The 72,089-nt window shown below is 35.7% G+C and overlaps 1 protein-coding gene across 2 annotated transcripts; it reads right to left on the bottom strand.

The window, feature by feature from the left end:
* Nucleotides 1-33,791: 33,791 nt before the first annotated feature.
* LOC107948404 (cyclin-D4-1) lies at nt 33,792-36,610 on the bottom strand. Of its 2 annotated transcripts, none has more exons than XM_016882938.2 (6): nt 35,991-36,610; nt 35,420-35,506; nt 35,195-35,293; nt 34,869-35,070; nt 34,635-34,780; nt 33,792-34,516 (listed from the first exon to the last, which is right to left on the bottom strand). In XM_016882938.2, the coding sequence occupies exons 1-6, from the start codon at nt 36,339-36,341 to the stop codon at nt 34,238-34,240; spliced, it is 1,164 nt and encodes a 387-aa protein (XP_016738427.1). In that variant the 5' UTR covers nt 36,342-36,610; the 3' UTR covers nt 33,792-34,237. The 2 variants fall into 2 exon arrangements, with proteins under 2 accessions (XP_016738427.1, XP_016738428.1); XM_016882939.2 differs by having other exon boundaries at nt 34,635-34,756; nt 35,991-36,606.
* Nucleotides 36,611-72,089: the final 35,479 nt, after the last annotated feature.

The raw sequence follows: 72,089 nt of genomic DNA, 5'->3' as shown, positions 1-72,089 counted from the left end.
GATAATACTAGCCTATTAAATTTAATTTAGAGTTGTTGAAGCTTATAACTTACTAAGTTATGGTAGCTTACTTTGGATGTGTTTTTCTTGTCTCTATTTTATAGATTTTGGTGATCGTTACGCGTTCGGGGATCGTTAGTAAAGTCATCCACACTATCTTCAATATTTTGTTACTTTTAAAAGTTGGTTCGGTAATTATGGCATGTATAAGATAATAACTCTTTTGGAGATGTTTAAATTTCATAAAAGTATATTGGTTAAGTCATGCAAAAATGACTTAATTTACATGTTAAAGTTTGGTTATGTTTTGTTGTGGTTTGAGTTTGCCTTTATTTGTGATGTCTAAATTATGTGTATTTGTTTATAGTAATGATCAATATGAGTTATAATATTAGTTTAGTAGGATTAATTATGGTATGTATATGTTGTGGTAAGTGAGTTGTTTTATATGTTTTTGGTTTATAATAGAAAATTTTACTTATAATTTGATCAATTATGGGTTGGATATTGATATTCGGTGTTAACGGCAAGCATGAAAATGTTTTAAGCTTAAAGATTGGTATTTATATTCGGTTTATTACCTATATGATTTTGGTATGCATATTGAATATATATATGGTTTTATATAGATGTTCAAAATTATTGAAATGGACATGGTTATTTTACTTAAACATTGATGACAAATGATGCACATTTGGTCTTGTTATAATGTTACTTCATGCGCATAAATTTTTTTTGTTAAGTACTTATATATACCTTATTTTGTCGAGTAAATATCAAGCATTGATGGCATTCGGTTTAACCTATTAATTATTTTTAAATTAATTCGTAAAATGGTCAATTGACTTTTTTAATAAGTATAAGCAAATGAGTTGTTAAGTTTATATTTAAATTTGGCTTGGCAGCATATTATTATACAGTTAAATTTTACTATATGAATGTTCAAAGGTTGTTGTGATCGTTAGGTAATACCTCATAACCTCTCTGGCGATGGAATCGGGTTAGGGGGTGTTACATTTAATTGGTATCAGAGCTATGGTTTAGCCGATTCTCAGACTAATGTAGCGTGTTTAAGTCTAGCTATACATGCAATAAATTATATTGCGATAGTGTGATGACTCCTGACACTTGAAATGTGTTTTTCGTATAGTAAATGGATCCTGATCCCGATCGAGCCGTAGCGGATGATGTCGAGAGTGTAGCACCTGCTCCCACGCAAGGGACAACGCTAATTGAATCTCAGCCGAATGCAAGTAACCATGATGATGGGGCTAAACAAGCATTATATAATGTGATGAACGAGTGGTTTACTCAATATATTCAGACAAATCCGGCTATTCAACAACCCCTGAACTCGAATAACCCACCTCCGATGCCTGTGGTATCTCTGACTATTGATCCTGTGAGATTGAATAAGCCCCCTGTTGATAAAATTCAAAAATACGGGTCCCAAGAATTTAGGGCCATAGATGATGACGATGCTGAGAAGGCTAAATTTTGGCTCAAAAACACTATCCGAGTATTTGAAGAACTATCATGTACTTCTGATGAATGTCTAAAATGTGCCATGTCTTTGTTACGTAATTCTGCCTATCATTGGTGGAATACTTTGGTTTCGGTTGTGCCGAAAGAGCGGGTCACCTGGGAATTCTTTCAGGCTGAATTTCGTAAAAAAACATATCAGTCAGAGATTTATAGATCAAAAATGTAAAAAGTTTCTTGAGCTTAAACAGGGTCGCATGACTATTACTGAATACGAACGAAAATTTGTGAGACTCAGTTGATATGCCCGAGAGTGCGTTTCGACTAAAGCTGCTATGTGTAAAAGATTTGAAGAAGGGCTGAATGAAGACATAAAATTGCTTGTTGGCATACTTGAAATCAAAGAGTTCGTAGTACTTGTCAAACAAGCTTGTAAAGCTGAAGAGCTTGGAAAAGAGAAAAGAAAAGCTGAGTTCGAAGCTAGAGATTTCTGTAAGAGATCAACGAGTAAGACTTTTCAGTCGGCATCAAAGAAGTTCTGAGATGATAGCAACCGATCTAAGACTACTGCCGGACTTTCTATACGAGATCGACAACCAGTGAGTTCACAAGCCACTTCGACTGCCAGTGTTGGTAATACTCGACCGAATAAACCCGAGTGTCAGCAATGTGGAAGACAGCATGTGGGTGAATGTTGGGGCAAATACAACTATAGAGTTTGTTATATATGTGGTTCACGAGATCATTTCATTTGGGATTGCCCGGAGCCAGTTGAGAATGATAATGTTCAGAGTGTGAGACCAAGTGGCGCTGTAGCTAGGGGTAGACTACCCAGGAACACGGGAGGTAGGAGTGGTACTCAGAGGGGGGCTTCGGACATAGCAGTTCGATCTGAGAGTCGTGCACCTGCCCGAGCATATGCCATTCGCGCTCGAGAGGAGGCCTCATCCCCTGATGTTATTACCGGTATATTCACTCTCTATAATATTAGTGTAATTGCTTTAATTGATCCCGGTTCAACTCATTCTTATTTGTATGAAACATTAGTTTCTAGTAAAACTTTGCCTGTTGAGTCTACTGAGTTTGTGATTCGGGTATTAAACCTCCTGGGTCGATGTGTGTTAGTTGATAAAGTGTGTAAGAACTGTCCCCTGATGATACGAGATTCATGTTTCCCGGCTGATTTAATGCTATTGCCGTTTGATGAGTTTGATATAATTCTAGGAATGGATTGGTTAATAGTACATGATGCAATAGTGAATTGTAAAAGAAAGACTATTGATTTGTAGTGCCAGAATGATGAGATAATCCGAATTGAGTCTACTGATCTGAATGGTTTACCAGCAGTGATATCTTCTGTATGGGCTTGGAAGTATGTGAGAAAGGGTTGCGAAGCTTACCTTGCCTATGTGCTTGGTAATAAAGTAACTGAAAAGAACATTGAATCTGTACCAGTGGTGTGCAAGTATCTGGATGTGTTCCCTAAAGAATTACCGGGATTGCCGCCTATTCGAGAGGTAGAGTTTGGTATTGAGTTAGTACCGGGGACGACTCCAATTTCGGTTGCTCCGTACCAAATGGCACCTACTAAATTAAAAGAATTGAAAGCCTAGTTACAGGAGCTGACAGATAGAGGTTTTGCACGATCGAGTTTCTCTCCCTGTGGTGCACCAGTTTTATTTGTGAAAAAGAAGGATGGAACTATGAGAATGTGCATTGACTATCGACAACTCAATAAAGTGACCATAAAGAATAAATATCCATTGCCACGCTTTGATGATTTGTTCGATCAATTAAAGGGAGCTTCAGTGTTTTCAAAAATATATTTGAGATCTGGTTACTATCAGTTGCGAGTTAGAGATTCTGATGTGCCTAAGACTGCTTTCCGAACGAGATACAGATATTATGAGTTTTTGGTGATACTGTTCGGACTTACTAACGCACCTGCTATTTTCATGGATTTGATTAACTGGATTTTTAGATAGTACTTAGATCGGTTTGTGGTTGTGTTTATTGATGATATATTGATCTACTCTCGTGATGAAATTGAGCATGCCGAGCACTTGAAATTGGTATTATAGACTTTGCGAGATAAACAGTTGTATGCAAAGTTCAGTAAATGTGAGTTCTGGTTACACAAGGTTAGATTTTTGGGGCATGTGGTTTCGGCATAGGGAATATGGGTTGATCCGAGTAAGATTTCAGCTATACTTGATTGGAAACCCCCGAGAAATGTTTTAGAAGTTTGGAGTTTTCTAGGACTTGTTGGTTACTCAGGCGATTTGTAAAAGGTTTCTCGATGATTGCAACTCCGATGACAAAGCTACTTCAAAAAGATATTAGATTTGAGTGGACAAAAAGGTGTCAGAAAAGCTTCGACCAATTGAAAACTTTGTTGACTGAAGCTCCAGTGCTTGTTCAACCGGAATCGGGTAAAGAGTTCGTTATCTTTAGTGATGCATCCTTGAATGGTTTGGGTTGTGTTCTAATGCAGGAAGGCAAAGTTGTAGCTTATGCCTCAAGACAGTTAAAGCCACACGAAAAGAACTATCCGACACACGATCTCGAATTGGCCGCTATAGTTTTGCTTTGAAGATATGGCGTCATTATTTGTTCGGTGAAATATGTCATGTTTATTCTGATCATAAAAGTCTCAAATATTTGATGACTCAAAAATATTTAAATTTGAGATAGCGACGATGGTTAGAGTTGCTTAAAGATTACGAGCTTGTGATTGATTATCACCCGGGAAAGGCTAATGTGGTTGTTGATGCCCTAAGCCGAAAATTACTATTTGTTCTGCGTGCAATGAATGCAGATATGGCTCTGACTGACATCGGTGCAATTATAGCAGAATTAAAAGCAAGACCGTTATTTGTTCAGCAGATTTGCGAAGCTCAAAAGGTTGATGATAACTTGATAGCGAAAAGGAATCATTGTGATTCGAATGTTGACTCAGAATTTCAGGTTGATGCTGAGGGATGCCTGTGGTTCAGAAATCGAATATGTGTACCAAAGGATCCTGAGTTGATTCAGATGATTTGTAATGAAGCTCATAATAGTAGATTGTCTATTCATCCGGGTAGCACGAAGATGTATAATGATCTGAAAAAGTACTACTGGTGGCACGGTATGAAAAGAGATATTTCAGACTTTGTGTTGAAATGTTTGATATGTCAGCAAGTAAAAGCTGAGCATCAGGTACCATCGGGATTACTTCAGTCGATTATGATACTTGAATGGAAATGGGATCGAGTCTCGATGGATTTCGTATCTGGTTTACCATTAACACCGAGAAAGAAAGATGCAATCTGGGTTATTGTTGATAGATTGACGAAGTTGGCTCACTTTATTTCGGTCCGTACAAATTACTCGCTCGATAAGCTAGCTGAATTATACATTTCTCAGATTGTACGATTACACGGGGTACCTATTTCTATTGTTTCGGATAGAGATCTGAGGTTTACATTGCAGTTTTGGATGAAACTACAAGATGCACTAGGTACTAAATTACAATTTAGCAATGCTTTCCACCCCCAGACGGATGGTCAGTCCGAACGAATCATTCAAATACTCGAGGATATGTTGAAATTGTAACGCCCCGATTTTTGGGCCTGGAAGTATTGGGCCTTGAGTCTGGGTTCGGGTGGAAAATGGCCCGAATAATTTGGATGTTATTATTATTTCGTATGTTAGTTTAGTAATTAAATAAATTACGAAGGGTTTATGATGTGGGAAAAAAAAGCCCAAGAGTAAATTTAATTCGAGGCAATTCCTGAATTTTAATTTTGGGAGAGAGGGTTCTGGTGATATGGGCTTTTAAAGTTGAGGTGGTAAAATAGGACACAAATAAGGCCTTGGTAAAGTGGAAAGGTGGCACCACTAAGTTCCTAAAAAAAAAAGGTGTCTGGGAAGGAATTAAAGGTCCAGGGTTCAAGTTGCACGGTAGGCATATTGTTATTTTTTTTAGGCATGTGCCGGGCATGTGATCACTTAAGTGAATTTCGGCAAGGGCCTTAGGGAGGTTGGACCGATTGTTTTAGTTGATATTAGGGTTAGGTTCTTTTCTTTTTTTCTATCTTGGAGGATTAGGGTTAGCCACCTGAAAGCTTTCAGTGTCATTCATCCTTTTTGAGTTCTCACAAAAGCTGAAAACGTAAATTCCTTCTCTTTGGTGCCGATTTCTTCTTCCTCTGTTTTTCCTCCATTTTCTTTCTTCCTTTTTGCTTTTTCTTCTAGCCGAAACCTTCTGATCACCTTACTCACCTCCTCTGTCGATCCCATCCTCCACAAAACCTCCATAGCCGATTGCCATAAAAGTCGAAATCCAGAAAACTCACTTCTTGTGCCGATTTCTCCAAGCCAAAATCCTTTAGTTATTTTTGTTCTTTTTGATCAACTTTCATCTTCTCTAAACCCTTAGTATCTGTCGGCAACATTACTTCAAAGTTATAGCCTCAAATCGTCATCTTCTTCGTCACTTGAAAAGCCGAAATACCATAGATTTAGGGACTTATAGCCGAAACTTCAGATCTCTTGGATTCGAGTTCTCCTATCATTTAGAGGATTGATCTGCATCAGATCTGCATAGAAATCAAAGAGGAATAAGTGGTAAGTGCTTATCACCTCAAATCTAGTCTTATTTAACAATTTAGAAAAGCCGAAGTCCCTAAAATCTAGGGAGGCTATCAATTTGGGCATAGGGCTTTAAGGGTCTTTAACCGACGATTTCTTTTGGTGATTAGTGTCTTCTAGAGGTTTGATCGAAGGCTTGGATCTTTGGAGCAACTAGACTTGGACCTAGTCATCAATTTTCGGCAAAAAGGTAAGATTCTAAAGGCTTTAGGGGCATGGTTCGAATATGGGTAGGTGAATATTGGGATTGGTTGTTGTGGGTTGCAATCTAAGAATTGTGGTAATCAATTGTAGAACATCGTAAGGGATCTCAGTAGCAGTCATCGCGAAACAGGTGTGTATCGAACACCCTCTCATAGTTCAATTCGGCAAAAGCCGAAATGCCGAAATTCTGGCATTTCGTGGGCTTGTGAGTGTGCGAGTGCTAACAAGACGTTTAGAAATCATTAGATCTGAAATCACAAAGTGGTAAGTTAGCCGTGTGTGAAATTTCGTGCACTTTGGTAATTGGGCCTCGATAAGCTAAAACTGGGCCTAATGGGCTTACGGGCCCATACGAGAAAAAAAGAAGATAATAAAAAATAGGCAATAAGTATGTTTTGTTAGACTATGGAATCGAAACTGCTTAAACCGGTAAACTGGTCATAAAACTTGAATTAAATAGGCTTAAATTGCTAGTGGACATTGTAAGGCCATTAAGGGTTTTAGGGCCTAATGGCTAAAATTGTGAAATTAAGACAAATAAATTATTGCGATGTCGAATGGGCTAGTAAGGACAGTAACATTCGTGAGAACCCTTAAAACTGATAAAATTACTGAAATACCTTTATAGGTGGAAAATTTATAGATTTACCCCTAGGAGTAAAATTACTGATATACCCCTAGTGTTAAGGTTGACCTGAATGCATGTTTGACTGTTACTATTTACTGTATGCCATGTTATTATTATCTGATGCATGGGACTGGGTTATTGATGGAGGAAGTACTGAAAGTGGCTTGACCACATACTGGAGGCTTTGCCTCAACGTACTGGAGGCATATTTTGAGCTCACATCTCATACATTTCAAATAGCTACCTATACCACTCACAACATGGTTATACCTTTCTCGTTTAACTTCAACTCTAACTCTCACCGTTGAACCATTTGGAATGCTTTCAGATATCCATTAAGCCTCAAACATAGGGTATAATGCCGATGCCATGTCCCAGACATGGTCTTACACTGACTATTGAATTCGAGGCCGACGCCATGTCCCAGACACGGTCTTACACTAGCTCTCACATATCCTCGCCAATGCCATGTCCCAGACATGTCTTACACTGGCTTACATCTCGAGTCCGATACATGTCCCAGACATGTCTTACACTGGCTTACATCTCGAGGCCAATGCATGTCCCAGACATGTCTTACACTAGCTCTCGTCTCAATGCCGATGCCATGTCCCAGACATGCCTTACACTAGCGCACAAATAACTCGAATGTCATGGCATGAATTTCTAATTTTTTTCCTAAAGTTCAAACGGGAGTTCTACTATCTCAATATTCATCATATATATTCATTTCCACAAACAAGTAATTTATGCTATATCAATTCAAACACATATAATAACAATGTAGTTGTATTATTTACATACAACTTACCTAGGATTACAAAATGTAGATGACAATTCAGCTTAGTCCATTTGTTTTGCTTTTCCCCGGTCTAGGCCCAGATTTTGTAATTCTTGATTTGCAAGAGATATTAATGGCTGATATTTTGAACTCTCAAAACCCTCTTTTTAATGTTGTAAATCGGAGAAGAAGAAGAAATAAAAAGATGATGCCTTTTTGTTTTATTTTAATATTATTACTAGTCAAAATAGGCCACCAAAACCTCACCTAATTTTGACTTTCTTGTCTCATGGCTGGCCAAGCACTATTCTAGGGTCTATTTGCCCTTTAAAGATCCCCCAATTTTGGTTCTCTAGCTATTTGACACCCTCAGCTATCAAAATTGGACTTTTGCACTTTATGTGATTTAGTCTTTTTTCACAATTGGGGGATAAAGTAGGATGACATCACGACGTGGAGTCCCTTGACGTAGCGATGACGTAATGATCTCTTGACTTAAACCAGTCGTAGTTTTAAGTCAAAGCAATGTTCCTTTTTCTAATCAAACTCTAAAAAATTAAACGGCTTTACAGGCACTTTAGTATTCCAAATTTAGCCTATATAAAGGGTCATTGTATCCAGAATTATAAAGAGATTAGGGAAACATAAATTATTACTTTGGGATTTTATTTAGTTTTCAGTTTTACTTAAGGTCATTGTAATATTCCATGAGCATTCTTCATCAAGATGCCACCTTGACCCAATAAAAAAAGATGATACATGTTGGTTAAGTCTACACTAGTTGAGTCATTAATCGTCCAGTTCAAGAGAAGAGAGGCCCAATTCGACAACCACAATTGGGTAGCCAAGAAACCAATTTTGGGACAATTATTTAAAGGTCCTCACACTTTGAAGAACATTGGATATCGGTACACAAGATTTTCTTGAGAAATCGTCCACCCCTTTCATGATTCAAGCATGATTTCATGCTTGAATCAAGCAATCAAACCACTTTCTCTTCCACATATCATGGCCGACCATAAGAGGGAGAAATCCAATGTATTGTTGCTTCTATTTTTAGTAAACTCTCCCACCTACTTCAAGTATAAATACCAGACCTATCTCACCTTTTCAATCACCCCGTACTCATCCCTTCATCCCTCATTTTCACAACATTCTTCATTCCTTCTCTTGCTCTATTCATCCACCACTCTTATCATTCCATTTTCCCTTAGTTTTTACCCAACAAAAGTCATGAAGAGATCATCTCTTGGCTAGCCACCTTGAGAAGGAGCGGAGAAAAAGTCGTGAAAAGATCATCTCATTAGCAAAGGTGCAATAGGAGGAGCAGAGGAAAACACCTTTAATAAGAGTTCGCAAGACTACCGACTTGAAATAGACTTTATTCTTCCCTTACTTGTTGTTTTAAATCAATTATGTTTGCAATGTGTTTTGTGATCTTGAAATCAACAATGGTAGCTTAAATATGTTTAGCTAGGTTAATTGCATTAATTTAATGAGATTTGTTTGATTCATGTTCAAAGTGTTTGTGCCTCTGTTGATTATGTTTTCAATTAAATTCAAGTATGTATTTCATTTATACGTTATTGGATGCATTAGAATTACCTGAGCGTTTCGAACCAGACGAGGGCTAATGGACGCAATAATTGAAAAGTGAATACTTAATTTAGATCCTAACCCAACTAAATTGAAGGTTCATAATAATTTTAACGAACTCTATTATCTTGTATAGTTTTTAGGTTTATGTGATTAAACTATTTCAAACCTGACCCGTCCTTATTACTTCACATAAATACGAAGAAACCCTTAGTTTAATATGTGACAGCCCTAAATTTGCCCTGGTCGGAAAGTGGTTTCGGGACTGCTAAACCGAGTCACCGAAGTATTTGAGTATAATATTTATTGTCTAAAATATGTGAATATGAGTGTGTGAAAGTTTTAAGCTTCGATTTAGTTAATTGCATGTGAATTTAGTTAATAGGACTTATTTGTGACACTTTTGAAATGTGATAGGTTAATCTATAAGGATCTATTAGTGCATGTAATCAAAAGGGTGGACTTGCATGTCAATTTCCCCACTTTGCTAGTAGCGGCCGGCCATGACAATGAGGATAGACAAAATGTGATGGGTAAAACATATTATAAACATTTTGTGATAACATGTTGTGTTAAGAACAATAAAATATGAGGGGAGTGGGAGGAGAAACCAAAGTTGTTTCATCCTTGCTCCCCCATTTTGCCGTAACTAGAAGAAAAAAAAGAAAGCTTCATCCTTTTTGATTCTTCTTGGTCGAATTGAAGAAAGAAAGAAGAGAAGGTTTCGGTCACTTTAAGCTTAAGGGAGGTTAGTAAGTTGTGTTAGATTTTTTTAAAATTTTAAGCTTGTTTCTAGTTGATTAGCTAATTTCTTACATAACCCATGTCAAAATTTTGAAATCTTGGTGATGGTTTGAGCATTCAGTTTTAGTTATTAAAGGATGAGATTGGGTTATAGCCTTTATGTTTTAGGAAGAATTGTTGAAGAAAAGGGTTTAAGTTAGTCAAATTATAAATTTTAATGCTCATGGGTACAATGGCCAAACATAGATTTGTCTAATGAGTTGAACACATGCCATGTGAGTGATTGAAATGATGAGGTATGAAAATGATTGAGTTTGAGTGCTTAATAAAAAGGATTGGAGGTGAGTATGTGTGAGAATTTGAAAAGGGTAGGTCTTAGCAACTTCATGAAGTGTTCGGCCATGGTGCTAAAATGTTGTATTGTGTTTAAACTTAGAATTTTTGGTTATATGGTTAGTATAGGCATGGATGACCGAATATGAGAGCATGAATAGATGAAGAGTCTTGTAATTATAAAAAAAAGGTTGGTTAATTGATATGTGGTAAATGTTAAGTGTTAGATGAAATGGAAATGATATCATATTGGAATATGCATATTCGGCCACATGAATGAATACATAGATTGATGTTGTACGTTCGGCTATAGGTAAGCATATTGATGGCTTTATCTTGACTTAGATAATCGGCTAAAGGAGAACACTGGCTAATATGTTGAATTTGATTCATGATTTCATATATATATGACTCTAATGCCTAATATATATATGGGCTAAGTACCTTGAATTTCTCTTTGATGTTCGAAATGATTAAATCAATTTATTTGTTAAATTAAGCTCAAGAGCAAAGGGGAACTAAATCCGATAAAGGAAAGGAAAAAGTAATTGAATAGCTGTTGAGGTCGTTCACAACATCCGAGGTAAGTCTTCGAGTAATGAAACTTAGTTTATGATTTGATTAAGTCATGACATATAAGCATAATGAATAAATGGAGATATAATGATTCTACTTGAATGATATTTTAAGGTGATTAGTTTATACCTATGACGGGTAGCCGAATGTGTATAGAGATCATGTTATAAAGCCAATCAAAATCATGTTCCTTGTATGTGGCTATTGAGCCGAAATTGGTAAGGTTTGATAAGTATCTTGTGTTTGAGCTTTAGTAATGAAAATGAAATATGGATGTGTCATGATTTATTGATATATGTGCATGATTATTCGAATGATATCCGGGCTAAGTCCCGAAGGCATTTGTGCTAGTGACTATATCCGGGCTAAGTCTCGAAGGCATTTGTGCTAGTGACTATATCCGGGCTAAGTCCCGAAGGCATTTGTGCTAGTGACTATATCCGGGCTAAGTCCCGAAGGCATTTGTGCTAGTGACTATATCCGGGCTAAGACCCGAAGGCATTTGTGCGAGTTGCTATATCCGGCTAAATCCCGAAGGTACTTGGGTTTGGAAGTGAGCGATCTTGCGGTAATAATTTCAATTAATACGCTCGTAAAATCCGAACGATGAGGTATGTTTCGTATATGCATTGGAATAGTTGATTCCTTTTAAAATAGTATTCGCTCAATCGATTAACAAGCTTCCGGCCTTTAGCCAAGTTGATTCCTTATGTATGAATATAAGGGTTGGAAATGTGAAGTAGGTGTGATTTTGAGAATATGTGTATATGAAATTATTCGTTTAGTCATATGAATGCTATACTTCAGTTGTGCATGATTTCATTACTCAAACTTACTAAGCATTAAATGCTTATTCCGTTTCTTTGATTCTCTGTTTTATAGATTTTGGTTCGTCAGCTATCGGACTCGGGAGTGTCAAGGTCGAAGTCGCCCACACTATCAAAGCCCTTTTGGTACTCTTTTGGTTGAACCTTGATAATGGCATGTATAGGACCGCCCTTTGTTGTTAGTCAAGTACCTTTGGTAATGTGTATATATTCGGATAGCCATGCGAAAATGGCTTAAATATTTTGAGGATAGTATTAAAATCATTTTGTATATATATGGTTATTGAGAGGTGTGGAAATTCTTGGCAATGACTAGCCATTGGAATGGTTAATCACGATCATATTTGGTGCTATGTATGTCAATGGCTAGTTGAATCATGGAAACTATGAAATAGGTGAAATTTACCTTGAAATAGATGCTGACAGCAGTAGTGATGTGAGTTTGAAAATTCACTAAAAATAGTAGGAATGTAATTAAATACTGAATAAATTATGTAATCGAACCTTGATGAGTCTTTTTTCATATGGAAGAAGCGAAACGACCATATGAGCCGTATTTTTTTTGAGATGGTTAAGTTTTCGTGAAACAGGGCCAGAACGGATACTGGATCCCCTGTTCTGACTTTGAAAATTTACCATAACTTAACCAGAAATAATTAGAAGTCATGCTATATATGTACAGATTTCTTTTTGAGCCTAGTTTCATTAGAAACAGACGGCATAAGTATTGAAGCCCTGTACAGGGAGATATCTAAGTCGTAATGCATAAAGGTCAGAGTAGTCGAACCCTGTAACAGGGGAGACTTTAACTAATAAACTGTACAAATTTTCCCGACCAAAAATTCTAGAAAAATAATTGTAGATGGATATATGAGTCTAGTTTTAGGGAAAATTTACGGAATCAGTTTTCGAGTTTTGGAACTCGAGATATGACTTTTAAAGTGACTGTGATGCAGTTAACCAGCTTGGCTGGAAATTTTAAAATGAACTATGTAAATCAATGAAATAAGTCTGTTAACACCTCGTGTTCGACTCCGACAACGGTCTCGGGTACGGGGTGTTACAATTTTGTTGGTATCAGAGCTACGGTTTAGTCGATTCTAGGACTACCGTAATATGTTTGGGTCTAGCTATACATGCCATTATGTGTTTATTGATAGTGTGGTGATTTCTGACAGTTAAAAATGTGTTTACTTATAGTAATGGATCCCGATCCCCACCGAGCGGTAGCTGATGATGTTGAGAGTGTAGCGCCTGCTCCCGCGCAAGGGACAGCACCGGTGGACTCTCAACCTATTGCTAGTAATCAGAATGATGAAGCTAGACAAGCTTTTTATAGCGTAATGAATGACTGGTTCAATCAGTACATTCGAACTAATACGGCTGTTCCACAACCTCCATTCCCGACTAATACAACCCCCGCACCTACAATACCTCCGGTAACTGACCAAATAAGGTCAAATAAGCCCTCGGTTGACAGAATCCGAAAACACGGGGCTACGGAATTTAAAGCTACGGACAGCGATGATGCCGAACAAGCTGAATTTTGGTTGGACAACACTATTCGGGTACTCGATGAACTATCTTGCACACCCGATGAATGCCTAAAGTGTACTATCTTGCACACCCGATGAATGCCTAAAGTGTACTATCTCCTTGCTACGTGATTCTGCCTACTATTGGTGGAATACGTTGATTTCTATTGTGCCTAGAGAGCAAGTAACTTGGGAGTTTTTCCAAACCGAGTTTCGAAAAAAGTATATCAGTCAGAGATTCATTGATCAAAAACAGAAGGAATTTCTTGAACTTAAACAACGTTCCATGTCGGTTACTGATTACGAATGAAAGTTTGTAAGGCTTAGCCAGTACGCGCGAGAATGCATTTCTTCAGAAGCTGTGATGTGTAAACGTTTCGAGGATGGACTGAACGATGATATAAAGCTGTATGTTGGCATTTTAGAAATCCGAGAATTTGTGGTACTTGTCGAACGAGCTTGCAAAGCCGAAGAGCTCAGTAAGGAGAAAAGAAAAGCTGGTATGGGAGCAAAGGAGTTTCGTAAGAGATCTTCGAGAAAGCCCTTTCAACAGTCATCGAAGAAATTTAGAGATGACTTAGGCCGGTCTAGAGACACTTCGGGTTTTTTTAGACGAGATCGCGATCGACCCCCTGTGAGTACACGGGTCATGTCGGTCGCCAGTGTTGGAAATGATTGTCGAGATAGAACAGAGTGCCAGTATTGTGGTAAATGGCATTCAGGAAGTTGTAGATTCCATGACCACTCCTGTTATAAGTGCGGATCAGCTGACCACTTTATCAAGGATTGCCCGAGACTGTCTGAGCAGAATGTAAATCAGAGTGGGAAACCGGGTGCTACTACTGCTCGAGGTAGACCATCTAAGAATGCGGGAAATCCTAGTGGCGGTCAGAGAGGATCTAGAGACGCTACAACCAGATCTGAGGCTCGTGCTCCTGCCAGAGCTTATGCTATACGCGCACGCGAGGATGCTTCTTCGCCTGATGTTATTACCGGTACATTCACTCTCTTTGATACCAATGTGATTGCATTGATTGACCCTGGTTCTACTCATTCTTATATATGTGAGACTTTAGTATCCAGTAAGACTTTACCTGTTGAGTCTACGGAGTTCGTTATTAGAGTGTCGAATCCCTTGGGTCATTGTGTGCTTATTGATAAAGTGTGTAAGAAATGTCCCCTAGTAATCCGAGGTTCCTGTTTTCCGGCCGATTTGATGCTTTTACCGTTTGATGAATTTGATGTTATCCTCGGTATGGATTGGTTAACCGTACATGATGCAATTGTAAATTGCAAAAGAAAAACCATTGATTTGAGGTGTGTAAATAACGAGATAATCCGAGTTGAGTCTACTGACTTGAATGGGTTGCCAGCTGTAATATCATCGATGTTGGCTCAGAAATATGTAAGAAAGGGGTGTGAAGCATACCTTGCGTATGTACTTGATGACAAAGAGTTAGAAAAGAAGCCTGAATCTGTGCCGGTGGTTTGTGAATATCTGGATGTTTTTCCCGAAGAATTACCGGGTTTACCACCTGTTCGGGAGGTAGAGTTTGGTATTGAGCTTATACCTGGGACTACACCGATTTCGATAGCTCCGTATCGTATGGCACCAACGGAATTAAAGGAATTGAAAGCTCAGTTGCAAGAGTTGACGGATAGAGGTTTCGCTCGACCAAGTTTCTCACCTTGGGGTGCACCAGTATTGTTTGTGAAAAAGAAGGACGAAACCATGAGGTTGTGCATCGACTATCGTCAACTGAATAAAGTGACTATAAAGAATAAATATCCGTTACCACGCATTGATGATTTGTTTGATCAACTAAAGGGAGCCTCAGTGTTTTCAAAGATAGATTTGAGATTGGTTGAAATATATATATATAGAAGAAATATCGAATTATGTATGAAGGAATGTGAACGAAATTACAGAATGCAGTGTCCCAGTAAACTTAGTAAAAGACTAATACGCATGATTACATGTTATTTCCTTATGATTCCGAGATCCAGCATTTCTTGCGAAGTCGAAGATACATGTGACACAAATTTAGTCTGAACTAGTAACTTTACATGTATATATAATATTGGCTAGGCTTTCATTGTTTCGATAAAGGTTTAGCCTAGACAAATAACATGGCACCTATATATATAGCTTGAATGAGCCTCTGATGTGAAGTGTACCATGTGTTTTAAGTTCTTTTACAATGTTCATGAGGTAATATAAAGTGTAACAGCCCGATTTTGGGCCTAGTCGAAACAGTGGTTTTAGAACCACTAACCTGAGGTCAGAGAAAGTATTTTTAATATAATTTTATATGTTATAGCATGTTTATATGAGTGCATGAAAATTTTGGTGAAATAATTTTAGCGATTGCATGCTTAATTGCAAAAAAAGGACTAAATCGCATAAAGCGCAAAAGTTTTGTTTTTCTAGAAAATGGAGAGAATCATAATTAGGGGTCTTTAAAGGGTAAATAGACCCATTTCAATAGGGTGGTAGGCCATAGAGACAAGAGGAGTCAAAAAGTCAAAAATTTAGTAGGGTTGGTATTTGATGACATTAGCTAATTGAAAAAAAAAATCAAAAGGGGTCATCTTTCTTCTCCATCTTTTCCACCAAAAATTGAAGTGAAAAAAAAACCCCATGGGAGCTTGAAAATTTTTAGCACAATAAACCCTTACATGTAAGTCATTTTGAAGGTTATTTTTGTTGATTTTTGTACTTTGAGACTTTTATAGCTTAATTTAGCTAATGGAGGGACTATTTTGCAAAATGGTTGAAAGTCTAGGGTTTTTTCCATGAGATTTTTCATGTCTTTTGCTGAATTTTTATGGAAGAAAATGAATCTTAGTTGCAAAACAAACAACTTTTGTGAAGTAGTTTTCATGAAAACCCAATCTAAGGAGCATTTTGCATAAGTTATAAATTATGTGGTAAATGTGTGAAATAATGGGAATTGTGGGCTGCTTCTAGTGTAAAAAGAATTCGGCTAGGCTTGGTTAGTGAGAAAATTCGATAAAAATCGATTTACGAGCCTAAAGGTAAAATAGTAATTTTGTGAAAGTCTAAGGACAAATAGTCATTTTGCTAAAATATGAATTATGAAATGCATTGATTAATACAATGGTTAAATTAGTGAATTTTCATCATTTTAGATCAAGAAATACGAAATTCGGACCTAGACTGGGGAAAGGCCAAGCAAGTAGACTAAATCCAACTAGTCGCCTACTTTTTGTATACCGAGGTAAGTTGTACGTAAGTAAGGTAAATTTATCATTATTATGTGTTGAATGTTTTATTTTGCATAATATGGTTGAATATGATTATGAATAAGGCATGATGAAATTAATGCCGTAAATTCCCTGTTGAACCTAGGAAATGATTGGATATCCATGCCATGACATTTAGGTGATATGTGCGCTAGTGTAAGACCATGTCTGGGACAAGGCATCGGTCACAATATGAGAGCCAGTGTAAGACCATGTTTGGAACATGGCATCGACGATGTTGTGAGAGCCAGTGTAAGACCATGTTTGGGACATGGCATCGACATTGATATGTGTGCTAGTGTAAGACCATGTCTGGGACATCGCATCAGCCACGATATTAGAGCCAGTGTAAGACCATGTTTGGAACATGGCATCGACAATATTATGAGAGCCAGTGTAAGGCCATGTCTGGGACATGGATCGGCATTGATATGTGCACTAGTGTAAGACAATGTCTAGGACATAGCATCGGCCACATTATGAGAGCCAGTATAAGACCATGTCTGGGACATGGCATCGGCATTGATATGTGCGCTAGTGTAAGACCATGTCTGGGACATGGCATTAGCCTCGACATGTGAGCTAGTGTAAGACCATGTTTGGAACATGGCATCAGTAATTCACCCTCTTGTGTAAAGCTTGTCAGATATCCTTTAGTATTCCAAATGGTTTCACGGGTTATTTTAAAAGCTTATGAAAATGATATGGAATGATATAATCATGTTGTGAGTGGTACAATTGCTTATTCGAAACTCATGAGATAAGAGTCTAGTTATGTTGCCTTGATGGTAAGAATGACATGAGTAAGTTCTAACTATGAAAATGATCTTAGGACGATAATGAAATCTTTGGTTTATACTTGAGGTATATATAAGCATGTAGTGATATTTACCTATGTTCACTCAAGAATGTTGTATGGATTTATAATATGCATGGCTGATGTTGTTACTTATTTATATGCAACTTACTAAGCTTTATGCTTACTCCCTCTCCTTTCCATTTTCTTATAGTGCTACCAAGCTAGTAACGGCGATCAAGGGACATCGGAGGCATCGATCACACTATCACATGAAGCTTTGGTATAGCTAGTTTAACATTTTTTGTAACACCCCTTACCTGTATCCGACGCTGGGACAGGGTTCGAGGCGGTACCAGACTTAAACATTCACAAACATGCAAAACCGGGCCACAAAATTTTGTCCAAATGAAAACTTTTCAAATACATGCATATCATCCCTTATACGGGCCTTCGAGACCAAAAACATACATTGAGGTGGTTCGTGACTAAACAGGAACTTTCGATAAATTTTGGACAACTTAACAAATTTTCTTGCTTTGGAGAGTCACACGCCCGTGTGGGTTGAGCCGTGTGTGACCACACGCCCATGTGGCTTGGGACACGTTCGTGTCCTCAGCCAGTGTAACTCTCTGTTTGTAACGTCAGCAAATAATTTGAACCACATAGCTAGGCTGTAACACCCCTATAACCTGTATTCGTCACCGGAGAGGGTTATGAAAAGTTACCAATCCAAAACACTACATTTGTACATTCACATATACATAATTTCATTAGCAATTATATGCATAGTCAAACACAATCAAAGATCGAAATTCAAACTTATACCGACATTCAAAAGTTGCCATATTCGCATGGCTTATATACAACAACATCTCAAAATATCATTCACTTAAGTCTATTCTATACATGTCATTCTAGCTCCAAAACATAGTAGTACCAAAATGATAGATAATGTGACGAGTTGCTGACGATCCCTCCCCGAGCAGGTAACTGAAGTCAACAATCTATAAAACAGCGAAACGTAACAAACGGAGTAAGCTTTCATAAGCTTAGTAAGTTTTAAGCAATGCAAACAAATAAACTCAATTATACATCAATTATTCAATTTCTCAAGAGGCCATTTTCTAAATATATTGTCATTTGGCCGAATATACACAAGCACATAATGCACATTTAGCATTCTTATTTCACTTAATCTGAATTCATATAGCATAAATAAATCAAATACTTTCGCATACTTTCACACCTTGACCGAATGTATCATGATCGTAGATATAGATATAACATTTATTCACATATGTATCACATTATACACTTATGATTCAATTCAAATCATACTCAGATATAAGTACATAATACGTACCTGGCCAACTTAACGTATTGAATGTATTCATTTGTCGTTCTAACACGAGGTATCTTAGTCTTAGACTTTTATCAAATCATCGGCATTCAGCCTGCTAGGTTTTAAACCCGAATTCATTCACCGGCATTTCGCCTGCTAGGCTCGAAGCCCGATATCATTTCACCGGTATTATAGCCTGCTAGGCTCGAAGGCCCGAATAGTATCTCACCGGCATTATAGCCTGCTAGGCTCGAAGGCCCGAATAGTATCTCACTGGCATTATAGTCTGCTAGGCTCAAAGGTCCGAATAGTATCTCACCGGCACTATAGCCTGCTAGGCTCAAAGGCCCGAATAGTACTGTACGATATTCAAATCAACAAGTTTCATATAACACAATCACACCAAATTAGGTACAAGCATCATTCGAATATATCATCCTACATTTTTATTCACTTTTATTTCATTTCATCACTTACATTTATCATTTGATAGATTACACATAATATCTTACTCATATTCATCTAACACTATCATTTGATCATAAAAGCATATCACATTTTACTTCCATTACAATTGTCATTCGGCTATATACATATATGACAAGTAATACTTAATTCTCATAATCTGTCATGTCATTATCGAATATTATTCATATTTAACTACTTAAAACGTACCTCGAATATTTTCGAACAGTCTCGAATCGGCTATTCAACTACTTTCTCTTTTCCCCTGTCCAACCTTGGTTCCCTATGCTCTTGAGCTAATTCAAACAAAATTTAACTTATTAAAGTCCCATCATGCTAGCTTATGGCCGAATATGACAAGAAATTTAACAGGTCATATAGCTACTTTTAGCTCAAATACAAAATGGTCATACGCATTTTTAATCACATTAAGCAATTTAATACAATTAATTTAACATTTCCTCATAAACACCTTTATGACCGAATACATATATCAAATAAGTAACTTGCCTTAACACATAACTCACATAGCCAAAGTACATATAACCCTAATGACCGAATATGTACATTACCAAAATTCCTATGACTTAACCTATAACCTTCATAGCCAAATATTCATTGTATACTTAGTTCACATACACAAACACAAAACTCATATGGCTTATCATATTTTCATATACATATCTTTACCATATAGCTGACTATATATATAGCTCATCAAATAGGTATTTATTTACGTTTCCCTTTTAACACATATTGATCAACTAGTCCATGCATTAGCCTTTGGCACATTCGGTCATTAAAGCAATAACCTAATTAACATTCAAGCATTTTATACCAAAATTTCTCCCAAGGCCGGATTCATTTACAACCTTTAATACTTATACAAAGTTATATTTTAAATAATTTAAACACACACCATTAACTTAGTATCAATTATCTAAGTACTTTAACAATTTTCTTTAACTATGAAACTCATTCGGCAATGATAAGGACAAATTTAACAAGCTTTAAATTCAACTTATAATTGTGCATATCTCATCAAAGCATCCACACCAATTTATTATCCAATCATCCATAGCCGAATACACATATTTCTTTCTTTCATTCTCAACAAAATTTTATCAAGCTTAAATCTCCATTCCATCATTTTAAAACACAAACATTACTCAAATGTTATCTAAATTCACATTCGGCAACTACACATACACACAAGCCGATTTTCCCGATCATCTAAACCACCTATATGAACATTTAACTAGCTCAAACTTCACCTATCTACCATTACTCATAAAAAGAACATGAAACAACAACCATTTCCTTCAATTCAATTCATGACCGAATGCTCACAATGCTTAAATTTTCAAAATTTAAACATGGGTTAACTAAGCAATGCTTTAACCATGCTAATTTCGCAAGAATATCAAGAAAATACGTGGAAAATACCTTTGAGTCATGTAGTAAATGATCGAATGTTGCTTGAGCTTTTTCCTCTCCTAATTTCGGCTATGAAGAACAAAGATGAACAAGCTTTGTCCTTTTCCTCATTTTGTTATTTTATTTATCTTTATTTTATAATAATAAAGCCATTAAATTTTATAATGCTAATTTAAAATGCATATATATTGTTTATCATCATCATTATGGTCGGACACTTCAAATTAAAGTGGGAAATTTGACATGCAAGTCCACCTATTTTAAACCATAAAATATTTGGCCACTACAAATTAACCTATCATATTTTCAAAATTTCTCACATAAGTCCTATTTAATTATTTCACATACAAATGGCAAAATCAAAGCATGAAATTTTCACACATGCACTTTCACATATAATAAGCATAGAATATAACATTTAATTATTTTTGTGACTCGATTTTGTGGTCCCGAAACCACTTTCCAACTAGAGTCAAATTAGGGCTGTCACATAGGCCACACGCCCGTGTACTAGGCAGTGTCCTCCACACGGCTGAGACACATGACAGTGTCTTTACCTATATGGCCAACACTTAGGCTATTTTCCAAGCCTTCTGTTACCATTAATACCTCACATATTTAAATACATTATAGACACATATATTGTAGCATCAAGTAGATAATTAAACATCCTCCATTAAGACTCAATTGTAATATTCATATGTCATCATACATATGTTTTCTTACTCATTTTATACCAAGTCTAAACATACCAATTTACAATCAATTGAACATGTCATTTTGATTATCACTTATACATTTATACCATGCTTGACATTATTTCACATTCACAAACGACATGCTTGCCTAAGTCATTCCACACCAATTTCGTTTTCCAGTATTATTGAGTTATTGCCATATCACACTTTTATTCTCTGATTATGGCCACTTCGTTTGGTCATAAGACATTCATCAAGCATACATACCGTAACACTAACCATTCATATCAAACAAATATAATCACATGACCACATCGCAAAGCATCACTACATAGCTTGGTTAAATAGGCTTACAAGCCCTCACCCATATAAGCCACATCTCATGGCTAAACACAACAAATCAATTTAAGCCAACATCTTAACCAAATCAGAAGAATACACATCATAATAACTAAGTCCCTATACATGCCACTCACTCAAATACACCTAAGGTTTATCAATACCCCAACGGTAATAGCTTGATAGTGTGATGCTGCCTCCGACGAACTCCAACCCCGAGCCGACCTGACAAAACTAAAGAAATAAAAAAGAGGGAGTAAGCTTTACACTTAGTAACTCCATATGAAAATAATAAGCAATACGCCAACATGCTTCTCAAGGTAATACGACTATAATTACACCTTTACTTATTTTCTAGTCATGCTGTTTTTATTGAGTCATAGTTACTAATTTATTTATATCGGGAGCTAAAGAACTCCAAATTAAAATCTGCTAATTTTCCCTAAAACTAAACTCACGTAACTTCTTACCATAAAATTTTTATAATTTTTAGTCTAGCCAATAAGTACAGTTTATTCTTTAAAGTGACCCCTTTTTTGTTGTCTGATAGTTCCGACCCCTCTTCACTAAAAATTAATTATCTCATAATACGGGACTCGGATGATGTTCTCATCTATTTTTATTGAAAATAGACTCATTTAGGATAAATAATATAAATTATAACCAATAACTATTTTTTACAATTTCTAATTTTCTCAAATTATAACAGGGGATTTCGAAATCATTCTGACTCTATCTCACAATAATTTAAATATCTCATAATCTAATATTCATTTTCTTACACCATTTCTTCTATGTGAAACTAGACTCAATAAGATTTAATTTCATATTTTATTCAGCCTCAAATTCAATTTCCACAAATTTTGGTGAATTTTCAAATTTGAACTACAGCTATTATCCAAAACAGTTTTAGTACAAAAATGATGATGACTAAATTCATCACACCTTCATTTCTTTTAAATTAGAAATCTATGCGTTTATAAACATATATCTTAGTCCACAAAATTAGCACAACATCATTTCATAATACTCATAGACTTACCATTCATGGATTTCATCAATTGAGTTTTTGTACATACCTGTACTTATTCGTAACATAACTCAAATTCGTTCTCACCAATGACATACCTCATTGGGACCATCATCAAATCCTTTCTTGAATTACCTGTTGAACACTAGGAACACTAATGGATACACGGAAACTTGCACATAGTGCCATATAGGCAGCTAGAACCAACTCATAGCGCATAACGTATGTAGCTAAAGCTACCACATATTATGTAATGCTCGCATTTGAGCTACTCACAGGTCTGTACACAAAATCAGCACTCGAACCTCAAAGCATTAACATGATATGCTTGCTCGGTGAGTTACTCACAGGCCTGATCACATAGTCAGCACCCAGACCCACATTACATATATCACTTATCTCATGAACTCAGACTCAACTCATGAGTTCAGACCACTCAATTTCTCATGACTTACCTTTTGTATCCTATACTATTTCTGAGGTTCAAACAGGGTTTCTTGTCTAACTCAATGTCGTCGCACTTGCTCATAATGTCATTTATTCTTCCATCATACATTTCATACTTTCATGATAGTAATAAAACATTTAAATGTACATATTATCAAAGCATTAAAATATGCTACAACATCACATTATTTGCTTATTTACTTGTCGAATCTTCATTAAGAATATCTGTATAATCAATCATACAATTTATATAATAATAACAATGAAGCATTTAATATTCAATTATAACCTTGCATTGTTATTATCACACGAACTTACCTCGAATGAAAATTTCGGCCAATTATTTCATTTTAGTCCATAACCTCGTGCTTTTCGATTTAAGCTCAAATTCCGATTTTCTTGATCTATAATGATAAAATCCACTATTTTAATCATCATATTAACCAATACATTTCATAATTTATACTTTGGCAAAATAACCATTTTGCCCTTAGACTTTCACAAATTTAAGATTTTACCCTAAGACTCGTAAATCGATGTTTATCGAATTTCTTCACTACCCAAGCCTAGCTGAATTATTTTTATACTAGGAGCAGCCCACAATTCTCATTATTACTCATACTTATCACTCATTTTGCCATCTTTACAAAATGGTCCATTTTAAGTGTTTTCATGAAAATCTTTTCACAAAAGTTGTTTATTACACAACCATAACTCATTTTCTTCCATAAAAATTCAGCAAACAACATAAATACTCACATGAAAAAACCGTAAACTTTTAACCATTTTACAAAATAATCCCCCCATTAGCTAGCTTATGCTATAAGGGTCTCAAAAAACACAAAAATCAACAAAAATGACCATCAAAATGACTTACTAGTAAGGGTTGCAAGTGGCTGAAAATTTCAAGCTTCCATGGAGGTTTCTCCTTCAATATTTCGACAGAGAAAGGAAATGGAGAACAGAAATGACCACTTGTTTTATTTTATTAGTATTTGCTTTTTTCATCAAATACCAAACCATTACCAACTTTGACTATTTTGTCAATTCTTGTCCCCTATGGCTGGCCACCACTAATTTAAAAGCTTATTTGCACTTTAAAGACCCCCCAATTATAGTTCTCTAGCTATTTAACACATTTGGCTAGCAAAACAAAACTTTTGACCCTTATGCGATTTACTCTTTTTTTGTAATTAAGCTCACAATCGCTAAAATTAATTAACCAAAATTTTCATGTACTTTTATAATCATGCTATGACACATAAAATAATATAAAAAAATAATTTCTCTGACCTCAAAATAGTCCACTATCCCAACTAGGCCAAAAATCAGGATGTTACATTTTGATTTTGGCTTGTATAGGGACTTAAATATTTTGTTTAGTGTCTTGTTAGTTTAGCCACAAGGGTTGGCTCATATGATGGATGTGATATTCATTTTGTATAGGTCATTACTGTTGGCTAATATTGATTATTGTTAAATGCATTTGATGCAAATTTCTCATGGTTGTGGTTGTTTTGGTTGTATGTGTTATGCTTGGATTGGTTTGGTTGATGTTGTGTAGGTTGGTGTAAGTAAGGGTGGCAAAAAGGCTTGGTAAATAGACTTGTTTTTGTCCACACGGACGGACACACGAGCATGTGTCTAGACTGTATGTGACACACGGCTTGCCCCATGGGCGTGTAGTAAGGCCGTGGGTCCCCTGCACCTCAATTTTACAAGTCAATATGTATGGTAGTAAACACACGGGTAGAGACACGGCCGTGTGTCTCAACCGTGTGGAGGACACGGCCTAACACACGGGCGTGTGCCTTGGCCGTGTGCCCTTAATTGGTTGATGACGTTAGAAACAGAATGTCAAGATTTTTATACACGAGCTGAGACACGGGCGTGTCATGGCCGTGTGAAGGACACGGGCCATGGACACGGGCATGTGCTAGGCCGTGCGAAAACCCTTGTAGGTTCGAATCGAAAAATAAATCCACACGAGTTAGGGACACGAGCGTGTCCAGATATGCCCAGGCCATGTGAGCTACACGGGCATTCAGCACAATTATGTTAAGACGACAGACGGGCATGTCATTGTTCCACACAGGCGTGTGCCCTGTTTACTTTGAAATTTTTCAAAGTTTTCTAAAGTACTCAGTTAAGTCTCGAATCTTTTTCGAAGCGTGTTTTGGGCCTCGCGGGCTCGTATTAGGGACCTTATGTTCGGTTTTTAAAAATTTTTAATTTGGACAAAAATTTATGGCATGGAAATATTTGTAAGCATGTGTTTAAGTACGGTAACACCTCGTATCGTGTTCCGGCGTTAAACTCGGGTAAGGGGTGTTACATAAAGTATGTGAAATATGAAATTGGCAAATTAAGAAATAAGAAAATATGAAATAATTAACAACTACAATGGAAGTTTGCATCAATAATAGGTTTGAGATTAAATTTGGATATGAAGAATGGCATTGTGTCGTGTTGCTTACTCGATATACTTTACATAATGAAATACTAGCACTCACTTTGTTGGCGAATAGGTTAAATGTATTTGCATATTAAATTATCATAATATTATTATGTCAAGTAAGTAACTATTGAGTTTGTATGAGCTTACTAAGTATTCTAAATATTTATTCCTAGACTGCTTTTGTCTTATAAATTTTGAAACGTTTAGAGCTCGTTGATTGGATCAACAAGAAGTTCACACTATCTGTCGGACATTGTAGTAGACTCCTAATTTTTTTGTTTGGTCTAAGTGGCATGTATATAATCGTTTGGTTTATTGTAAATAATCTTGGTAAACCTTGAAGGCGATTATTTTAAGTTTCATGATGTATGATAATAAATTGAAGTTCAATTCTATTATGTACTGCGTTTTAAGTCTGTGGAGCTCATTGCTGTGTGAGGTGTTCGTAGAATAGTCCGCCATTTGTTTTTAGTGTCTGCAAGAGATGCCCCAAATTAGACGTTTGCCTTATTTTCAAAATAGTTGTATCTGTGAAATAATCTGCAGTTTCGTCATTTGAATTTCTCTGTATAGTTGAATGATCTGCCATCTATTAGTCCTCGACCTAATCCGCCATGTATGTTAAAAGTACGTAAATGTTTTGAGTTTCGCATGGTAACCTCCTGTAGCTCAGGTTTGACAACCAGATCGAGTAAGGGATGTTACAATATCCATACCACTAAATACAAAAACTCAAGTCTTTGCATTTTATAAGTAGCATAACAAAATATCACATATTCAATGAAACTTAAGCACATATTTAGTATCATCAAAACTTCAAATGTCATGAAATGCAAATCATCATAAACATCACATTCTCCCATTATATTTTTTATTTTTATTAAGCTATAACACATAAACAAATTATGGAAATAAAAGCAATGAAACAACAAATTTGGACTTAATACTTACTGAGTTGTGCTTAGAACTCCTTTGCTTGTCAAGAATGTTTTTTGAAAACCTCACTCGCTCTCAAACTCCCTAAATATCTATCCTGCAATAAGAAAAGCGTGTTATCGATGACCATTTTAATGAATTTCATAAACATTAAGTAATAGATAAAGAAAATAGCACCTCAATATTTTTCCAGGTATTTATTGTCGATGAAGCAATATGATGTGTACAGTTCATGCGTTTTGGGGAACAACTGTCCAGCGAACCACGCACAACGGTTGGCAAACAACAATAAGACATACAAATGCAATGAAAAAATGATGGGGAATGGGGTGGGCTCGACTATGAAGAACACGACGAGGAAGAGTGTTCAGAGATGAAGAAAATGACGGGGAAGAGGGGTTTGAAGATGAAGAAATCGATGGGGAAGGGGGTTTGGCGATGAAGAAATCAACGGGAAAATGTAGGTTTAGGGCTAGGAAAATTGACAAGGAAGGGGGTTCGGGGATGGGATAACAGACGGGGAAAAGGGTTTCGAGATAAGAAAATCGATAGGGAAAGCGGTTAGACGATGAAGAAACCAACGAGGAAGGATCCGAAAACGATAAGGAACGCCCCTATCCGTTGATGAAGAAACGTAGGCAATGATTAAGGTTTGAACCGACAGACGATGAAAGGGCAAAAAACGATAAGAAAAACGGTCGAAAATGATGAGGAATGTTGTCAATTACTGATGAATAATCGCAGATGACGATAGCAGCGACTAGTGTCACGGGGCTAGACCTTTCGTTTCGCAATCCGTGCAGCCTTAGGCGATTTGCTCATCCAAACTCGCCCAAGTCAGCCTTTACTCGAATGAGGATTCCTTAAGAACTCCTCCAAGGCACCAACTCGTATATAGCGGAAGCAAACTTATGCCAAAAGAAGCTTAAAAGAACAACAGAAAGCCACAGAAAAGATCGCACACAAGGTGTTTGAGTAAATGCTCTCAGAACTCTATTACTTTTAAGAATTCTCAAATACAATGGATGATTTACAAGTGAGAGGGAGGCTCTCTATTTATACTTGAGCTCTCCCAAAATCGATGGACAAGATACATTTACATCGACGGATGAGATTAACCATATCCCATGATTTAAGGGATTTACAAGATATTGCCAAATCAAATCCTATCTAATCTTACAAGATATGATTCTCTCTATCTTTGAAGATTAGTTGCCTAAGTTGCCATATCTTCGCTATCGGGCCAACCAGGCTTCAATTTGACAGGCTTCTCTATCAGTTCCTTGAATTGGGCCAGCTCTCGTGGGCTAAATGATCCCTATCTTATCGACAGACCTACATGGGGCGCATCTTGTGCCATGGTCACGGGCCTTGCACTCTGACCCGTGACATTCTCCCCCACCCATTCTCGCAACGCCTTCGTTGCGACTTCTGAATGGCACTGACTTGATTCACCTTGGGTCCCTCTTGTTGCCTTGGCTTCCTCCCTACTCGCTTCCCAATCGGGTTGTCCCTTCTTCCGAACTTTTTGCCTCGGCTTCCGTCTCCTCTTATCTTGAATCGTCGTACTCGTTGGTACATCTCGTTGGCAAGAAGTCTTCGTACTAACTTGCCCCAATTTTGACTTGTTCCCTTTTGAACCGTCTTGATTCTCACACCTTGGCTTCGTGTTGCCCATAGTCCCTCGGCTTCCTTGCTTATGAACTTTGAAAGGGCCCTTACGACCTTGCCAAGCCAACAAGTCAGAATTTAAAACACTATCAAAGTGTACGCAATGTACCTTACTCACAGCATTTACTCGTCCCGACTATTTCTGCATCACTTCTTTTCCCTCGAAGTCCGATGTACCACCCACCTTTCCCATAGGTGTCGGCTCCACAGTCGAATCTGCAAGCTTCATATCAATCGTTTGCGCCACTAACACTTCCGAATGGCTTTTTGTAACATCTTGTTCTATCGAGTAAATGTTCCTCCCATACGAAACATCCTCGACTAGTTGGATTGATGACAAAACCTTTGTCCCAACCTTCATATCTCGATACACTGGCACAACAATCTTTGATAATGGACCAGTGACAATATGAATTTGATCAGCCCATGGATACAGAACCGTCTGAATCCTGTCAAGGAAGTTTAAGCCAAGCACATAATCATAATCATCTAGTTGGATTACCTCGAATTCTTCCTTGCCCTTCCATTCGCCGATTTGTAGTTCCACCTCACGAACTACTCCAACAGTTGGGCCCTCCTCGGAATTTATCGTCTTGATCTTCCTATTCGATTTCTTAATCGAGAGACCAAGTTTCTTCGCAGCCTTCTCCGATATGAATAAATCCGATGCTCCCGTATCAATCAGAGCACTCCCATTTCGACCTGCAATGTTGATGTCTACGAACATCAACCCTTCCCTACCATTCCTTTTCTTCGGGAAGAGAATCATCGAATTGACCCTCGATGCCTTTTTCTCAATAGGCTTTTCCTCTTCCGGCTCATCACTTTTCTTGATAGCCGTAAACGTAGATACTTTTGGGCAGTCCCTCTTCATGTGCGGTCCATTACAAAAGTAGCACCTCAACTTTCCCCTCTTTTCTTTCGGGCTATTGGGTCTTCTTTTCCCATTTCGTGGTTTCCTACTACCACCATCGCTGCCACTACTGCTGCCATAATAGATACGTCCCTCTTCATCTTCCTCATGGTGCCCACCATTTCCCCTCCCATTGGGCTTGGAAGATTCGAACCTATCTTTTCTCGGAACAAGTTCCACTAGGGACTCTGCCACCAGCATGGCAGTGGTTAGTTCTTGAACTCCACGACGTTGCAATTCTTGCTTCGCCCATGGTTTAAGCCCATCCGTAAAAGAGAAAAAGGCCTCCTTTTCACTCAAATCTGAAATTTGAAGCATGAGTTCACTGAACTCCCGCACATACTCCCTAACCGTGCCTCGTTGCGTAAGCCGCCGCAACTTTGCTCGAGCTTCATTCTCAGCATATTCGGGGTAGAACTGTGCCTTAAACTCCTTTTGGAACTCCTTCCAAGTCCCAATCTCAGTCCCACCACGTTTCACATCAGTGGACCTACGTCGCCACCATAACAAAGCAACGTCAGTAAAATACATAGCAACAGTGTTTACCTTTGCGACATCATCCTCGATGCCCATCGCACGGAAGTATTGCTCCATGGCCCAAAGAAAATTGTCCACCTCACTTGCGGACCTTGCCCCTTTAAACACTTTCGGTTTGGGCACATCCATTGCTTGTTGCTTCGGCTTCGAAGCCAACATCCCACTACCTATGGCAGCCTTGAAAACCTTGAGCTCCCCCTTAAGCTCATTGATCATCTCGAGCTCCCCCTTAAGCTCGCTGATCTCCTCCTTCAACGCTGTTACCATAGCCTCGAGAGCATCATCCTTACTAGCCAGCTTAATTTCCGAGGAACCGATAGTATCCAACACATATTCCTTAAGCTGCTCTTGCATAGTTTGCAACCCATCATGAACACTATCACCGACATCATCAATCCTCTCTTTGACATCCCCCATGGATTCCTTGAGAGTGACGACTCGATCCTCCAAAGCCGACAACAAGTCCCTTGATCGACTTACTTTCCTGGCCCTTCCTCGGGTCTCCATTGGCTCATTCTGCCCAACGACTTCTTTCGACATCCCAACAGTGCCTTCGAACCAACAGCTCGGATACCACTTGGTTCGAACCCTAGCTCGGATACCACTTGTCACAGGGCTAGACCTTTCGTTTCGCAATCCGTGCGGCCTTAGGCAATTTGCTCGTCCAAACTCGCCCAAGTCAGCCTTTACTCGAATGAGGATTCCTTAAGAACTCCTCCAAGGCACCAACTCGTATAGCGGAAGCAAACTTATGCCAAAAGAAGCTTAAAAAAACAACAGAAAGCCACAGAAAAGATCGCACACAAGGTGTTTGAGTAAATGCTCTCAGAACTCTATTACTTTTAAGAATTCTCAAATACAATGGATGATTTACAAGTGAGGGGGAGGCTCTCTATTTATACTTGAGCTCTCCCAAAACCGACGGACAAGATACATTTACATCGACGGATGAGATTAACCATATCCCATGATTTAAGGGATTTACAAGATATTGCCAAATCAAATCCTATCTAGTCTTACAAGATATGATTCTCTCTATCTTTGAAGATTAGTTACCAAAGTTGCCTAAGTTGCCATATCTTCGCTATCGGGCCAACCAGGCTTTAATTTGACAGGCTTCTCTATCAGTTCCTTGAATCGGGCCAGCTCTCGTGGGCTAAATGATCCCCATCTTATCGACAGACCTCCATGGGGTGCATCTTGTGCCATAGTCACGGGCCTTGCACTCTGACCCGTGACACTAGCCTATTATTTAAATGGAAGAAGAAACAACGGGGAATGGCAGTGGGGGTCAGCGATGATGATCGACAAGAGGGGATTTAGTGTTCTTTTTCTTGCTTAAGGTGTTTTTTCACCGATTCCAGAGTCTGTGCTATTTTGAAGATCGGTAACCAAGTAATGCTGATTTCCTATTTTTTAAACTTTTTTTATTCAAAAGTTGGGATTACATTGTTACATAATGTAACAGCTCACATTTTTTGAGCTTTTCCAAAGCTTATATTAATTTTTTTTTTAAGAGCTTATGGTAGAATTTCTCCCATATTGAAAAATAGCGTTGTTTATACCATTGGGATCCCTTCCCTTAATGGCATTGTCAGTTGCAAATTTAGGGAATTTTTTGTTTGCTTAACATAAACATAATTGATCATGCTTAGCTGTAGTTAATCGGTCAAAGCTTACTTTATTTTACCCTTTTATGCTCTGTTGCTTTTAATGGCGACAGCTTTTTGAGTTTCAGTTTTAAGTTAAAGGGTGCACTCATTGGATGGAAAATTCATTATATTTCTCCCGATAAAAGTACAACAGAATCTGAGTGGATACTTTTTGGAGTTCTTGATATTTTCACTATTATTTTTTCTACTAAAACCCAGTTTAATCCTGCCATAAAGCACATGGAGAGTATTGGTATCACTTCTGTTTGTGTGATATAGGAATTATATATATATATATACACACATGTATAAAGACAAACCTTAGTGATTCCTTTTTTCCATCCTATGAATAATATATAGATAGATAGATAGCTTTTCATATTCTCCTACATATTCAATCGGTACTATATTACAATATTAGATCATTTCAAAAAATATTTGGGTTAAAAGAGATCTAGGAAAAGTTATTTCTTTTGTTAAAAAAGAAAGTCAAGTTTGATAAAAACGTTTTAAAATTTAAATCTCAAATCTGTTGATAACTATATACATTATTTTGATTTAAAATTTATGCGTACAATTTAATTACTAACATGCTAAAAGCAAATTTTGAATGCAACAAATCAATATGTCAGAGCATGTTATTAATTAATAGCTCAAGAATAAAACTTGAAAAGATCCATATTTTGTCTTTAACAAATACATTGTCATTAGGTAATATTCCCGTCAAGGAGAGAAAATTTCTCTCATTTATTAAATATTATATATAAAAATATGTACCATATTTTTTTTAAAAAAAATTTATAAGTATTTGTTTGAACAATCACAAAGTATAAAATTAAATCATTATTGTATAGATAAAATAAAAATTGAAAAAAAATGTATAATCAAATAATTACTGTTCAAATTAAAATAATTTAAATTAAAATTAATTAACATAACTAAAATTCACACATAGTAACAATATATCATAAAATTCAAAAACTCACATGTATAATTACAAATAATGGATCTTGAATCTTTACTAGCTGTCCCAAAGACTCATTAAATGCAAATAGTTTGCGAAGAAAAAAGGCTTTTTAATCTTATCCATTAACAGCTTTCGTTTATCTGATGATTAGTTAGCTTTAATAAATTATGTGGCTTTTCTGCTGAGAGAAAAACTTAACGGAACCTGAGAAATTGATTATGAAGATGATAAAAGGCATATGTGACTGAAATATTCAGAATTAGTTAGAATTAAATTTTGAGCTCAATTGATAAAATTAATTAGTATAATATCTAATAGCGTTTTTTTATTATTATCTATATATTTTACCAATATAATATATTAAATTTTTGGTTTCACAAATTAAAAACATACCATAGCTAATTTGTTTTAAATATACTTGTACAACTCCAACATTATTTCTGTTTCTTTCCTCTACTTTCATCATTATTTCGTAATACTAGATTAATGACATATTAATAAAAATTATTTAATAAATATATTTATTAAAAATTCACATAAAATTAATTAAAACATAATTATTTATCATGCATTATATTTTGAGTTCAAATTTTATTATCATCATATCTTTATTAATCATTATATAAAAGGACAAAAATTCTTCTAAAAATATAAAGTAAATTATATATATAATATTTTATAATTTTTATAATTGAGTTGATGTAGAATTATGATATCAGTTCACTAAAACACAAATATTTTTAGGGTAAATTTATCATTAGCCACTAAACTATGAATTTTTTTTTGTTTTAGTCACTTAACTAAAAAAGTTATAATTTGGTCATTGAACTATTCAATATTAAATCATTGGGCTGTTAAAATTAATACTATATAACTTTCTTTATTCGCAAAGTATACACCAATCGAAAGCTCTCTTTTCCCTTCTCTTCTGCAATTTAATTTTTTTCATAAAATAGCTTTAGATGTCACAGATATGCAAATCAAATTTCAAACAGCTTTTTTTCAATCTCCAACAGTCGCAGTCAAATCAACTTGAATTTAAGTTATGTTATTTTATTTGTTAATGTGTATTAATCTATCGTATCAATCGTTAAATCGTCACTTGAAGCTCGTTGGCAAAACTTAAAAAAAAAATTTAACAATCCAATAACTTAAATAAAATTTTTTGAGTAGTTTAATAACTTAAATAAAAACTTTCTAATTGTTTTATGATTAAATTACAAGTAATCTCTTAATTAAATCACCATAATCCGAACTTACATATAATTTAATAAATATAAATAAACACAACTCCAAGAAACCAAAGAAAAAATGTTGTCTGGGGCCCACCTACCTGTTGACACATTAAGGGGCCTATTTCGATCCCGATACCAACCAAACATCGACACGGTCTCGTGTTTGAGGTCAGCATTTTGATTTCGTTCGTAAATTCAGTTACACTCAATTATCATCTGAATTACAAAAAATAATAACTCATTAAACAGAACTTAGATATTCTTAATCCACTTCCAAATCTTTTATCTTCGACTTAATCTTTTCGAAATTCGTCCTTACTTTACTCAACAACAAATAATAGTAATTAGAAAAAAGCTATAATATTTCCTTTTAATTTTTTTGAACTAAATAATATTTCCTTGTTAAAGACTAAAACAACACCGTTCACTTCTGCCTGTGATACCTATAGCTGTAATTTGAGGGAGCTTGATTTATATAGACAGCTGGTGACAACCATTGTTTCCCCTCTTCTTAAATTAGTTCACGCTTTTAGCATTGAAGAACTTGGAAATCATTTTCAACTTTTTTTTTCCTTCTGTATTTTCCCATTTCTCACTCTTCTCTTTGAGCTCCAAAACCACACCAAAGTTCCAATTCAACCAAATTGATTTTGCACTAATTTTTTTTCTTAAAAGTGTGAAAAAGGAAGGGTAAATTCGCATGTCATGACTTGAAACCGTGTTCGGAAGCTTTGTTGTTGTTATCGTCGTGGTCTTGTTTCCTCCTTCTAATGTCTGGACTAGAATGTGATGAATTTGCACATGAGCCAACTGTTATTTCATCACTTTTATAGCTCAGGCATGCAGCAGCATCCAACACCCCAATGGGGCTTTGGGGCACAGTGGAAGCTGAGTGTTGAGTTGCCACATTAGCAGTTTTAGCAGCAGCCCCATTAATGAATGTCAAATCTTTCATCAGTTCAACACACTTCAAAACTCTACCCTGCAAAAACCAATAATAATAATAATAATAATAAAAGCGCACATATTTTCACTGCGTCGTAATAGTAAAAGTGGATCAAAAACCAATATCTTCTAGTTGTTTACTTGTTATTTTTTACCTTTCCTACAAAGGCGAAAGATGAAACTGCCTTGTCAATGGATAATGTTTGCATATCTCCTGAAACAGAAATAGCTATTGCTGCAGCAATTTCAGAAGGCCTGAATTCCAAGAAGTCAATACCTGCATCCATTTCCCAACAAAACACTGCCTCATTTTCAGACCCCCATTAATCCTCAAACAATGAAAATGCAACAACAAAAAAATAACATAAATTGAACACTGAGATAGAAACCTTTGATTGTGCTCAATATCAGTTGCAATGATCTGGATATTGACATTGACGATGGATATTGATCATTACAAATTTTACTCAGAAAGTAGTCAATGAAGGAACAAGGAGTGATCACTTGCGTTTTCCACTTCAATGTGCTTAAAACCAAGACTTCCATTCTGTATACCGTTTTAGCTTCAAACACAATCTTTGGTTCTACCACCTGCACACCAAATCAACAAAATCAATAACTTCATACTGACGGGGAGGGGGGGGGAGGAAGAGAGCAAGTGATCAACATTCATAGCCAAATCAAATCAAATCTAATCTAAAATGTTATAAACCACCTGCAAATCTACAGATAGAGGCACTTTTGTCTCCTCCATTTTGGCTGCAATTGATAAACAAGCAACAGCAAGCAATTGCACGGTCCATGTTTTACCTCTCTGTGTCATGTTAGCCCGAAACATAGAGAAACAAAATCAAGGATATAAAACAAACAAAGAATAAGTAGCTATGATGATGATGTAAGAAAAGAAAGAATCAAAGTTGATGCTAAGTTGTGAACTTACAGGTAAGTCATAAACTGAAAGGAACCGATCCAAGTAGTTAATGGATAGGCAAAGACTCAAAGGTCCAAAACCGTAATAAGCAGAGGCCTGTTGATAAAAAATGAAAGATCAAGTCAAAGATAATTTTACTTTTTTTCATAATCATCTGTGAGATCATCATTCATGACACATTATCACTGAGGATTAAGCCAAACACAGAGTCCAGTTTAGTACTATGAAAAATACAGAATGAAAAGGGAAAACAGAGAAAGATAACACAATTCGATTTATGGTTTCAATTAATGAAGAAAAAAAGTAAAGAAAGAACTAAGAATAAACTTTAGAACAAAATTCCAAGATGGCTTGGAAATTGATTGATCCAAAAATAAAACTGAACATAAAAAATAAAACACACACACACACACACAATGTGATAGTTTTAATGAGAAAAGACTATTCTGCCGTGAAACCAGTTAAACATTTAAGTAATGCTCAGGAGAAAAAAACAATGATCAAATGGATCAAACAAGGGGAAAAAAACCCAATAATTTTATTTGAATAAAAACTGATTAAATTTAAAAAAAAAAGGGACCTTCCAAATCCAATCAAGAGCCTCTTTCCTAACACTCAAGTCCAAATCCCCACTTCTCAGTCTCTTGAGATAATCATCTTCAGGCAAATGCTCCACCTCCTTTTCAACCATCTCTTTGATTCGATCATCACTTTGTATTGCAAAACGAGAACTACCCATCAAATAAGTTGATCTGTTGTTTATGAAAAAAGGGTCTTGTTGATTAAAGATTTGGTTTTTAAGGTGGTGGTCACAATCAGGGGAAACCCCAAACTCCTTTATGGCATTACAATCAAGATCATCATCAAAGCAAGAACTTGCGTTCTCCGAACAGAGAAGATTTGAGGCTGAACAATCAAGATTTTCTTCCATTTTCAAGAGAGGGGCCTAAAAGGTGAGGTATATTATAAAACCTCGAAAAAAAAACTACTTAATTCATCAAGGTAAAAGCTTTGTGTACAAAAGGGTTTATCAGTGGCTTGTGGGGAAGTGCATTTTGTTCATTATACGATAAAGCCAAAAAGAGAGAGTGAAAGAGAGTGGGGCTTAAGAGAGACTGTTTTAATGAGAGAAGCTGGGGAAGACAACTTGTATTTAGTGTAAAAGGAGAAATCAGTGTAAGAGGAGAGGGCTGCCATAACAATGAAAAGATATACAAAGGAAAACCATATAATTAAATGAAAAAATACAATAAATAATTAAATATGTAAGGAACTTACAATGATAAACCATGTTTATATGGCTAAGCTTGTATTTTTCTCTTTTAGTTAAGCTTGTAGTTTGATGTAAACATTGGTTATTTAATTAATTTAAAATATCATTATTAGTGTAAAAGAATTATTACCTTTTTCATTATAATATAATTACACTTTTTTAAAAAAAAAAGGAAAGACATTTCATTTTTTGCCCATTACCCACCAAGCTGAAATGCTGAGACAGTGGAAATAATTGTATTTCAATGGACAACAAGAATTTGTGTCTACTCTTAAACATGTTATATTAACTGCATTTAGATAATTATATTATATTAACTGCATTTAGATAATTATATTTATACATATTATATCATTTGTTTAAATATCATATTTATATATTCTCCTGTGGTAGCTAAATTCGGTGAAAATAGCAAGACAATGAAAAGGAAAACAGCAATTTCAATGGACAAATAGAATTTGTGTTTGTGTAAATTGGCCGTGGTACTTTTGCCACTATTTTATTTTTGATAATGTACAATCCACATCATATTATAGATGATGAAAATATTTTACTACATTAAGATCCAAAGATTAAGAATATGTTTCTATGTGTCTAAAAAAATGTCTTTTTAGTTATTTGAAATTAATATATTTTTTCAAACAAAAATTGACGTTGCTAATAACAGAATAACAATCATGATAATCTTAAAACATATCTCTTTAACGTTTAAGAGACAATTACGTTAAAAAAAACGTTTAAAAGACAATTATCTATAATAATTAAAAAAATGATAGAATTTTTTTAAAAAAATTTAATATATATTTTTAATTTTAAAATAGGGAAAGGGATTGGGGAATAGCCATGGACGTATAGGGCAGTGGACCACGGCAAAATTCATGTTGAATTAATAGTATATTACTTATGAATCAAATTTAACTAATAAAATTTAATTTTTTAAATTTGAAAAATATATTTTATCGTTTAAAATACATATGTATAGTTAAATAATAATAAAAATGGAACTAGAATATTTTAGACTTAAATGGCAGTAAATTTAATTAATCGAATGAAGAATCCTATCTTAATTAAATTCACAACAACCCTAATGATATTCCAGCCAAATTTAAAAATTTCTTCCCATAAATTTCATTCTCACACTTGTGTTTTTATACTTCAAACCCCATTAAAAGAGAGAGGAAGAAAGAGTTACAAAAAGAGAAAAAAAAAGAAAAAAAAAAGACAAAGAAAAGAGCATGCTTCCCAAGTTGCAGATTCAGTAAAGAGTAAATGTGGAAGAAATGGGAGAATGAAACAGCCCATGCATTGAGTTTAATTTCATAATATTTATTTAATTAATAAATATTATATTATAATTATACATAATAAAGGCCAGCTTTCATCAAATGCTTTAAGCATCCCTCGGTTCCCCTCAATCATTGTACTAAAAAAGACATGCAAAAATAGCAAATGTCCTTGAATTCAAGCCCTTTTCCATCTTGAATTCTGATATAAAAAATATCTATGGAATTGTGGAAAGTTGTTAGATCATCATAACATTATGGTAGTGTACATGCTGTGTATGTATAGTTATTGCGTAATAATTGAATTTAAAATATTTTATATTTATACGAATTTTGAAATATTAATAATTTATATTACATAAAATTTAAAATTTAGTATCATGTTATTGTTTCATTTCGGACCCTATTTTACTCTTTCACGTCATGTGTTTTAATTATTTTCTATATATATATATATAATTTGTATCGTGTAACTATATTAAATCTAATATTACCAATTTATTCATCTATTCATTTTCTAGTTAATTTGGATTCTATTTTTCTCTACCGCGCAATTTTTATTCCTTCTCCTCTCATAATTTAAATAATTGAATTTGTTCAACTTTATATTAAATTAGTATGAATAGCTTTGCGTTGTGTTAATTATTTATTATTAATTATTTTTAGGTTAAATTATAAAGTAAGTATTTGAATATTAAAATAAACTTTGAGAGTACTTTTTATATTTAATATTTAATATTTAAAATTTTTATTTTTATTTTTAGAAATTTAGTCCCTCTATTTTTTAAATTTAAAAATTCATATTCAATTGTTAACACCATTTCACTAGTGTAGCATTTTGAATTTTAAAAAATTCACTTAATAATTATGTAATAAAAAAAGGCATTGCAGTGGACTTGAATTTAATAAATAATTTTAATGGTATTAATAACTCTTAAAAGTTAGATTAGCATTTTAATCAAAACAAAGTATTTGAGCTAATCAATAACATAATAAAAAATTGAGGCACCAAATTATGTTAAAAAGTTGAAAGTATAAAGATTGAATCTTAAATTTGAGTGTAACACAGAAATCAAAATTGAAATTTGACTATTATTATATAATATAATATTTGAGTGTACGATAAGGACTAAAATTAGAATTTCACCATTTTCTATAAAATGCAAAAAAAAATGAGATGTTATTCCACGTGTTAGCATGAGGAAGGTCTTCTTATGTCACGAGACTAGAACTTTAATCTCGCAATCTATGTGGCATTAGGTGATTTCTTAGGTTCAAATCTGCCTAAGCCAGCCAAACTCCCGCAAAGTAAGAATTCTCTATAGAAATTCTTCAAGGCACTGAAAATATTGTGGAAGCAAATCAAAACGAAAGAGAAACGAAAGAACAGAAAATACATAAGAAAGCAAAGCATGCGAAATGTTTGAGTAAATGCTCTCATAGTATTCTATTACTCTAGAAATAATACAAAGAATAAGATGGTTACAAATGAGAGGCCTCTATTTACAGTTGAGCTCCCCCGAAAACAACGATACAGATTGAGTTACATCAACGATTGAGATTAAAGCTCATCTACAATTGAGATTTTTAAAGGATTGACTCAATCTTTTAAGATTCAATCCCTTAAGATTACAAAATCAAATATTATTAGATTACATACCTTCTAAGATTAATTTTCCTATTTACCATGGCAGCTCTAATTTTCCATAAGTGTTTTACTTGGCCACCAAGGATTAAAGTAAAGGGGCTTCTCTTCATATTCCACGAATTGAGCCAGTTCAAGTGGGTTGAATGAGCCTCATTTAATCAATTGACGTCCATGAGGCACTCTGTGCATATTCGTCATGAGCTTTGATCCATAACTTGTGACATTCTCTGTAACACCCTGATTTTGGGCCTTGTCGGAACAGTGATTTTGGGACCACAAATCCGACGATGAAAATTTTATTTTTATTATATTTTTATGGTCTACGATTTCACGGAATAATTTTGTGAAAATTTCGTTTGAAAATTTTGACATTCGGGCACTTAATTTAGCCAAAAGGACTAAATCGTAAAAAGTGAAAAAGTTGAGTTCTACATACTAGAGTTGTGACAGCCCTAATTTGACCCTAGTCGGAATGTGGTTTCGGGACCACAAAACCGAGTCATAAAATTTAGTTAAAATTTTATTTGCATATCTTATATGTGTGATAGTACTTGTATAAAAATTTGATGTTTTAATTTTATCTTAGGAATGTGAATTTTGCTTGAAAGGATCTAGTTGAGAGACTTAGAAAATTATGATAGGTAAATAAGTAAGGACCAAATAGTATTAAAATAGGAAAGTTTGGGTTTGCATGTCAAAGTGCCCAATTCATGTTAAGTGGCCGGCCAAGCATGGTTCCATTCCTCCAAGTTTATGTTGTTTATTATTTAATATTGGTAAGTAAATTAGAATAAATTAAAGAAAGGAATTAAAAAGGAAAAAGATGAATAAAATAAGGGAGGAAGAAGGAGTGTTCATCCTTTTCCTTGTTACAATTGCCGTGAGTAAAGAAAACAAAGGTGAAGGAAGGCTCATCTTCCATCTTCTTCATTTGCCGAAATTGAGAAAGGAAAGATTGAAAAAAAAGGAAACCAAGGCATTCGGCCATGGCTATTTCAATGGAAAGGTATGCGTTGTGATTTTTATTCTAATTGATACTGAGATTTAGTTGATATGGGTATAGTCTAGTTAACCCATGGCAAAATTCATGGATTCATTGTTGGGAGAAAAGAATGGAAGTTGCCGTATGTATGGGTATGTATGTACTTTGGAAAGGAGATTTTTGTGTCATTGAGTTCTTGTTGTTATGTGTGTATGTGCATGAGTATTCGGCCATGCTATAGAATTCATGTTGCAAAATGATTAATGCTTAACGTGATATATAATTGTACTTGTGAATGAACTTGAGAATATCTAAATTATTGGTTGGAGGTGCCGAATGTGGTCTTGGATGAGTTTTAAAGAATAAAAATTTAGGTGACTAGAGGTCAAGGACATTCGGTCAAAGGCTTGTGTGCTAGCAAAATCGGCCTAAATGTCGTTTTGATGTGTTGAATTGAGTAAGCTAGATGTTGGAACACATAAGGATTCGGCCTTCTAAAACAATAGAGATAAGTGTATGAAAGGCTAAGTTTAAGTAGTAAGGCCGAATAGGTTGTAGATAAGGCACTTGTGAGTTCTTGGCCAAGCAATTGACAAATTAAATTAGAGTTCTTGTGACGTATAATGTCAAGTCTAACTTGGTATATTTGGCCACCTAATTAAGTACATCGGTGGTGTTGAATTTAATCTTACACATTCGGCCATATGGGGTAAAAATGGGTCGAGTGTTCATGAGATAAAATTTTGTGATTTGATGAATTATAGGTGATAGTATAGATATACATATTCGGCCATCACTTGGGAGCTTATGTGATGTTGAGTTTAAAATTAGCAAGGTGATTGCCGAATGTCCAAGTATGCATATGCATGTGTGATTAGATTATTGAAAGTATGGTAATTGCATAAGGTTATTAGCCGAATAGCTAAGAACATGAGGTAGCAAGATAAAAATTTTACCATGCCGTTCCGTATGTCATAAAATCATTAAAATGTGAATACCAATATATGTAGCAAAGCGGTTGAATGAGTTAATTTATTTGTTTAAGCTCAAGATCCTAAAGGAGAGGCGTCCAACAAGGGGAAATCGAAGGTCATCGAGTAGCCGACTTGGAATTATTTTACCCAATATAAGGTAAGTCACCAAGCATATATTTTGTATTGATCTAAATAGACATAATGTCTATGTAATTATGCCGAATGGAATGATAAATTTATATACATGTATGCATGTGGTGATGAAAGTGTTGAATGAAAAGAAAAGAGGTGAGATGTATTGAGTTGTTGATCTCGGCACTAAGTGTGTGGGTATAAACATTTATGATCATGAGATTGGCACTAAGTGTGCGGGTTTAAATTGTACAGCACTAAGTGTGCGAGTTTGATTATATAGCACTAAGTGTGCGAGTTGATTATATAGCACTGAGTGTGCGGACTTAATATATATTTTTGAATCACTATGGACACTAAGTGTGTGACATTATTGAGTTGATCACGGACAGCGGATCGGGTAAGTACCTTGAGTTCATGGCTAATAGGCGCTATGTTTATATTTGGAGTTGAGCTTGGTAAGTTTGAACCTATGTGACAATTATAATTGAAGTCACGTACATAAGATTTATCATGGAATAGGTGAAAGGTCGTTTAGTTGTATGATTGTAACGAAAATAAAATGATGTATGAAAATGCCTCAAATATCCTATTGATTAGTATATGGAATGTGAATGCATGACTTGGTATGAGATTGAACCGATAGGTCTAAGGAACTATGGTATGGTTCGGTATGGATGGAGTAACTAGCCTCGTTCCATTTTGTTTCCTCTTGTGATAATGTTATTAATGGATGGTAGTGCATTGCTTATGACTTACTGAGTTATATACTGACTCGGTGTTTCCTTGTCACCTATTTTAGGTTTCTTGGACTCGTCTCTTTTTGCGTGATCGGGCCGTCATCGAAGTCATCACACCGGCTAGCAACTTTGGGTATCTTCTTTTTAGTCGGTCTAGGAGAACATTTCGGCATGTATAGGCTAATATGTTTTGTTGAAATTTGGTATGTAAACTTTTAGCCATGCGAAAATGGCATAAATGTTCGGTTGGATTTGGTTCTATAATGTTAGGTCGTAAGTCTTGGTAATTCGATTTTTATGCCATATGTCATGGTTGATTATTTTTGGTGTTAAAATTCATGATACGGCAATAGTGTAGTAGGGAGATGTTTGACAATGATTAGCCTTTGGCATGGCTAGTCATGATCATAATTTGTGATATGTATGATGAATTACTAGTTAGATCAAGGAGAAATCACGAAATAGGCATAGTTGCTTTAGTAACAGATGCTGGCAGCAGCAGTGACGTGAGATTGAAAAATCACAAAAAATAGTAGGAGTGGAATTAATCAATGAATAAATTATGTAATCGAAGCTCGATGAGTCTATTTTCATATAGAAGAAACGAAACGACCATATGAGCTGTATGTTAGGAGATAATTAAACTCTTGTGAAACAGGGCCAGAGCGATTTCTGGATTCCCTGTTCCGACTTTGGAAATTCATTATAAATTAACCAGAGATAATTAGAAGTCATGCCATATGTGCATAGATTCCCCTTTGAGTCTAGTTTCTATAGAAACAAACGACATCAGTATTGAATCCCTGTACAGGGAGATATCCAAGTCGTAATGCGCAAAGGTCAGTGTAGTCGATCCCTGTAACATGGGAGACTTTGACTAATAAACTGTACTAATTGGCCCAACCAAAAATTCTAGAAAAAAATATGTAGATGGGAGTATGAGTCTAGTTTCAGGGAAAATTTACGGAACTGGATTTCGAGTTTCAGAACTCAAGATATGATTTTTAAAGCAACTAGTACGCAGATTGGCAGCTTGGGAAATTTTTTAATAAGTGGTTTGAAGTCTGTTAACACCTCGTGTTCGACTCCGGCGACGGTCTCGGGCTCGGGGTGTTACAAGAGGTGTCCAATTGTTATGAAATTTTAAATTTAGGGTCCTTAAATGGTAATTAGACCATTGGTTAATTTTTGGAAAAAAATAGACATGAAATGGGTGTAATAAAATATTTTTAAGTTAGGGGTATTTTGGTAAACTAATAATTAAAAGAATTAAAAAGGAAAATAAGCCAAATTAGCTATCATCTTCTTCATTCAATCGTTTCTACCAGCAGCAGCCATGGTTAAGCTTTGTTCAAACTCCCAAGCTCGATTGTAAGTGCTCCTTAGCCCCGTTTTTAAAGTTCTTTTCATTTTTTAAATCCCGGTAACTTGGTTAAGCTTATTCTAGCAATAATTTAACCTAGGGTTTATATTTGGAAAAATACCCATATGTGAAATGTGTTTATTTTGATGTTTTATGGTAGAATATGAAGCTTGAAATTGTGCTAAACAACTTTTACTAAGCGATTTTACGTGAAAACGAGTAAAGCGACATAATCGGTAAAAATACCTAATGTTCATAAGTACATGTTAGAGTGTGAATTTGATGTTGCTATAGAAGGGAAAAATTATCAGCGTGTCATAAAACATAAGAAAATAGAATGAAGTGTAATTTACGAGCCTAGGGGAAAAATGTAATTTTGACAAAGTTTAGGGGCAAAATTATATGATTTTGGGTCAATTTGAATAATTTGAGTCCTAATTAGGCTATATTTGTAATGATAGAGCAAGGAAAATTAAAATTCGGGATAAAATCGGGAAAATACCAACTTGTGGAAAAAATGGTAAAAATGGTCGTTTTCGTATACGAGGTAAGTTCGTGTGTTAATAATAATGCAATACCATACTTGAATTGTAATTTTCTATTGTTATGGCATAAATTGTATGATTTAATATGTTTAGGAGAAGTTGGTGGATGGTGTATATGATATGGAAAATGTGATGATTGTTGTGTCATGTGAAATTGAATGGCAAATTATTGTTACATGAATTGAATGTTAAATTACTATTACATGGGATGTATGAATTACTACACGGTTGTACCTGATGAGATTTCGACAAGTTTGTACGTAAATAATTTATCAATTCTTTTTATTTTATTTTATTTTGTTATCATATGAAATGTGGCTGCATATAGAATGATTATTTGTTGTAAATTACAAATTGAAAAAGGACTATGAATAAATTTGTAACATGTTGGCAAGTGAGGAATTTCCCGGTTGACCCTTCAGAATAGAAACGATACGAATGATCTATTGTGAGGTTACGTGTGTAGTACTAAGTGCAGGCTACTACGTGTATCGGATAATTGGTCGTATGTGTAGTACTAAGTGTTGGCTACGATGCGTACCCGATAACTTTGATCACGTGTGTAGTACTAAGTGCAGGCTACTACGTGTACCGTATAATTGGTCGCATGTGTAGTACTAAGTGCAGGCTACTATGCGTACCAGATAACCCTGTCTACAAGTGTGAAAATATGTGCAGGCAACTGAGTATCAGTTATTATTCCGAAGAGTTCAACGGGAAAATCGATTAAGTAAAAATACATATGAACATGATTATATGATGAATAAGTGCAGGTATATGTTTATGAAAATTATGAGCAATGTGCTCGATATTTGAGTGAACTTCGATAAGACAAAATGGATTAAGTGAAATTATGTAAGAGTGAATTTTAGTAGTAAAACAATGTTGGACAGTAGCAATTGCGTGACTTTGAAAATTCACTAAAAATTGTGTAAGTTGGATTGAATTTCAAAAAAAATGAATTAAAGATTAATGAGTCTATTTTCATATAAAAGAAATAGGGGGAGCAAAAGAGTTCTATATTATGTGATATTCTAATTTTTGTGAGACAGTGTCAGAATGAATTCTAGATCCCCTATTTTGACTTGGAAAAATCATTAAAAATTGCAAAAAAATAATTATGGGTTATAATTTATATTAATATAACCCTCAATGAGTCTACTTTCAGGAGGAATGGATAGGAACATCATCCGAGTCCCGAAATATGAGATAAATAATTTTTAGTTATGAGAGGTCAGAACTGTTGGACAGCAAAACAGGGGAATCTTTAATAAATAAACTGTACTAATTGGCTAAACCAAAAACTTTGGAAATTTTATGGGAGAAAGGTATATGAGTCTATTTCCAAGGAAAATTAACGAAACTAAATTTGGAGTTTTGCAGCTCCAGATATGAATGATTTAGTAACTGTAACTCGATAAAATAGCTTAACTTGAACATGTGTAATTGTACAATTATAGTGTTTTATCTTGAAAAGCATGTTAGTAATTGCTTATTAATTTCATATGGACTTACTAAGCATAAAGCTTACCCATCCTCTCCATTTCTTTAGTATTGGCAAGTCGGCTCGGGGTTGGAGTTCGTCGGAGGCAAAATCACACTATCAAACTATCATTTTTGGGAGAATTAATTCAAATATTAGAAATATCAAGTGAGTGGCATGTATAGGAAGTTGGTTTGTGATATTTATTATTATTATGACTTTGAACATACGTATTAGTCTGCATTGAGTTATCGTATATGATCATGAGATGTGGTCCTTATCCATTATGGTTTATAAGTTTAATTAATCATGCCATGTCCTATGTTTTGATGTGATGACATATTTAACTTTGTTTGTTATACATGATTGGTAATACATCAGGTAAGTTAAATGCAGGCCAGTGGATTATGAATTAAATGGAAATGAGTAATGTTGCCTTGAATATGGATGTTTAATGGACAAATTGCTAACTACATTATGATGGTATAAAATGAGAATAAGATTTAGCATGTCTAGTTCTAGTTAATGTAAGAATGTATATTATATACAGGATGTTAAGCAAATATGTTTAAATTGAATGACATGTTATTGCATGATTATGGATGTGTAAGTGCTCATTTATGCCACGTTATATGTCTTTAAATATGAGTCTATGCATGTGTTCGAAAAGTTTTGAATTAAATGAAATTTTATGGCCCGGTTTTCGTCTATGTGTATGGTTAAGTTTGGTAATGCCTCGTACCCTGTTCCGGCCTTGGATACGGGTAAGGGGTGTTATATTCTACCTTACCTATTGTCACAATGCCCTTGTTGTGTCCTCGGAATGGTAGCAGTTTACCTCGCCTCAAAACTTTCTTGATTCCTCGGTCGGTTTCTGACTAGCCTCTCTATCAGGTTGTCCCTCCCCTTAGAACACTTTACCTTGACTTCCATAGTCTCCTAACTTGAACTATTTCTATCTTCTTTGGTACATGATGTTTGCAAGAGCCTGTCACTCTTAGTTGCCAACATTGTGACTTACCTCAACCGGTATCCCCTTGATCCACACAAATAAGCTTTGACGTACCTACATTGAACACTAGGTTAACCTTGAGTTTTCCTTCCAACTCTGGTTTGTAAGCCTTTCTACTTTCCTACTTGAAAACTCTGAAAGGGCCATTGTGTCCTTGCCAAGCCAACATTAAGTCAAAAATGAAAAAAAAAACTAGATAAGTGTTAGAGAGTACCTTGCTCATTATATTTACTTATTTCAATTGCCCAGTTTGCATCACCATTTTTCCCTCAAAGTTTGATGTACAATCCATCTTTCTCATAGGTGGTAGCCCCACAGATAACTCAACAGGATTCATATCGGTTTGTCGCCTCTTTAGCATTTTCAAGGGGACCTTTATAACACTTCGATCTACTGAGTCAATGTTCTTTCCACAATGAACATCCTCGGCTAGCTGAATCGCCAACAGTACCTTGGCTCCAACCCTCATGTCTTAACTTACTAGCACAACACATCGTGGTTGTCACTCAAGGAAGTTCAAGCCAAGCATGAAGTCATAATCATCTTAATAAATTACATCAAAATCTTATTTGCCTTTCCATTCGCTGATTTTTTGCTCAACTCCTTGTGCTAACCCCACAATCGGGACCTTTTTAGAATTTATCGTCTCGATCATCTTAGTCGATTTGCTAACCAAGAGACTATGTTTACCATGGCTTTCTTTGATATGAACAAGTCTGATACCCCTATATCAACAAGAGCACTCCTCCTCCTCCCTGCATTGCTGATGTCTACAACCATCAACCCTTCCTGCTTGTGATCCTTTTTGCTGTGGTAGGTAAGGTGGTGAAAGGGAAATGTGGCAGATTATAGGGCTCAACAAAGAAATCAAGTTGAGAGAATTTTAGAGAGAACTTTGAGAGCTGGAATGCTAAAGTGCCAAAAGTCATTCACTAGTTGTAAAAGGCTTTTATTTGTAACATTTCAAGAATAAGAGTTACAAATCTAGCAATTAATGACAATAATAACTAATATTTGTTCGTTACAAAGGCGTTAATGGTTATTTTTTATTATGGAATAATTTTGTTGGTGATGGTGAATTGTGAATAAGAATTCACTATGTTTCTAAAAGAATGGTGAAGCACTCAATGTTTAATGTTATACTTTGATTGATTTGATGAATAAGAATCTTATGAAGATGAATCTTTAAGGTGATAACGCTTTAGAGGCCCAAGTTTGGAGGTTCATTTTCTTTGTAGATGTAACACCCTTTACTTGACTCGATCACCAGGTCTGAGCAACAGGATACTACATTCATTGCTAAAGCAACTACAATCAATAATATAATAAAATAATCTTTCAAACATACAAACATGTCATAAATACATTTACAATATGATACATTTACAATATGATATAATATGATACATGTTATAAATACATTTACAATATGATACATAATGAAATATGACCAAATTGCAAAGTTTTTAAAATTTCAGGTCCGGTATTGTGTAACAGCCCTATTTAGACCATAGTCAAAATAGTGGTTTTGGTACCACAAATCCGAGTTAAAAAAATTTTAATATTATTTTATGTGTTTATAATATGTGAGTTGATATCTGTGAAAGTTTCGTGTGAAAATTTTATCTTTTGTGTGCTGATTTGATAAAAAGGACTTAATCGAGTAAATTGTAAAAGTGGCAAACTATTTGTTAAAAGTGCTCAATTGCTATGGTTTATTAAAGGTAAGGTCCTTATGTTGTAAATGGACCATTGGTTTAATGAATGGACAAGTATGGACAATAATTAGTGGGATTTTAATGAAATTAAAAAGGTTAAATATGGTATTTGTTAATTAAGTTAATGTTTAATAAAAACAAAAAATTAAATTTATGTTTCATTCATCTTGTTTTAACCGATTGAAAGAAAAGAAAATAAGGGCTTTGAGCTTCCATACATTCAGCCTTGGTTCAAGCTTGATTAAAGGTTCGTTTTTGTTCGGTTTTTGATAATTTCTACGTTTTTGTAATCGTTGCTCTGTATACTATCAAGCCCATGTCTGAATTTTGGAAATTGTTGATGATTTTGAGTTGAACCATTGTTGATAATGTGAGTTTTATGAAGTTTGATGATAGTATATGAAAGATATGTGTTAGATTATCATGTTTTGTAATGAAATTTTTGATGAATTTGAGTAATTTAGACTAAATTGTGAAAATGAGAAATTGAGGGGCTAAAATATGAAATAAATGGAATGTGTGGGCTTATATGAGCTAGGGTAAAATTCGGCTAGGCAATGGTATAAAGAAATTTTGTGATTTTGTGAATTAGGGACTAAATTGTCAAAATGTGTAAATGTTAGGGCTAATTTGTAAAATGCCCTAAGTATATGTATATGGATTGAATTGAATGTTGTTTTGATTAAATGAGTTAATTTTGAATACATATAGATCAAGAAAGGAGAAACTTAGACCTAGATCGATGCAAATTCGGTCATGGAATTTAATGTATTTCTTATTGAATTTTGATAAATTTTGTTATAAGAAATATTAAGGATGAAATTGAGTTGGCTATTAGTGTTTTGTGTGGAACTTTTAACTAAGTGAGGTGTTTGGCTAGGTCCTTTTGAACAAATATTTTGGTGTTGGCTATTTAAATGACATTAATTTTTGGTATTAAGTTGAATTGGAAAGTTGATAAATGTGTAAATATGACTTAGGGCTTATATAAGCATTCGGCATTAGCTAAGGAGTGAGAATTTGATAGTTGATGTATATGTAAATGGGTAGTGTTAATTGAATGTGATTTATTTGGTAATAATCGTAGTGGTTAAACTAGTGTATAAGAAAACAAGCTAAACTATGCGAGTTTTGCTTGTGTATGCGAAACTAGTATAAGTTGAATGATCGGTTATTAGGGTTTTATGATCATTTTGAGTTGAGTTATAAGTGACTATCATGGCTTGATAAGTTCTTGCCATTTTCGGTTATAAATATGTACGAAATTTGAATCATGGCATATTTATAAATTATAATACATATTGAATTTGTTATGTGATTGCCGAATGTGAATAATAAGTAAACAATATTGGTTAAGATATTAAACAAATCTATTTGCATTTATTTAGCTCAAGAACTCAAGGAAACAAAGTCGGATAGTGGAAAAAGGGAAATTGGTCGAATAGTCGGAATTGACGTACATTAGCGATCGAGGTAAGTTTTAAGTATTAAAGCCTATAATGTGATTGAGTATGATATGTTAAGCACATATTAAAAGAATCATAACTCTATTGTAAATCTTTATGCATATAGCCTAATGGTTATTATGAAGTATAGGTAAGTTATTGATATGATATGTTGCCAAATAGATATGATATTATGAAGTGCTGAAAGGATATGTCAGAAGAGTAAAATTGTGATAAACCTGCTCAGGACAGCAGCAGTAACATGAATTCAGAAAATCACCATAAATTCATGGATTTGAACTAGAGGCTGAATGAGACATGAAATTAAAGCTTAATGAGTCTAGTTTCTTATAAAAGGAAACCGTGTAAGCAAAGGAATTTCTGATAATGAGAAATTTGATTCGTAGTGAAGAGTGGCCAGATTAGTCAAGCAGTGAAACAGGGGAAACTTTAAGAAAAATCTGGTATTGATTGGCCAAACCTAAAATTCTGGAAATTTTATGGATGGAAGACATACGAGTCTATATTCAGGAAAAATTTACGGAAAGTGATTTGGAGTTTTGTAGCTCCAGTTATAAATAATTTAGTGACTATTGCTCAGGAAAAACAGCTTGTGCTGAATTTGAGATTGTGTTGTAAACCTTGATAAACTTGTTTTAGTTGCTTATAAGCTATTGATTAAACCCATATGTGAATTCTAAATTGTGATAAGGCCTAATGGCCGATGTGATGAATGTGAAAGTGTATATATATGTGATAAGGCTTAATGGCCGATGTGATGAATGTGAAAGTGTATATGCGTGATAAGGCTTAATGGCCGATGTGATGAATGTGAAAGTGTATATATGTGACAGGGCCGAGTGGCCAATGTGATGGATGTGAAAGTGCATAAATGTGATAAGTCCCGAAGGGCATTTGTGTCAGTACTATATCCGGGTTAAAACCCCGCAGGCTTTATGCGAGAATATTATCACTGATTAATGTCCTTAAGCTTCGTGCTTGTACTATATCGAGCTCTGAAGACCCGATAACTTCGTGTGGAGATTATGTCCGGGTAAGACTTCGTAATAAGAATTGCTTATAAATATATTCAATGCGAAAGGTTAAACAGGTATGTACTCCAAGTTTATATGTGAGCTTGATTTGCACTAAATCATAAGGTAGTTATGTGATGCATACGAGAGCAATCTATGAGACTATTCCTATGATTATGCGACATCGGATCAGTGTGAGAGGTGATGTGAAATCATACGATATATCTATGTCACATGAGCTCACTTTTATGTGAAAGTTTATCTGCCTATTGTATATGATGAGATGTGCAGATTCGGTAAAGGGATGGTATGCCCGAAGGAAGAGTGAAATAAAAATACGAACAACTATGTTATAATTTGATTGTTATCTGTTGACACTGCTTAAAACTTACTAAGCATTGTAATGCTTACTCCGTTTACTCTGTTTCCTCTATTTTATAGATCTCATTGCGAAGCTACAGGCTCGGGGATCGTCAGCAACTAGTCACACTATCACTATCCACTGTTTGGTACTGCTATGTTTCGGATTGTCTTATGGCATGTATAAAATAGACTAGTGGCGGAAGAATATTTTGGTTAATGTATATAGCCATGCGAAAATGGCTTATATATGTTCGAGCATAATGTTATAATCATTTGGTATGGAATGGTTAATCGCTATCATGATTTGTGCTATTTATGCAAAAAGGGCTAGTTGAATCATGGAAACTATGAAATAGGTAAAGTCTACCTTAAAGGCAGATGCTGGCAGCAGCAGTGATGTAGATTTGGAAAATCACTAAAAATAGTAGGATTGGAATTAAATAGTGAATAAATTATGTAAACGAAACTTGATGAATCTATTTTCATACGAAAGTAACGAAATGATCATATGGACAGTATGTTAAGAGATATTCAGGTTCTCGTGAGACAGGGCCAGAACGGTTTCTGGATTCCCTGTTCTGACTTTGGAAATTCATTATAAATTAACCAGAGATAATTAGGAGTTATGACATATATTTCTGGATTCCTCTCTGAGTCTAGTTTCTATAGAGACAAACGGCATCAGTATTGAAGCCCTGTGCAGGGAGATATCCAAGTCGTAATGCGCAAAGGTCAGTGTAGTCGATCCCTGTAACATGGGAGACTTTGACTAATAAACTGTACTAATTGGCCTGACCAAAAATTCTAGAAAAAAATATGTAGATGGGCATATGAGTCTAGTTTCAGGGAAAAATTACGAAACTGATTTTCGAGTTGTGAAACTCAAGATATGATTTTAAGGTGACAGTGTCGCAGTTAGCCAACTGCCTGAAAAATTTTAAAATGGACTGCGATAGTAAGCGAATTTAGTCTGTGAACCCCTCGTGTCCGACTCCGGCAACGGTCTCAGGTACGGGGTGTTACAGTACTTATACGCTTTCAAGGTGAAAATGAAAATGATAGAACCTCGACCCACTATTTAACAAAGTAGGAACCTCGGTATATGGGTGAACGCCACACTATTTGATAGTGATAAGTTCGGGATAGTGAAGAACAGGGTTGACGCCACTAGGCTTCCTAGATAAGCCAACGAAGTCCTCAACAAAATATGAGAGAAAGAAATCTCACAAATTCCATGAAAGTTTAACAAAGTTTCATTAAGGGAAAAGTCTAACCTCTTACAAATGAAATAACATATATTTATAGCCTAAATAAAAGTAGCCGAATGGACAAGCTTAGAAGCTAAGAAATTCGGCCATAAACACCTAGATAATTCTAGAAGAAAAATCATGAATATCCATGAATGTGCAGCCCTTTAATGTTCCATCATCCCCCTTGGCCGAATGAAGCTTTAATGCACCTTGAATACTTGAATGGTTAGCTTGAAAATGCAGGGATCATGCATGAAACGTCCCAATGTATGTTCCTCCATAAATTCGGTCCATGAACCTTCAAAAACATGAACATTGAATAGCCTCTACTTGCATGAATGTCTCCAATACATGTACTCCCTTAAATGCCGTCCATTGAACCTCAATTCTACATGCACCTCTTCATACATTGCACCAAGCCCTACATGAACTTGCATTAATTTCCTTCCATGCATGAATGTGTGCCATCCAAAGGGATTGGATCTTCTAGATACATTCATGCATGAATCTTCATCATTCATGTAACCGAATGTGCATTTGAACCCAAACATTCATGTATTTTGTGCATTCATGTATTTGACAAATACATGAACTTGTAAACACCTTGAATCTGGTCATGCATGCACCTAATTAAATGTCGTTCATTCATGCATGTGGGATGTCCAAAAGAGATGTTTCTTCAAGCATTCATTGCGCTGTCCATGAGCATTGCACCTACAACAAATAAAACAATTCATAAGACATCATGTGAACACACATAAATTTAGCACAATGTGAACACATTTAAGATATGTGATATCTATGAAATATTAATAACAAATATTAATATAAAAAAATTAATGCTTAAATAAATATATTCAAATTTTATTTAATCCATTAAAGTCAAAAATCGGGTTTAAGCTAAAATGAGCTAAGCTTTAGCCCTTGAGCTAAAGTTGAGCTGAGGTTAAACTCCTAAGCTGAAGTTGAGCTAAGGTTTAGCTCGTGAGTTGAAAATGAGCTAGGAGTAAGCTCGGTTTAGCTCAGGCAACTAAATTACGCTCGAATGAGCTGGATTTGAGCTGGATGGAGCTCGTGGAGCTGGAAACGAGCTGGGATCAGCTTGCCAACATGTCACGGCTCTATTAGGGAGACTTGTTCGAAGAGGTTCGCTGGGCGCGCTCACATCAACAGGTATGTACAGAACCTATGTGGTTGATGATATTGTGTATGATATAGATGAGAGACTGTGTAAATGAATGATGAGATGAGTTGCACTATATGGCATTGTGAATGCTTATCATATGCTTAAAGATGTAGTATGATAGTAAGATATAACTTTGAATAATTATGAGTAATGTGATGAGTAATATTAAATGTTTGTTAAGAGATTGAATTAGTAGATTGACGAGTTAAATGTATTATATCATGAACTTACTAAGCTGTAAAGCTTACTGTGTGAAATGTTCTCTGTTTTACAGTGTTATAAAGCTATGTAACATCCCGAAATAGGGCCTATCAGAATAGTGGTTTCAGGACCACAAATTCGATGTTAAAATAATTATTTCATGGTCATTATGAGGTCTAGGATATGAAAATAAGCATGTGTTAAGGTTTCATGAAGAAATTCTATGTGTAAGGTGTCCAATTGGAAATTAAGGACCAAATTGAATAAATTACAAAACTTGGATTCTAGAAGCAGTTTGTATGAAATTATTTTGAAATTTTAATTAGAGGTCCTTAAAGAGCAATTTGCCTAATTTCTAAGTTTTTGAACAAAAATGGGCATGCATGGAAAAATTTGAAAGTTAAGTAAGGAAGGCATTTTGGTCATTTGGTAATAAAATTAATAAAAAGGGGAAAAGGAACCAAAATTCAACCACTTCTTCTCCATGGCTGCCGAAAATTAAATGGTCTCCATAGCTGGGGTTTTCAACATTTTCAAGCTCAATAGTAAGTGCTTTCTAGCCCCGTTTTTAACGTTCTTCGTATTTATGAGATCCTCATAACATGTTCCCTCAATTTCTACCCTAACTTCAAGCTAGGGTTCATGTTAAAAAATTTACCCATGCATGAGATGTTTGTGTTTTGATGATTTATGGAGGAATATGAGCATTTAAAGGATAGTAAACAACTTTTACTAGGTAGTTTTTCATGGAAATGCCTTAAGGGACCATTTTGTAAAAGTTGTGAAAATGGGTAGAAAAATGTGAAATGAAAGAAAATGTAAGCTTCTATAGGCAAGAAAAATATTCGGTTAGGCTTGGGTAACTTAGAAATTTCAAGCATTTCATTATATGAGCCTTAGGATTAAATTGTAAAAGTGTGAAAGGTTAGGGGCAAATTGGTCATTTGCCCAAGGTGAGTCTTACGCTGAACACAAACAATGGGAGGTATTAATAATTTATTTTTACTGATATAGACCCTGAGAAACCAATTTCGAAGGTCAACCGTGGAAAACGAAAGGTTTCGGAATAACCGAGACACGAATCCGAAACGACTACCAGGTAAGTTCATATAACCCGAAGTAAACTCTTAATATACTTAAATATGCATGTTCTTGAATGTACATAAATTTAGATATTCATTGCATGATAATCCATGAAATGTGCTAGTGTAAATGAAAGATGATAAATGTCTCAGTTGAAATAGAAAGGGAAATCAGATGGAAAAATTATGGCTTACATAACATGAGAACCTGCATGTGCTGCAGAAAAGGATTTAGCCCGGACGAGTGATCTGATGATCTCAAAATAGAAAGGATCTAGCCCGGACAGGTGTTCCTTGAGTGATTGAGCCTCTCGAAGAATATGGGTGCATTAAGGATTTAGCCCGGATGGGTAATCCGATTGAGGACTAAATTTAGCTTGGATTGGCAATTCAGATCTGAGTTTATGAGAGCAATTTTCATTAAAAGGGATTTAGCCTGGACTGGTAATCCCGACATTGCTCTATGGGTTATTACTACGGGGGAATTAGCCTGGATTGGTAATCCCGCCGTAAGATGTACAGTTTGCGGGGGTGCATACTTGTGATGATCACTTGTGTGACTTGACGGTAATTTGGGCTATCCATCGAGATTTTCGATAAATTCAATAGGATTAACATGAGAAATAGAGATGGAAATATTGAGTTGATGAGCTCATCTAAGACTAATGACATGATGTAATGTTATGAGACTAACTTGATGATTGAGTGCATGTGATAGGGAAACTATTTCATGCTTGTTGGAATTATTACCTAAATATGGTTGTATGCTAATTAACTGGTAAGTTTACTTTCTAGTTATCCTGACTTACTAAGCATATAAATGCTTACCCCTTCTCTTTTCCCTGTCTTACAGAGCTCGTGGACTAGTGAAGATTGGGAGATGGTTGGAGAATCAACACACTATCAACTTGTTCCGCTTTGGTACATTGATATTTTGATTTTGTTTAATGGCATGTATAAGGTTTTTGGTTATTTTGTTATATGTGTCATTTGGCTAGCCAATGTAAGGGCTAAATGGTATACTTATTCTTTTGTATATGGGCATGAGATATGGCTCATATTGATGTAGGTTGTAAACCTACTAATGATGCATGTTTATGTTTAAATGTTTTATGAGGTATGATAATGAGGTTTATCATGGATGGATGCATGAAATGGACCTAATAACTTGAGAGTGGATATAGCTTATAATGGTATATGGTTATAACATGGCCTAAGTGTAAAGTATGAAATGTGCTATGTTAATTCCTAATATGAAAAGGATAATTTAGCATGTACTAAATTGATGAGATGAGGTTAACACGTAATGATTTGTGCCAAGGTTGTTTACGAGTATAATTAGGCCATGTTAAATACCATTGAAATCTATAAGTGTGTATGGTTGTTAGAGGGTGACCAAAGGCTTGGAAAATAGCCCTAAAAAGGCCCACACGGGTAGACACATGGGCATGTGCCTAGGCCGTGTGTAACACACGGTCAGCCCCCATGGGCGTGTTGCCTAGACGTGTGTCCCCTGTACATAAAATTTTAGGTCAGTTTGCATGGTAATAAACACACAGGCAAAGACACGGCCATGCGTCTCAACCATGAGGTGGACACGGCCTAAGCACACGGGCATGTGCCTCAAAATGAATGATGACGTCATAAACAAAATGTCTGGGTTTTTGGACACGGGTGATGACACGGGCATGTCTGGGCCGTGTGAGGGACACAAGCCAGGGACATGGTTGTGTGCTTGGCCGTGTAAAAATCGCTGTACGTTTGAAATGAAAAATAAATTCAAATAATTCAACACGGACGAGGGACACGGGCGTGTCCCTAAGCACACGGGTGTGTGCTTTGCCTCCACGCGGGCATGTGAGGCATAACATTAGGAATTTTACTAAAATTTTCAATAGTTCTTGGTTTAGTCCCGGATAGATTTTAATGTATGTTTTGGACCTTGTAGGTCCATAATAGGGACACTATGATGTTGTTTGATCAATTTTAAATTAGAATGAAATTTCATAACCCGTATTTTTTGGAATGTCTGAGTATGTGTTCGATAACGCCTTGTACCTTGTCTCAATCTCGGGTACGAGTAAGGGGTGTTACACTCGGATCTGGTGATAGTCAGCAACATCAATCACACTATCGGACATCTATTTTGGTACCATTTTGAGAGTTGTATATATGGTATATGGCATGTATAGGCTAGAAGTATTTAGTATTATTTGTGATGTGAATATCTAGCAATGAGATTTGGCTTGTAAATGTTGGTATGTATCGCCTTTTAAGTTGGCCTAAATGATGTGTTTAATAGGTAAGTTATATGATAAATATAATGTTTATGTGATGGTTTGAATATGGAATGTTGAGTTGGTAAGTTTTGTGGTATGAAGTATGTGTTAAAATGATGAGTTTATGTATTTGGAACTTATGCAAGTTGTGATAATTTTAGTACATTGATTTGGTATGTTGGTTGTGAAATTGAGTTGTGAATTGGATGGTAATTGAATGGTATGAAATATATATATAAATTGGTTGATTTGGTTACCTATGAATGTATGCAAATAATGTTAAAATGTTGTGGTTTTGGAGTGCTTGAGATAGGTGGGAAATGTGGCTTAAACCAAGCCTAATTTCATCCCACATAGTTGAGCACACAGGCATGTGTGCTCAACTGTATGTCTGTTGTAATTTAGCTATTCAAGTCAATCTCGAGGATGACCTAGACACACGGGCATGTCTGGTGGCCGTGTGAGGCACACAACCTTGGTACATGGGCGTGTGTGGCCATTTTGAAGGGTACATGGGCTAGACACACGGGCGTGTGGTCGGTCGTGTGATCCAAGTCAGTTTCAACCACGGCCAAGGTACACAGGCGTGTCTTATAGCCGTGTGGTGAAGTCAGTATGTATGCCCTGTTTTGCCACAGCTTTGACACATGGGCATATCTAAGGCCGTCTAAGGCACATTGCCTATTCACATGGGTGTGTGACCTTTATAACTTAGAAAAATGTTTAATTTTTAGAAAAATTTGTATGTGCTCGGTTTAGTCCCAACTCATTTTTAAACTATGTTTAAGGTCTCATTGACCCAAGTAAGGGACTTATTATTGATGTTTTTATTATGATTTGAGAATGATGTATATGAATTGTTGTAAAATATTTTGATTTGTCCGGTAATGCCTTTAACCCTAATCCAGTGATGGATACGGGTTAGGGGTGTTACATATCGATACCCCTATCAAGTACCAATACCATTTTAAACTTCGATGTTTAGAAAAAATTGAATTAAAACCAAATGTATTGATACCAGTCATAAAGTATTGATACCTTCCTCAAGGTATTGATACCCTACCTCTGTATCGATACTATTTTAAGGTTCGATGATTTGAAAATTTGCAAAAAGAATTACTAAAGTACCGATACCTTTTCTAAAGTTTTGACACCTCAAGGAAAAATGACAATTTATACATTTGGTACCTTTTACATGACAACCATTTAAACTTATCATTTGGTGCAATTTTTACACAACTTTGTCTGGACAAAACAAATCCCAAGATATACCAAAACATAGTATTTAACCAATTCGGTTGTAACACCCCTAACCCATGTCCATCGCCGGAACAAGATTATGGAGCATTACTAGATAATTCATAACATTTACGGATAATTCATAATAATTACTATTCATTTTTCGAGATTATTCAGAACGTCCCTTAAATGGACCCTTGAGGCCCAATATGAGTATTAGAATCAAGTCGAGACTAAATCGGGAACTCAGATAATTTTTTGCACAATTTCTAAAATTTTCCTAGATACAGGGCACACACGCCCGTGTGGTCCAGGGACACGCCCATGCTGCAGTTCGTGTTTGACCCAGTGTAACTCTCTTATTTGTACCACACGGCCAGCCACATGCCCGTGTGAGTAGACCGTGTGATCAATTTAATTTTTAAAAATTAGGTGTAAGGTTCACACGGCCAAGACACACACCCATGTTCTAGGCCGTGTAGCACACACAGCTAAGACACACGCCCATGTCTTTGTTCGTGTACTCAATTTTGAACATTCTGTTTCTCAAATTTAAGATGCAGGGGACACACAGCCTAACCACATGCCCATGTACCAGGCCGTGTGTCACACATGGTTTAGACACATGCTCGTGTGGACAAAATAAAGCCATTTCTAGCTTCATTTCTCACCCAAAATTTTACCAATATCCTGCACCGAAACTTACATCCAAATACCAACCAATTCAAGCATTAATTTCAAGCAAATTCTATCATCTAATCTTAAACATCACTTGATCATTCATACTTAACATATATGTATTTATCATTACATAATGCTTTATAAGTACTAAAACAAACCATTATTAGCTATTCCTGTAACAACCCATTTTTCAGTGAAAATCAGAATAGTGGTTTCGGGACCACAAATTCGATCCAAAAATAATTTTTTTTATTTTATTAAATGTTCTGTAATATGTTGGAAATGTCATTTGAAAATCCCGATAAGAAAATTTTATCGATTATATGTTTAATTAGGGAAAGGACTAAATCGTATAAAATGCAAAAGTTGAATTCTAGTAGCTAGAAGGATTAAATAGCTATGGAATTCAAAACTTGAGGTCCTTATATGGTAATTAGAACATTAAAGCCAAGTATGTAGATATTTTGGTGACTCATCCATGGAAATTTAGAAAAAGGGTTAGGACTAAATTGGAAATTAAAATAATTTAATTAATTTAAAAGATGATAAAAGAAAATATCATCATATTTACTCATCTTCTTCCCAAAAAATACATGAAAACCCTAGGAGAGAGAGAAGAAACTTTCATGGCTTAATTGGGTAAGTTTCATTGTCCCGTTTTTAGTAATTTTGATATTTTTGAAAGCGAAATAGCTTAATCTATCTCTTTGGGGGATCAATTTGAAGAATTATCAAAATATGAAAATTAGGTCATGGATGTATATGTTGAAAATTTGAAATTTATGGTAGAAAATGAAAGGTTGTTGATAGATAAACAACTCTTACAAAGTGATTTTTGATGAAAACATATTTAGGGATTAAAATGTAAAGTAGTGAAAATTGATGAAAAATTTTGAAATTTAGAGAAAATATGTGCTGTAAATTTTATGTTGAAATTTTGGTTAGGCTTGGAATAGGGAATAAATTGCATGAATTTCATTTTTGGAGCCTAAGGACGAAATTTGAATTTCTGAAAAAGTTAGGGGCAAAATGATAATTTTTCCTAGGACATAAATTGAGTCCAATTGAATATAAAATGTGTGAAATTGATGATTAAAGTTATTTATATAGATCCAGACAACACAAATTCGAGGTTAGATCGAGGAAAAGAAAATATTTCGGATTAGTAGATTTTATATGCGAACCAGTGTCGAGGTAAGTTCGTGTAACTTAATCAAGCATGTAAATATGTTAACTTGAATGTTATGATTATATGCAATATGATTTGTATTTATGTGAATATTATAATGTGTGAAATGATTACATGTTCAAAAATGTTGGAAAAAGGGTAAAGTCTCGTTGAATATTGAATTTCAATTAATATATATGCCTTCCCAAAATGAATGAGGTCCTGCATTTGTTGCTGATGAGATTTAGTTCGGACGAGTAATCCTAATGACCTCGTTATAGAAAGGATTTAGCCTGGACGGGTAATCCTGATATAATTCCTCTCAAGCATATGATACAATTAGGATTTAGCCTGGACTTGTAATCCTAATTAAGCTCTTCTGAGCATACGTTACATAAAGGATTTAGCCTGGACTGGTAATCCTATAATATGGTATGTGGCTTGAGAGTGTGTTCTTTGATTAAATGCCCTAAAAGGTACTCTTGAATAAGAATTGACGGGTTATTGAATTGTACACCTTAAGTATACTACTCGAGCATCCATTGGAATTTCAATGATTCAACGGACAAAACTCTTGGCATGGATGAGAGAATTATGAGATGAAATGATAATGTCTTGAAAGAATATTACATGATGAGCTCATCTATGTTTACTTGATGTATATGAAAATTTTATGACTAACATGTTTGATTGAGTGCATGTGTTTAGGCAATTTTGCCAAGTTGATGGAAAACATGGTATTGCATGCTTGGATTTAATAAACGAGATGGTAAGTTTAGTTTCCGTTATACGAACTTCTAAGTATGTAATGCTTACTCTATTTTATTTTTCCCTATTTTATAGTGCTCGGAAGCTCACAAAGGTTAGAGATCATTAGAGCATCATCACACTATCCACTAGTTTATTTTAGGTATATATAGTAAAATCATTTTGGTGTAATAGCATGTATAGGCTAACTTGGCCATAGATGGTTTAAGTATGTGGTTTGTAATCTAGCTATTGGAATGGCTAGTAATGGTTGTTTTTGATATACTTGTAATGTTATACTATGGTAGTTATATACATGTTAAAAGGTTGTTCAAATTATGCCTATCATATGGATTATACCAAGGTAAGATTATAAACATGTATGAATGTAATGATATGCCATGTTGAATGATAGAGTTTGCTTAATTTGAATGCTTGAAATGGTTGGTATTTGGATGTGAGTTTAAATGCAGGTCATTAGTGTGATTTTGGGTGACAAATGAAGCTAGAAATGGCTTTATTTTGTCCACATGGGAAGGCACACGGATGTGTATATAGACCATGTGTGACACGGCCTGGTACATGGGCGTGTGGTTAGGCTGTGTGTCCCCTGTACCTTAAATTTGAGAAATAGAATGCTCAGAATTGAGCATACGGGCAGAGACATAAGTGTGTGTCTCAGCCTGTGTGCTACACAGCCTAGAACACTGGCGTGTGTCATGGTCGTGTGAAACCTACACCTCATTTTGAAAGAATTTAATTAACCACACAGCCTAGCACAGGGCGTGTGGAATGGCCGTGTGCACAAGTCAGAGAGTTACACGGGCTTGTTCCTTGGACCACACAGGTGTGTGAGCCTGTAACTTGGAAAATTTTTAAAATGTCGTGACTAATTCTTAGAGTTTCCGATTAAATCCCGACTTGATCCTAATGCTTATATTGGGCCTCGAGGGTTCATCTAACGGACATTTTGAATAATCTCAGAAAATGAACAGTGATTGACATGATTTATCTGTAAATGTTTTAAAAGTTCTGGTAATGCTCCGTAACTCTGTTCCGGCAACGGATACGGGTTAGGGGTGTTAGAATTCCAATGGCTAGATTAAAAATAACATATTCAAACCATCTATAGTCAAGTTAACATATACATGGCATTATACCAAAATAAGCTTGTGAATAGTGTGATGATGCTCCAATCGTTCACCAACTTTCGCAAGCTTTCGAGCACTATAAAATAGAGAAAAGTAAACCTAGTAAGCATATTATGCTTAGTAAGCGCGTATAACAGGAATTAAAACTTACTAATCTCATTTATTAAAATTAAGCATATAATAATAACATGTTTCCATCAACTTGGCAAACTTGCCTAAATACATGCATTCAATCAAACATGTTAGCCACAAAATTCTCATATACATCAAGTAAACATAGATGAGCTCATCATTCTATATTCTTTCAAGACATTATTCATTTCATCTCATAATTCTCTTATCATGTCAAGTATTTTGTCCATTGAATCATTGAAATTCCGATGGATATTTAAATAGTACACTCAAGGTGTACGATTCAATAATCCGTCAATTTATATTTTGGAGTACTTATTAAGGCATTAATAAAAAAGCACACGCTCGAGCCACATTTCATATAACAGGATTACTTGTCCAAGCTAAATCCTAGTTCCAACATATGCTCATAAGAGCTTAATTAGGATTACCCGTCCGGGCTAAATCCTATCTATGACATATGCTCAAGAGGGCTTATATCAAGATTACTTGTCTAGGCTAAATCTTTTCTGTAATTAGGTCAATAGGATTACTCGTCAAAGCTAAATCCCGTCAGTAACAAATGCAGGACCTCATTCAATAGGGGAAGTCACATTTTTCCATCGAAATCCAATATTCAAACGAAACTTAACCCTTTTCAATCAATATCAAGCATGTATTCAATTCTTATATTATAACATCCAATTAATTCACATAAATATAAATAATATTCTATACAAATACAACATTCAATTTAAAATATTTACACGCTCAATTAAGTTACACGAACTTACCTCGACACTTGTTCGCGTATATAGATCTATTAATCGGAAACTTTCTCCTTTCCTCAGTCTAACTTTGAATTTGAGTTATCCAGATCTACATAAATAAATTTAATCATCAATGTATCACATTTCATATTCAATTGAACTCAATTTACATCCTAGGAAAAATTACCATTTTGCCCCTAAACTTTCCATAAATGTCAATTTCGTCCCTAGGCTCAAAAAATGAAATTCATGCAATTTACTCCTTATTCCAAGCCTAACCAAAATTTCAATATAAAATTTACAGCACATGTTGTGACAGCCCTAAAGTGACCCTAGTCGGAAAGCGGTTTCGGGTCTGCTAAACCGCGTCAACAAATTATTTGAATATGATATTTATTGTCTAAAAATGTGAATATGAATGTGTGAAAGTTTTAAGCTTCGATTTAGTAAATTGCATGTGAATTTAGTCAATAGGACTTATGTGTGACACTTTTGAAATGTGATAGGTTAATCTATAAGGATCTATTAGTGCATGTAATCAAAAGGGTGGACTTGCATGTCAATTTTCCCCCCCTAATTAGTAGTGGCCGGCCATGAGCATGAGGGTGGACAAAATGTTATGGCTAAAAAAACATGTCATGAACATGTTGGGTTAATGCTTTATGTTAGGAATAATAAAATAAAGAACATGGGCAATAAAATATTAGTGTTAGTAGGAGGAGAAACAAAAAAAATGTGTGTGGTTGTTCCTCCATTGTGCCGTACCTAGAAGAAAAAAAAAGAAAAAAAGCTTCATCCTCTTTGTTCTTCTTGACCGAAAAATCAAAGGAAGAAGAAAGGAGTTTTCTTGCTTCATGTTCGATTGGTTGGTGTTTAGGAGGAGGTATGTTTGATGATGTTCCATGAGATGCATGCATGTTTTAGTTGTTAGCTTGAGTTCTACCTAGCCCATGGTCTAAATCTTGCTATGTGATGGAGATGACACTCGGCCATGGATGTATCATTCTTGCTTGGTGTTGATGTTGTGTTGATGAGATATCAAGTTATTTTTGTGACCCAAGTTGAGATTTGGATTTTGGAATGAGTAAGGTTTTCGGCTATGGTAATTATAAGGGTGATGGATGTTGTTTCATGCTAAATCTAGATGAACAATGTTAGTGCTTATATCTCGATATTTATGAGTTTCTTTCTTGGTTTTACCTCAAACCCATGAAGTATTTTTAATTGGTGTTGTTAGAGGTTTCGGTCATGGGATTATAAGCTTGTTAGTTTTGATGGTGAAATTTATGCCTTGTAAGGGTAAATGGTTCAAAGGAACATTCGGCCATGATGTAAAAATTATGGTGAAGTGATGTTAAATGCTTTGAATATTGAGTATATATATATTGTTATATGTTGAATTTAAGGTTTGCTAAATTGTCTTTGTCATTGCCGAATGTGTGTATAGTTAAAGAGAATTTGTTTAAGTCCTTAGTTAATTGATATTGAGTTAATGGTATGTGTATTCGGTCATAAAGTTGCACATGAGGAAATGTTAGATTAATGGTATTAAATTGCTTAATGTGATTAAAAATGCGTATGACCATTTTGTATTTGAGCTAAAGGTGGCCATATGACCTATCAAATTCATTGTCATATTCGGCCATAAGCTAGCATAATGAGACTTTAATAAGTTAAATTTGTTTGAATTAGCTCAAGAGCTTAGAGGACCAAAGTTGGATAAGGGAAAGGAAAAAGTGATCGAATAGCCGTCGAAATCGTTCGACAACATCCGAGGTAAGTTTTCGAGTAATGGAACTTAGATTATGATTCGATTAGATCATGTTTTAAGCAAATCAATATCATGCTCTTGTATATAGCTATTGAGCCGAAAATGATAATGCTTGATAAGTGACTTGTGTTTGAATTCTAGTTATGAAAATGAAATATAGATGTGTCATGATTTACTGATATGTGCATGGATATTCGGATGATAACCGGGCTAAGTCCCGAAGGCATTTGTGCTAGTGACTAATTTCGAGCTAAGTCCCGAAGGCATTTGTGCGAGTTACTATATCCGGGCTAAGTCCCGAAGGCATTTGTGCGAATTACTATATCCAGGCTAAGTCCCGAAGGCATTTGTGCGAGTTACTATAACCGGGCTAAGTCCCGAAGGCATTTGAGCAAGTAGTTATATTCGGCTAAATCCCGAAGATGCTTGGGTTTGGAAATGAGCAAGCTTGCTGTAAATTTCAAATTAATACGCTCATAAAATCCAAACGATGAGGTATGTTTCGTATATGCATCGGAAAAGTCGATTCGTTTTAAATAGTATTCGTTCAATTGATTAACGAATTTTCGGCCTTTAGTTAGGTTTGATACCTTGTGAATGAATATATTGATTGAAGCGTGAAGTAAGTATGTTTATGAGAATGTGCATATATGAAGTTATCCATTTAGCCATACGAATGTTATACCTTAGCCGAAACTAATTTCATTATTCAAAACATACTAAGCATTAAATGCTTACTCCGTTTCTTTGATTCTCTGTTTTATAGATTTTGGTTCGTTAGCTATCGGGCTCGGGATTGTCGAAGTCGAAGTCGTCCACACTATCAAAGCCCTTTTGGTACACTTTTGGTTGAACTCTGAAAATGGCATGTATAGGACTACCCTTTTTGTTGTTGGTCATGTACCCTTTGGTTTTGTATAAATTTGGATAGCCATGCGAAAATGGCTTATATACACTTTGAGCATAGCATTATAATCGTCTTGTATGTTGTTCATTGAGAGATATGGAAATGTTTGGTAATGATTAGCCATTGGGAATGGTTAATTATGATTATTTTGATGCTATGTATGACAAACTCTAGTTGATTCATGGAAAACCATGAAATAGGTAAGGTTTACCTTAAAAACAGATGCTGACAGCAGCAGTGGTGTGGATTTGAAAAATCACTAAAAATAGTAAGAATGGAATTAAATAGTGAATAAATTATGTAATTGAACCTTGATTAATCTATTTTAATAGGGAAGTAATGAAACAATCTTATGAACAGTATTTTATGAGATTTTAAAGCTTTCGTGAAACAGGGCCAGAGCAGTTTTTGGATTCCCTGTTTGGACTTAGGAAATTCATTATAAATTAACCAGAGATAGTTAGAAGTCATGCCATATTTGTATAGATTCCTTTTCGAGTCTAGTTTCTTTAGAAAGAAACGACATAAGTATTGAAGCCCGGTACAGGGAGGTATATAAGTTGTAATGCATGAAGGTCAGTCGAACCCTGAAATAGGGGAGACTTTAACTAATAAACTGTACTAATTGGCCTGACCAAAAATTCTAGAAAAATTTTTTTGGATGGATATATGAGTCTAGTTTCAGGGAAAATTTACAAAACTGATTTTCGAGTTTTCAAACTCAAGATATGATTTTAAGGTGACAGTGACGCAGTTAGCCAGCTAGTCTGGAAATTTTTAAAATGGACTGTAAAAATAAGGGAATGAAGTCTGTTAACCCCTCGTGTCCGACTCTGGGAACGGTCTCGGGTACGGGGTGTTACAATTTTATTGGTACCAGAGCTACGGTTTAGTCGATTCTAGGACTACCGTAATATGTTTGGGTCTAGCTATACATGCCATTTTGTGATTATTTGATAGTGTGGTGATTTCTGACATTTGCAAATGTGTTTATTTATAGTAATGGATCTCGATCCCGACCGAGCGGTAGCTGATGATCTTGAGAGTGTAGCGCCTGCTCCCGCACAAGGGACAGTGCCGGCGGACTCTCAACCTATTGCTAGCAATCCGAATGATGAGGCTAGGCAAGGTTTTTATAGCATGATGAATGATTGGTTTAACCAATACATTCGAACTAATACGGCTGTTCCACAACCTCCATTCCCGACTAATACCACCCCCGCACCTACAATACCTCCGGTAACTGACCAAATAATGTCAAATAAGCCCCCAGTTGACAGAATCCGAAAATACGGGGCTACTGAATTTAAAGCTACTGACAACGATGATGCCAAGCAAGCTAAATTTTGGTTGGACAACACTATTCGGGTACTCGATGAGCTATCTTGCACACCCGATGAGTGCCTAAAGTGTACTATCTCCTTGCTACGTGATTCTGCCTACTATTGGTGGAATACGTTGATCTCTGTTATGCCTCGAGAGCAAGTAACTTGGGAGTTTTTCCAAACCGAGTTTCGAAAGAAGTATATCAGTCAGAGATTCATTGACCAAAAACGGAAGGAATTTCTTGAACTTAAACAAGGTTCCATGTCGGTTACCGACTATGAACGAAAATTTGTGAGGCTTAGCCGGTACGCACGAGAATGCATTTCTTCAGAAGCTGTGATGTGTAAACGTTTTGAAGATGGACTGAATGATGATATAAAGCTGTATGTTGGCATTTTAGAAATCCGAGAATTTGTGGTACTTGTCGAACGAGCTTGCAAAGCCGAGGAGCTCAGTAAGGAGAAAAGGAAAGCTGATATGGGAGCAAAGGAGTTTCGTAAGAGATCTTCGGGAAAGCCCTTCCAACAGTCATCAAAGAAATTTAGAGATGACTTAGGCCGGTCTAGAGACGCTTCGGGTTTTGCTAGACGAGATCGTGACCGACCCCCTGTGAGTACACGAGTCACTTCGGTCGCCAGTATTGGAAACGATCGTCGAGACAGATCGGAGTGCCAGTATTGTGGTAAATGGCATGCGGGGAGTTGTAGATTCCGTGACCGCTCCTGTTATAAATGCGGATCAGCTGACCATTTTATCAAGGATTGCCCGAGACTGTTTGAACAAAATGTAAATCAGAGTGGGAAACCAGGGGCTACTACTGCTCGGGGTAGACCGTCCAGAAACACGGGGCAATGCTAGTGGCAGTCAGAGAGGATCTAGAGATGCTACAACCAGATCTGAGGCTCGTGCGCCTGCTAGAGCTTATGCTATACGTGCACGCAAGGATGCTTCTTCGCCTGATGTTATTACCGGTACTTTTACTCTCTTTGATACTAATGTGATTGCTTTGATTGACCCTGGTTCTACTCATTCTTATATATGTGAAACCTTAGCAACCAGTAAGACTTTACCTGTTGAGTCTACTGAGTTCGTAATTCGGGTGTCAAATCCCTTGGGTCGTTATGTGCTTGTCGACAAAGTGTGTAAGAAATGTCCCTTAGAAATCAGAGGTTCCTGCTTTCCGGCCAATTTGATGCTTTTACTGTTTGATGAATTTGATGTTATCCTCGGTATGGATTGGCTAACCGTTCACAATGCAGTTGTGAATTGCAAAAGAAAAACTATCGATTTGAGGTGTGCAAATAATGAGATGATTCGAGTTGAGTCTACTGACTTGAAGGGGTTGCCAGCTGTAATATCATCGATGTTGGCTCAGAAATATGTAAGAAAGGGGTGCGAAGCATACCTTGCATATGTACTTGATGACAAAGAGTTAGAAAAGAAGCCTGAATCTGTGCCAGTGGTTTGTGAATACCCGGATGTTTTTCCAAAAGAATTACCGGGTTTACCACCTGTTCGGGAGGTAAATTTTGGCATCGAGCTTGTACCTGGGACTACACCGATTTCGATAGCTCCGTATCGTATGGCACCAACGGAATTAAAGGAATTGAAAGCTCAGTTGCAAGAGTTGACGGATAGAGGTTTCGCTCGACCAAGTTTCTCACCTTGGGGTGCACCAGTATTGTTTGTGAAAAAGAAGGACGGAACCATGAGGTTGTGCATCGACTATCGTCAGCTGAATAAGGTGACAATAAAGAATAAATATCCGATACCGCGCATTGATGATTTGTTTGATCAACTAAAGGGAGCCTCAGTGTTTTCAAAGATAGATTTGAGATCGGGTTATTATCAGTTGCGAATTCGAGATTCGAATATACCCAAAACTGCTTTTAGAACGAGATACGGTCACTACGAGTTCTTAGTGATGCCATTTGGGCTCACTAATGCCCCTGCGGTATTTATGGATTTGATGAATCGGATCTTTAGATCGTATTTGGATCGGTTTGTAGTTGTGTTTATTGATGACATCTTGGTTTACTCAAGAGATGAAACTGAGCATGCTAAACACCTGAGATTAGTGTTGCAGATTTTACGAGATAAGCAGTTATATGCTAAGTTCAGTAAGTGTGAGTTCTGGTTAAGAGAGGTTAGCTTCCTAGGTCACGTGGTATCTGCATCGGGCATTCGAGTCGATCCGAGCAAAATTTCAGCCATACTTAACTGGAAGCCTCCGAGAAATATTACTGAAGTTTGGAGCTTTTTGGGACTTGCCGATTACTACCGACGGTTTGTAAAAGGTTTCTCGATGATAGCCACACCAATAACGAAGCTACTTCAGAAAGATGTTAAGTTTGAATGGGCGGAAAGGTGTCAGAAAAGTTTCGATCAATTGAAAACCCATTTGACGGAAGCTCCAGTAATAGTGCAGCCCGAATCTGGCAAGGAGTTCGTCATTTACAGTGATGCATCCTTACTTGGGTTGGGTTGTGTATTGATGCAAGAAGGTCGAGTTGTAGCTTATGCGTCGAGGCAACTGAAGCCACATGAGAAAAATTATCCAACCCATGATCTCGAATTAGCTGCCATCGTATTCGCTTTGAAAATATGGCGACATTACTTATTTGGTGAGAAGTGCCATGTATTTTCGGATCACAAAAGTCTCAAATATTTGATGACTCAGAGAGACTTGAATCTGCGACAAAGGCGTTGGCTTGAGTTGTTGAAAGATTATGAGCTTGTCATTGACTATCACCCGGGAAAGGCTAATGTGGTTGCGGATGCCTTAAGTCGTAAATCACTGTTTGCTTTACGAGCGATGAATGTACACTTGTCCGTTCTATCCGACAATGTGTTAGTGGCAGAATTAAAGGCCAAACCATTGTTGATTCATCAAATTCGTGAAGCTCAGAAAGTCGATGATGAATTGGTTGCAAAACAGGCTGAATGTGTTCCGAATATGGAATCAGAGTTTCAAATTGATGATGATGATTGTTTGAGGTTCAGAAGTCGTTTGTGTGTTCCAAGAAATTCAGAACTCATTTTGATGATTCTGAACGAAGCTCATTGTAGCCGGATGTCAATTAACCCGGGGAGTACGAAAATGTACAACGATCTGAGATGTCAGTTTTGGTGGCATGGTATGAAATGAGACATTTCCGATTTTGTTTCGAAGTGTTTAATATGTCAGCAAGGGAAGGCGGAACATCAAGTGCCTACGGGTTTACTTCAGCCAATCATGATACCCGAATGGAAATGGGATCGAGTCACGATAGATTTTGTGTCTGGGTTGCCATTGTCGACAAGTAAGAAAGATGCGATTTGGGTTGTTGTTGATAGACTGACCAAGTCGGCCCATTTTATTCCCATACGTACGGATTATTCACTGGATAAACTAGCTGAATTGTATGTTTCTTAGATTGTGAGATTACACGGGGTACCTATTTCTATTGTGTCAGATAGAGATCCGAGATTCACCTCACGATTTTGGAAGAAATTGCAAGAAGCTTTGGGTACCAAGTTGCATTTTAGCACCGCTTTTCACCCCCAAACCGATGGTCAATCCGAGCGGATAATTCAGATACTCGAGGATATGTTGAGATGCTGCATCCTTGAGTTTAGTGGTTCATGGGAACGGTATCTACCTTTGATTGAGTTCGCTTACAACAATAGTTTTCAGTCAAGCATTAAGATGGCGCCTTACAAGGCTTTGTACGGTCGAAAATGCCGTACACCATTGTTTTGGACCGAGCTCGGTGAAAGAAAAATTTTCGGAGTTGATTTGATTAAAGATGCTGAGCAGAAAGTAAAAATAATTCGTGAAAGTCTGAAGGCAGCATCAGATCGTCAGAAGTCGTACGCGGATTTGAAACGAAAGGACATTGAGTATCAGGTGGGAGATAAAGTGTTTCTTAAAGTTTCACCTTGGAAAAAGATACTCAGATTTGGGCGTAAGGGCAAATTGAGTCCGAGGTTCATCGGGCCATATGAAATATCCGAACGAGTCGGTCCAGTTGCGTATAGATTGATTTTGCCCCCTGAACTTGAAAAGATTCACGACGTCTTTCATGTTTCGATGCTTCGACGTTATAGATCTGATCCATCGCACATAATAAATACATCAGAGGTTGAAATTCAACCCGATATAAGTTATGAAGAAGAACCGATTTGTATCCTAGCTCGTGAAGTGAAAGAGTTGCGAAACAAAAAGGTTCCTTTAGTGAAAGTGTTATGGCTCAAACATGGGATGGAAGAAGCTACTTGGGAACCCGAGAACTCTATGAAAGAACGATACACAAACCTATTTACCAGTAAGATTTTCGGGGACGAAAATTTCTTAAAGTGGGGGAGAGTTGTGGCAGCCCTAAAGTGACCCTAGTCGGAAAGCGGTTTCGGGACCGCTAAACCGAGTCAACAAATTATTTGAATATGATATTTATTGTCTAAAAATGTGAATATGAATGTGTGAAAGTTTTAAGCTTCGATTTAGTAAATTGCATGTGAATTTAGTCAATAGGACTTATGTGTGACACTTTTGAAATGTGATAGGTTAATCTATAAGGATCTATTAGTGCATGTAATCAAAAGGGTGGGCTTGCATGTCAATTTTCCCCCCTAATTAGTAGTTGCCGGCCATGAGCATGAGGGTGGACAAAAAGTTATGGCTAAAAAAACATGTCATGAACATGTTGGGTTAATGCTTTATGTTAGGAATAATAAAATAAAGAACATGGGCAATAAAATATTAGTGTTAGTAGGAGGAGAAACAAAAAAAATGTGTGTGGTTGTTCCTCCATTGTGCCGTACCTAGAAGAAAAA

This window comes from Gossypium hirsutum, chromosome A12, assembly GCF_007990345.1.
Source record: "Gossypium hirsutum isolate 1008001.06 chromosome A12, Gossypium_hirsutum_v2.1, whole genome shotgun sequence".
Lineage (NCBI taxonomy): Eukaryota > Viridiplantae > Streptophyta > Magnoliopsida > Malvales > Malvaceae > Gossypium > Gossypium hirsutum.
This window is presented reverse-complemented; position numbering and strand designations above follow the sequence as displayed.

Bases quoted from the DNA above. Each gene is read 5' to 3' on its own strand.
- LOC107948404 (XM_016882938.2), bottom strand. From the start codon at position 36,341: ATGGAAGAAAATCTTGATTGTTCAGCCTCAAATCTTCTCTGTTCGGAG. The intron at 35,071-35,194 runs GTGGTTTATAAC...TTTGGTGTGCAG, and splicing joins CTCTATCTGTAGATTTGCAG to GTGGTAGAACCAAAGATTGT. The intron at 34,781-34,868 runs GTTTCTATCTCA...AAAATGAGGCAG, and splicing joins GATATTGAGCACAATCAAAG to TGTTTTGTTGGGAAATGGAT.